Here is a 71,271-nt window from a genome sequence, read left to right as displayed (position 1 = left end):
TGTGATTTCTGTACCTCTGCAGTTTTTACCTCTAAGTAGATGGTGCCATCCTCCCCTTGGTTTCTTGTCTGAAGCTCAGGCTGGATGGGGATGTGAATGTGGAGGTTGCCTGTCACTGCAGTGACTGTGAGATGGTGGAGAGGTAGGAGGAATAACAGAGTCACCAACCTGGACTGCAGCAGAGAGGATTTCAACTTGTTTGGGATGTAGTTAGGCAAGCCAAAGCTCAGCTGGAGCTGGAGCTGGAGCTGGATCTAGGAAGGGATGGGGAGGGTAACCTGAAGGCCTTCTCTAAGCACATTGGCAGCACAAGGCAGCGACACAAGGAAAATGTGGTCTCCCTGCTCAGTGGGGCAGGGGACATAGTGACAAAGACAGGCAAAAGGCTGAGGAGCTCACTGACTCCTTTACCTTGTCTTTTCCTGGTCTTGTCTACTGCCAGGCCTCCCTGGCCCCCGAATCCTTTGGCAGCATCCGTGTTAGCAAAGCCTCACCCATGGTAGAGGATGATGCAGCTGGGGAGGACTTTTGCCCAGTGGGCACACACAAGTCCATAGGACCAGACAGGAAGCACCCGAGGGTGCAGGGAGAGGTGCCTGGAGTCACCGCAGTGCTGCTCCCAATTGTCTATGAAATGTCAGGGTAATCAGGGAGGTTCCTGAAGACTGGGAAAAGGCAGACATCTCAGCCATTTTGCAGAAGGGCAAGAGGGAGGATCTGGGCAATGACAGGCTGGTCCTCTTCATCTCAGTCCCTGGGAAGGTGATGGAGCAAATCCTCCTGGAAACCATCTCCAAGCATAGGAAGGAGAAGGCCTGGAAGAGGCAGCATGCGTTGACCAAGGGGAAATGGAAAGCATGCCTGACCAACCTGGTTGCCTTCTGCCATAAGATGAATGCCTGTGTGCACAAGGGGAAAGCAGGGGATGTTGTGAACCTTCAGTTTAGCAAGGCCTTGGACACAGTCCCCCAGAATCTCCTTGGAGCCGAATTGTTGAGATCTGCCCTGGATCAATGGACCATAAGGCAGGTGGAAGATTGGATGGGCCATCAGGCTGAAACGCTGTCATCAGTGGTACAAGTTCCAAGTGGCAGCCGGTTACTAGTGGCATCCCTCAGTGATCAACATGTGGGGCAGGACTGTTTAACATCTTGATGAATGGCCTGGACCATGGGATGGAGGGAACTCTCAGCACCCTTGTAGACAATGCATAAGTGAGGGGAGCCCCTGGGCAACCTCATCTAGTTCCTTCTGCATTGACCAGGGCAGCTGGGACTAGGTGACGTCCAGAGGTCTTGTCCACCCTAAGTGCTGTGATTCAGTGTATCTTTCCCTGGAGAACTCTGTAAAGAGAGAAGAGGCCGAGGAAGAAGGAAGAACAGAGAGGCAGAAGAAGAGAGCTGAAACATGACAGTTTAAATAAAGCAGTTCCTCCGAACAAAGTTTCTCCATTCAGAGTGTTGGTAGGAAATGTATTTTGATGAATAATGTGTGTATATACATACATATATATTTACTCGCATAGACAGGCTAATTCCTGTAGTGCATGAACGTGGTGCTGTCAATTAATAAAAAAGAAAGAAAAAATATTTGGCAATGGTAAACAATGTGTGAAGTTTTGGAAACAAGGATTTCTTTTCAATTGTTGCATTGAGTTATTTTTTGAGCATATCTCAACTTATGACTAGGATCTACTTTTTTGGGCTTGATTCATTTGACCACATAGAGAGGCTATTGCTTCCTGAGATGCCCTGGGGCAGCTGTGTCGCCATGTGGTGCTGGAAATTTTGGAGGCGGCTCCTGCAGGACCTGAGCTTGTCATTAGGAAAGGTATCTCAAAGCAACTCAGCTGAGACAACTTAGTTCCCTCTTTGGACAAGAAAGGGAAGTGCAGAGAACTGGATTTGACAGAGACATCTGCACTGATGGGGCCTGGCCTGGGGTGAGATCAGCCTCCTCCTTGTTCTCAATGAGCTCCCTTCTTGCCCTGTTCTGTGTATCCTGCCTAGTTATTAGATGGGAATCGGGGCTTCCGGAGTCGGACATTTCCACCTCTTGCACTTAACCATCCTCTGATGAGACAATCTGTAATGCTGGAATCAGTCTTCCTTCAGTGCTTAGAGAGGGCCCATTGGTGATTATTTTAGCCTACTTCAATGAACATGATGAAAGAGTGGAAATCTTCAGGAGGGATATTAATCATGGGAGAAGCAATATCGATCTGCCCTTGACCTTGTGTTTCCACTACTCTGTCTATTAGGCTGTGGATGTAATCTCAGTGATGCCTCACATATTTCCACATGTCCTGATTAAATTGGTCATTTCTGAAGTCATCTTTGCATCAGACTCTCTGGGCACATGCACTTTCCATAGTTTCCCAGTTTTTCTTTTCCCCTTGCTGTTTATCTGTTCAGGTACCTCTCAACTCTCCAGGTGCTGCTCTGAGCTGCTGGGAGTCTGAAGCTTGCCTCATCTTTCAGCAGTCTCCTTGTCTCTTTAGCCAGCTCCTTTGTTGTGTTTCTTGTCTGTCCTTTCCTATCTATCCGGAAAACATTTCAAGGAAGTTTATGCCTTGTGGGCAGTCGACCTCCCTGGAGGCAGCTTGGACTTGACATACACTTGAGGAGTGTTTTTTTGTATTTTTTATTAAACTGTTCCAAAATTTATTTTTGTTTGTTTGCAATTAAGACAAACCCTTCTGTGTCTGTCTGCAGCTAGTTCTCAAAGGAAAGCAGGTGGGAATTGGTGCCCATGAGCTATAACATTCAGCTACAGCCTTGAGTGGAAAAAGGTTCAATTTTTCACAAGAGTGATCTGAAGTCCCCAGTGGCTGATGAGGGAAATGGCAGGGCTGGGGAGCTGGGGAGGAAGGTTCTCCATACATGTCTCCTATCAAAATTACTGCTTTGCCTACATGACCAGACTTCATTAGGAGACACTGTGGGTCAGTATGAATTGGGGAATGTGGGTGTGACACATTCTGAAAACTGAAGACTCAAGAAAGCTTAAGAAACAGACATTTTTCTTTTCAGGTGCTCATTGAAATCTGCCTAATTTCAATACACTGCTGCAAACTTTCCAATTAGCCACACAAGAATTGAAAAACTGAGAAAGTTATGGAAAGAGGCAAGGTTCCTTAGGGATTTTTGTATTTTAATGACCCCTTGGGTGTATTTCGTGCTGAGCACATGAACTTCCAATGCTGAGAAGAGACTCAAGCAACTTCTCAAGAAGTTAAAGTCAGAAGAAAATCCCAAGTTTCTTGGAGCAGGATGGGTCCCACTGAGGGCCATTACCAACAAAGGCTCCCCAGGGGCTGATTAGAGCCAGAAGTTGGAGGCCCTGATTGCAGGCAGGCAAAGGCAATGTGAAGGTGGCTGTGATGCCAAGTCAACCTTGATGCGTCTTGTCAAGCAGAGTGACCAGGCCCTGACAGCCAGCCCCTGGGTAGGGTGATGCTTTCCATCACGCATTGCTCAGGGCTCTTCCTGGGGGCAGTTTGCAGGTGGGGGTGCACAACACTAGGTGCAGGACCATGATATGGCACCTGCTGGGCTCCCAAGGGACAAGCAGGCAGCAAGGCCACAGTGCTTTAAGGAATGGTGTCTTCTTGTGGGCCTTGGTGTCAGAGACACCAGCCATAGCCAAAAGGACAAGACCTAGCTGTGTTGGGAGCTTTCAGCCTTGGCAGTGCCCTCAGCCATCTCCACCACAGGCTGTGCTATGCTTTCCCACACCTGTGCCTGTTTCCCTGCAGACTGTACACACCCAAGCTGCTTCCCCACCTTGCTCTCACCCTGCGATCTCCCTGCCTCTCCTGATGTCTTCCTGTCCTCACTTGCTTTTCCTTGAAACACAAAGCCAGTGGCTGATCACAGACTCCCTCTGGGTGACCTGTTGCACCAGAGCACTGCCTTATGAGTGACATACTTTTGATCTGAAGTCAAGTCTGAACCTCTCAAGATGCAGTCTGTGGCTCTTTCTGCTTTGCATGCTGTTTCCCTCTGCCAAGAAAAGCTCCATCATCTCTGAAACCACCTTTCAAGCAGTCACAGGCTCCTACTCTCCTGCCCTTTGCCTCCTGGCTAAAGAAGCCCAGGTCCCTCAACCTCTCCTCATGGATGGAGTTATTCCTACCTAGGCGCAGGACTTAACACTTCTTTTGGAAATCTTCACAAGGTATATGTTGTCCAAATCACCTGAATTTCTCAAGTTCCTTCGGGCCTGAAGCTCCTCTGTGTCAAAATGAAACAAAACAAAAGAAAACAAATAAACAAACAAACCAGCGCCAATGAGTTAAGGGTGAGTAGGGGTGCGGTGTGCTGTCTGGGACAGGATCAGAATGATAAAAGAGACAGAAGGCATAGAAGAAAAAAAAAATCAAGGAAATTAAAAGCGAAGCCAAGGATTGTTCAGGGCTGTCTTGGGGATTCCTACCAAGAAGCCCTGCATCTGAATAATTCTGGCTAGAGGAGGACAAGAAAGCTGGCCTGCTTCCACTGTCACAGGGCACCTGCGTGCTTTCCCTGACATCAACAAACAAAGATGAAGAGTGAGAAGAACCACGGACTCCTTCAGGGTAGAAGGGACCTCAGGATGTATCGAGCCCAATCTCCTTGCTCACAGCAGGGTCATCTCTGGGGTCAGAGCAGGTTGCTCTGGGCTTCATCCAGTTTGGTCTTGGCAACCTTCAAGACACGAGACGACACAGCCTCTCTGGGCAACCACTTCCAATGCTTGATCATCCTTGTAGTGGAAAAGCTTTTCCTTATCTCCTGCACGAACGTCTCTTCTTCCAGCTTATGGCTATTGTCTCTTGTCCTCCCACCATGCACCCTGGTGAAGAGCCTGGCTCCACTCTTCTTGATGACCTCCTTGTAGCCATTGGAAGGGTGCTATGAGATCCCTCCAAAGCCATCTCTTCTGCAAGTGGAAACAGACCCATCTCCTCACAGAACAAGTGCTCGAGCTCCCTGACTACTGTTAGGGTCCTCAGCCAGACTTTCTCCCAGTTATCAAGCTCTTTCTTGTTCTGGGAACCCAAACCTGGATGCAGGGTTCTAGATGTGCTCTAATGAATACTGACTCGAAGACGATCACCATTTCCCTTGACTTCCTGCCTGTGCTCCTGCTCATAGAGCCTACGATGCTTCTGGCCTTCTTTGCTGCCAGGGAACACTGCTGCCTCATGTTCTGCCTCCTGTCCCCCAGCACCCTCATGTCCTTTTCCACAGAGCTGCTCCCCAGGCACTCAGGCCCCAGCCTGTAACACAGTGGGGTGTTGGTTTATCGCAGGTGCAAGCCCTGGCATTTGTCGTTGTTGAATTCCCTGAGGTTCCTGACAGCCCATTCCTCCTGCCTCTCTAGGTCCCTCTCAATGGCAGCCCTCATCTACAACCCATCCAGTTGTCTGCTCTTCTAGACTGTAACATTCTAACGTGCATGCAAGAATATTGTGGGAGACAGTGTCAAACACCTTGCTAAAGTCTAATTAAAGGACATTTACTCTTCTGCATCCACAAATAGAAGGTTTTTTTTTTTTTAATCATAGTGGTCAATCAGGTTGGTTGGGCAGAATTTACCCTGGGTAAATCCATGCTAACTCTTCCCAGGCACCTGCTTCTCCTTCATGTGCCCAGAAATTTGATCTGAGAGGATTCGCTGCATGACTCACTGCTAACCAAAGTGTGGCTGAACTGCCTGCAAGTCCCCAGGTTGCCCTTGTGGCCTTTTTGGAAGATGGATGTAACAATTGCTTTTCTGCAGTCATCGGGACTTCATCCCATCTCCACAACCTTTCAAAGATGATAGTTAGTGGCCTTGCAGGGACAGCACTCAGCTCTCACAGCATCCCCGTATGCAGCCCATCCAACCTCATTGACTTGTATAGTTTGAGTTCTCACAAGTAATCCCTCATGAACCTCGTCCACTGGTGGCTGTTTTTCTCCTCTGGAGTCCTGGCTCAAGGCACAACACTCCAGGAGACCTTGCTTGTGGAAACAAAGCTGAAAAGGGGTTGAGTTGCTCAGACCTATCTGCAGCTGCTGCTACAAGATTCCCTGTCCCATTTAGCAGTGAGGCCACATTTTCCTTTCTATTCTTTCATTCTTATGGAAGCAGTAGCAGCTCATCTTCATGCCCTTGACATCCCCTGCAAGTGTCCATCCTCGGGGAGCTTTTTCTTCCCTAACACCAAGCCTATGACCCTGGACAATATTTCTAAATGCTTCCTTTGCGTCTCTCTTCTTTCACCTTCTGTATGCTGCCCTATCACCCTGGAACTAAGGTGCGAGGTCCCTGTTTAGCCAAGTTGGTTCCCTGACATATCTGCTAGTTTTACTGAGTCCCGGGATGGACTATCCTCATGCTTGGCATGTGCTGTCCTTAAAGACCTGCTGGCTTTCCTGATCTCCTGGGCCCTTTGGAGCTGCCTCCCATGGGTTCCCCCATCAGTCCCTTGAACAGACCAAAGTCTGCTCCTCTGAAGTCCAGGCTCTGTATTCTGCTACTGTCCTTCCTCACTCTCCTCAGGATCTGGGAATCCACATTTTCATGGTCATGGCAGACAAGGCTGACACTTACTATCCCATCTCTGATCAATTCCTCCTTGTTTGAAATTTTCAGATACAAGAAAGCATCACGTTTCTCATCCCATCTGGCAGCAGTGCGAAGAAGTTGTCCCAAGAGCAAGAAGAGGAGCAGCATGGACAGGAGGGGAAACAAGGAGCAACACCATGATCCTGCTGCCGAAGGAGGAAAGGAGAGAGAGACAGGGGGACTTAGGAAAGCCTTCAGCTTACCCAGTTGGGCATGCTGCCTCACAGAGAATGACATTGCAGGAAAGTTGCTCTCAGCCCCTTTATCAGGCAGCATGAAATGGGCCTGTGGCAGGAGAGATGCCCCTCTACTCTGGCAGAGGTCTGGCTGCAGAGGAGGTGGCTCATACCCTGGACTCCAGGTATCGACAGCCCATTCCTCCTGCCTGTCTAGGTCTCTCTGAACGGCAGCCCTCAAGCATATGGCTGGGGTCCCCCCTGCAGTTTTTTTGTCCTCAACAAGCATAGTGAGTATTGCCTCTTCCATGTCACTAATAAAGTTGATGAACAGGATAGGTTCCTGGATAGACCCCGTGGTGCTACACTTCTCCCTGGCCTCCAGGAGGAGTACTGCACATTCACCATTGCCCTCCGAGCCTCATCATCCCACAAGTTCTTTAGCCATCTGGTTGTCCCTTGTGTCAGCTGTAAATGAGTGTGTGCAGATGGCTCATCCTGTCTTGTGGTGCCTCTGACAAGATAACAACAGGAGGACCTGCAGGACACTACACATAAGAAAAGGAGGTAGTTGTTTAAAGGGACTGCTGGCAAAGGTAGGCATCACCATGGCAAGCAGCTCGGAAAAGCCAAGTGAATGTACAAAGAAAGCAAATCCAGGGTCAACGGGGAAGGGTTAAACAGGGGTTGGCTGACTTCATGGGAAGGTATCAGGTTGGTAAAAGAAAACAACTTGGAATGTGGAAAAGAGGGAAAAATGCAATAAAAGGTGAAGAAGAAGAAGAAAAAAAAGAGGCTATTTGGGAGTACCTGCCAAGCAACCCTGAATTTGAACTACTCTGGAGCAGGAAAAGAAACATGCATTTGATCTGATCATATTTCTGTGAGATCTCCTTCCATGATCACAAGCAAGCGGAATGTTTTCCCAAGGTCAAGAGAAGACTCGAGGTGGAAGGAAATGCAGAATCGTTCCATCTGGAAGGAACCCCAGGATGTCTCTGGCCCAACCTCCTTCCCACAGCAGGGTCAGCTATCAGGTCTGATCAGGTTGCTCAGAGCTTTACTCATTTCGGACTTGAAAACCTCTGAGGACGGAGATGGCACAGCCTCTATGGGCAAACTGCCCCTGTGCTTGACTCTCTGGATGGGTCAAAAGTTTCTCCTTACACCCAGCACAAACCTCTCTTCTTTCACCTAATGCCCATCGGCCTTCACCCTCGCATCATGCACAACACTGAAGAGCCTGCCTCCATCTCCTTGGTGACATCCTGGTATGTATGGCGAGGCTGTTATTAGGTGTCCCCAAATCCTTCTCTTCTCCAGGCTGAACAAACCCAGCTCCCTCACCTCCCAGAGTGACAAAGTCAACATTACCTAGGTGTGACTAGGAGCTTTAAGGCTCTTCCAATCCTTCTGGATATTGTTGGATCAGCAAAGGACCTCATGGATGTTAGAGTGCAATCACCCTCATACCATGACTTTCTGCATTTGTCACACTCATCTGCATTGTGTTGTAATGTACAGATGTTGTAGGCTGTGAAGAGGACTCACTCTGGACAAGCAGTCACTCATAATGAAACCTTGAACTGAAAACCTTTCAGGCCCAAGAGGCAACCTCACACCACTAGGAGGGGCTGGTTCTGGGGAGGCCATGTCAGGTGCTAACCCATGTGCAGCAAAGGATTTGCTGCCTGCAAGAATTGCAGTGGCTATCACCAGAGAGGACAAAATCACCAAATCATTCCTACTGGAAGGGACCTTGGGAGGACTCTAGTCCAGCCTCCTGCTCACATAGGGATCAACACTGAATTCACACCAAGTTCCTCAGGGTTTTGTCCAGCTGCATCCTGAAAGCCTCCAAGAAGAGAGTCCATAACCCCTCTGGACGCCACTTCAAATGCTTCAGGATCCTCATTGATTTTTCTTCCTTCTATACAATTTTGACTGCACTTGTTTCAGCTTATACCCTTTGCCTCTCATTCTCCTGCCATGAATTCCTGTAAAACCTGGTTCATTTTCAGTGGAAACCTTGAGTTGGGAAATACTATGATTCCTCCCCCAAAACCTTCCCTTTTCTGCGCTGAACAAGCCCTGTTCCCTCAGCCTCTCCTCACAGGGCAAGTGCTCCAGCCCCCAACCACCTTCGGGCCTGCCACTGAACTCACACCAAGTGATAAACAGCGTTCTTCTACAGGGAGCCCCAACTGGACCCAGTATCTAGATGGGCTCTAACGAGGCTGAGTAGAGGGGCAAAATCACCTCCTTCGATCTCCTGGCTATGCAGCCCAGGACACTGCAGCCTGCTTTGCTGGTAGGGCACGCTGCTGGCTGATGTTCATCTTGCTGCCCACAAAGACTCCCAGGTCTTTTTTCTGCAGAGCTGTTGCCCAGCCAGGCACTCCCCAGCACCTATCACTGCAGGGTGTTGGTCTGTCCCAGGTGCAGGACCTGGCATTTGTCCTTGTTGACCTTCACAAAGTTCCTGACAGCCCATTCTTCCTGCCTGCTGAGGTCCCTCTGAATGGCAGCCCTTGAGCTTATGACTGTTCCACCCAATTAGGTGTCATCTACAACCGTGAGGGGATTTCCATTCTGCAGGTCACTGATGAACCTCTCAAACAGGACAGGATGTGGAGTGTAGAGCCCTGCATGCCCCACCTTTACCTGGCTTCCCATTAAAGCATGACCCATTCATGAAAACCCTCTGAGTTCATCATTCAAGCAGTTTTTTGCCCATCTGGATGTCTACTGGACATCCACTACTCTCCTCTCCTCCACAAGTACTGGTCTTTGATAAAAGAAGACAATCAGGTGGGTCAGGAATGATTCACCTTGCGCAACTCCAAGCTGACTGTTTGCAGACACCTTCTTCTTCCTCATGTGCCCAGAAACCTGATCTGAGAGGACTGGCTCAATGACACACCCCTCACCAATGTGAGGCTGAATGGCCTGGAACTCCCTGGTCTGTCCTTGTGGCCTTTTTAGAAGATGAGCACAACATATTTTTTCTTCTGGTCTTTGACAGCACCCCCCCCATTCCCCAGCTCCACAACCTTTCAAAGATGATAGAGAGCAGCCTTGCTGTCACAGCAGCCAGCTCTCTGCATGTCCATGGATGCCAGCCATCCAATCCCATAGACTTGTATCGGTTGAGTTCTCACAAGGCAAGAGATTTAGGCACTGTGAGTTGTTTTTTTTTTTTTTTTCCAGCAGTCTTGACTCTAGGCACAACAGCTCAGGAGACCTTGCTGGTGAAGACTGAAGCCAGGAAGGACTTGACTTCCCCAGACATATCTACATCTGCTTCTACTAGAATCTCTGCCCCAATTCAGCAGTGAGCCCACATATTCCTTGTTTATTCTTTTACTGTCACTGAAGCAGCAGCAGCTCTTCTTCCTGTCCTTCACATCCCCTGCAAGTGTCTCTATCCCAGGGGACCTATGGCTTCCTTAACACCATCCCTACTTTGCTGGACAATATTTCTAAATTCCTCCTTTGTAGCCTCTCCCTCCTTCCCCTTTCCATATGCTGCCTTATTGCCCTGGAGCTCACGTGGGATTTCCCTGTTTAGCCAAGCTGGAGCCCCGAGGTGCCTACTAATTTTACAGCTGCCTAAGCTGACTCTGTGGCACCTTGGGCCTGGGACAGACTTGAACCAATCTCCAGGAAGGACAAGGTGCCACTGAAGAAGGCCCTGGGCCTCTGATCCAGCCGCCCTGAGGATATCAGCAGCACAGTCTCTGTTTATAACATACTGGGGGGTGAGAAGGGGTTCAGGAGGAGGATAACTAGAAGGATTTGAAAGTGCAGAGACTAGAGTGGAGCCCTTGGTGTGATGTGCCTCCCATTTGTGCAGCATGCTTGGATGCAGACAGTGCAGACTGTGCCTAAAGGCAGTGGTGGGATTCATTTGTTTGGGCACAGGTAGGGAACCCAAGATGCTCTGGGTCACTTGCCCAGCAAGCGATCCAAAAAGGCATGGCTTCCTGTAGGTCCCATGCTGGAACTACTAGAGACATGTGGATGTGCTGGACACCCCAGGCATCGGACATGGCCCTGCAGGCCTATTTCTATGTCATTACATCAAGTGTCTGCACTGAATTGCATTAGCTGTGTGTAACACTGGGAACTTCCTATGTCTCAGCTTTATAGTGAGTGGAGCCCTAGTAGTAGGAGGCATCTAGAGTCATTTCAGATGGCCAAGGGAATTCTCCACCTGGCCCCCAACTCATGCTACAGAAGGATGGTGGTGTCATAGCTGCTCCATCAGAGCAAGAAGACACTGGCACATGCCTTGGTCCACCTCTGTCTCTTCCAATGTCACCAGGTGTTTGTGTCTTGAGCAACTGACTCCCAGCCTCCATCTCCAGTGATTACAATGGGAGCTTAGACAAGGAGCTCCCGTGCGGACACCTCTGTTGTGCACATTTCATTTTTTTGCAAGGGGAATCCCACCTGCTGTGTGTCTGTGAAGTTCACAGGAAGGATCTGCATCCCACTCCAACCCAGGGGCTTCTAACTGGGCATGCGATGCCCAGACTGACTCATCTGAATGAAAACCTGAACCATGGGTGAATGACCTCCCTTCTTGTCCACTTCTAGGTGTCCTGCCTAGTTAAGACATGGGAATATGGATTTCCAGGGTGGGATGTTTCCACCTCTCATAGATAACCATCCTCTGATGAAACCATCCTCTGATGAAACAAGGGACAATGCTGTAACTGGTCTCTCTGTATTGATTTGAGAGGGACCATCAGTGATTATTTCAGTTTATTGCAGGGAACATTTCCCAGGAGGAGGGAGCACAAGGGACAGAGAAATTCATGAGCTCAGCTGGGCCACACTGTTGCTGAGTGAGGCCAGGCTCCTGGGATGGAGAGAGTTCATGGAAAATGGACAGCACTGCCCAGAGACAGGTGTGTGCAGGAGCAGCTCCTCTGCAAACAGCAGCAGGGCTCCGGGCACTGCCTGCTGCTGCTGCCAGAAGATGAGAGAAGACAGTGAGAAGTGCAAGGCAGTGTGGAGTGGGAGGCCAGAGGAGAGCTCATTGTGGGAGGAAAGTAAGTCTCTGGCTGCAGGGCAATGCTACTGAGGTTCCTGGAAGGGTCTTCCAAACCTATTCCATCCCATGACTGATAGGTTTTTTAAGGATCACTCTCCTTTGCAGAGGAGGGGGAGGTGATTCAGAGCAGGCGTTCCCTGCCACACCGTCACAGGGACAGAGCATGCTGCTGCTTTCTCCCAAGGACAGCTGCAGGGCTGTGAAGCTGGGATATGCACACAGGTCTGCACAGGGCTGTCATTCAGAGCAGTGTCCCTGCACTGCAGAGGAAGGTGCAAAAAAGGCTACTTGAAAGGGAAGGAGCTTTCCCTCCAGGGCTTTCAGTTTCCTAATGTTGGCAGGGAGAAAAAAGGAAAGAGTTTTGTGGTTTGGCAAGGAACTGGGACTCACTGACCTTCCCTCTCAGATATCAGTAGGGCTGTGAGAAAGCTCAGCAAACCCTTCCAACCCCACCTCCACCTACAGCAGCACCAGCAGCACCTTTATGGATTTCTTATCAGGGCTAATGTGACCTGCTCCTTAGGACCTGTGAGCACAGAGATGCCCTGGACAGTGCCCTGATCCAGGAGGTTTCTGTAGGGCAGAACTGCGCAGAGAGAGGGTGGGACAGGGTCTGTGAGTACCGACAGGGAAAAGATGTTGGGAGACAGAAAGCTCCAGGCAGCAGGAACAGCCCCAGGCAGCAGAGATGGGCAGGGAATGAGAGGGAAGTGCCAAGAGAATCATCATGGGAGGATGGATTTGGGCAAGTCATTTTCAGCAGTCAGTTCCTCCGATGCAGACACCTTCCTCTGAGCAAGCTCCCTGTGTCTCTCTCCCACGCAGCAGAGCCTCTGCCCTGACAGCCATGGGGTCCAGGGCATGAGCTGCCTTCTCTGCAGCCAGCCCTCCGGCAGAGGAGAGGTGCCCGACAAAGGGACTGAGAGCGACTGCCCTGCGATGTCACTGCCTGTGAGGCAGCATGCATAGCTGGTAAGGTGAAGGCTTTCCTGAGTTCCCATCTGTCTCTCTCTCCTTGCCTCCCCTGGCACCTGGATCATGGTGCTGCTCCTTGTTTCCCCTCCTTTCCATGCTGCTCCTGTTCTTGCTCTCGGGCTCTCTGGAGTGGGAAGTATCAGCTGCAGTTCAGACAATGATGCTACCAGTTGTGCAGCAGAGGGTTCTGCATGGGAATGAGGTTGTCCCAGCCTCCTTCTTACCTGTGGAGCTCCAGGAAATGTAGTCTGTGGGGTTGGGAAATGAGCTGTCTCTCCCTTAGGGAGAGCCCATCTCCAGTCCTAACATTCCTTTGATCATTTCCTTATAGTGTCCTGCCAGACTGCGTGCTGCCCTCTAGAAAGGCACTGCTGTCTCATAGCACCTCTGTGATATCTGAGAGGCCCATGAGGACAGTGCAGAGATGCTGAGAGTATGGGGCTGGTGGTGGGAGGCTGTATGTGGGCATCTGCAAAGAGCCCTGTGTGTCCTTGGCTAGAAGGGGAGTGTGGAGATCTCCCTGAGGTGCCCAGAGAAAGGGTGAGAAGTTTGGAGCTGTGCACTTTGAAACTGGACTCGTGTGCTCTCATCAGGGCTGATTTGTCTCTAGGGCAACACATGAGTGTAATCATCCTCCAGCCCAAAGATTTACAAGCACAGGACAGCTGGGAATGAGAGTAATACACAGAGTAGCTGTCCTCACTCTGCAACAAGGAACAGTGCATCCGTTTTTCTCAGGACTCAGTAGAAATGCCAAGGATTTCTACCTTTGAGGAACACTCCCCAGGGGTGACAAGGACATCTGAAAGAAAATTAAAAAATCCCTGAAACTCTCTTCCTCAAACCTCATTCTTTAGAATTGGGACTGATAGTGCTGAAAAGCTCTTCTATGCAATATGTGGCTTTCACCTGACCGAAAGTGTGAATGTCAGAGCTGGTCACCCCCATTCCCCTGTGCCTACTGCTTTACAGCACAATTGACTCCTGTGGAGCCCATGGGCAGAGGTCCCTGCTCCTCACAGCACACTCAGCCAGTGCAAAGCGGAGCTGAAGCACGGGAGCTGCACAAAGATCCTCTCAGAAAAGAGAGAGGCAATGTGGGGGGTTGTATGAGAACTGCAACATTTGGGGTTTTTTTGCTTGAACTAACTTCTCAATGTATTTTCTCCTTTGGACAGTCCCCAAAGCCCAGACGGAGCAAAATGTCCAACAACAGTTCCCTCAAAGAGTTCCTCCTCTTGGCATTCACAGACACGCGGGAGCTGCAGCTCTTGCACTTCTCGCTCTTCCTGGGCATCTACCTGGCTGCCCTCCTGGGCAACGGAGTCCTCATCACAGCCGTAGCCTGCGACCACCGCCTCCACACCCCCATGTACTTCTTCCTCCTCAACCTCTCCCTCCTCGACCTTGGCTTCATCTCCATCACTGTTCCCAAATCTATGGCCAATTCTCTGAGGGACACCAGGGCCATTTCCTACTCAGGATGCGCTGCTCAAGTCTTTGTGTTTGTCTTCTTATTAGGAGGAGAATACTCTCTCCTCACTGTCATGGCCTATGACCGCTACGTTGCCATCTGCAAACCCCTGCACTATGGGACCCTCATGGGCACCAGAGCTTGTGTCAAAATGGCAGCAGCTGCCTGGGCCAGTGGTTTTCTCAATTCTCTCTTTCACACTGCTAACACATTTTCCATACCACTGTGCCAAGGCAACACAGTGGACCAATTCTTCTGTGAAATCCCCCAGATCCTCAAGCTCTCCTGCTCAGACACCTACCTCAGGGAAGTTGGGCTTATTGTGGTTACTGTCTGTCTCTGTTTGGGGTGTTTCATTTTCATTGTGCTGTCCTATGTGCAGATCTTCACTGCTGTGCTGAGGATCCCCTCTGAGCAGGGCCGGCGCAAAGCCTTTTCCACGTGCCTCCCACACCTGGCTGTGGTCTCCCTGTTTGTCAGCACTGGCGTCTTTGCCTACCTGAGGCCCCCCTCCATCTCCTCCCCAGCTCTGGATCTGGTGGTGGCTGTTCTGTACTCAGTGCTGCCTCCAGCAGTGAACCCTCTCATCTACAGCATGAGGAACAAGGAGCTCAAAGATGCCCTGAGGAAAGTGATTTCATGGACATTTTCCAGCAGTGGTGACATTGCCATTGCTCTCCACAAATGACTCCCCCTGCACCCTGTACCAGGACTGAGCTTTGTTCACTTTATTTTTTTTATGACTATTATTACTATTAGTAGTAATTTTTGTTATCATTTTGCTGCACAAATGCTTGGGTTCATTCCACCTTTACTGGGACTGCTCTGTCTCACCTGGTGCCCACATAAAGTTGTGTCCAACAGTGGGTCAGAGCTGACTCCCTCACAGTATCTCTGTAATAAAGTAGGTTCTTCCTGGTGCAGTTGCTGAAGACTGCGCTTCCTCCAAAGCTGTTGGCAAGAATAGCCCCAAGGAACTGCACTCCAGAACGGCCTGTTGCACAGGGTTCTCCATGGGTTCAGGAGCAAAAAACTCATAATCCCGGTATGATTTCTTAGAGAGCAAGGCCTGGATTTAGGACTGACTCATCAGTGTCCAGTGATAGTGAACAGGATGAATGGTCATGGATTTACATACAGACAGCTGTCCAACATGTTAAGGCCCAGTGTCAGCTGTCCATCCTTCTGGAGGGGAATCTGGAGGTGCAAGGAGAGTACAGGACATCTCTTGGGACAGCGTGTGCCTGGCGTGGGCAGTGAGTAGAGCCCCACAAAGTGAGAAATCGTCCAAGGTGGAGTCCCTTAAAGGTAAAGCACTAAACCCCGGTATCCACAGGCAAAAGACGACTCTGCAATGTCTGGAGAGGCAGTAGGGACCCAGCTGGCACAGGGAAGGGAGACCAGAGAGCCCTCTGTGTAACCCTCTGTGAAATACCAGGGGCAGGATCTAGAGGCACACATGGGCACAGCTAGTAGCTTTGGAAATGCTCCATAGTCCCTCCAAACACCTGCCACATCTGCAGTCCCCGGGAGGGATTGGATGCTCTGATCCCCATTTGGTTGGATCTGCCTCCCACCCTGACCAGCATGGCCAGTGCAGAGTCACCCTGTGGCCCTGTAACCCCACAGCCTGCTTGCTCTGAAGAGTAGCACTGTGAGCTCCGGGCACTGCAGGAGAACAGGGAAGGTGGTGCAGGAATGGCCAGCGAGATCAGAGGAGGGACTGGGAGAGATGAGAAGGAAGTGGAACTGGCCTTGAAATTGTCTCGGAGAGAGAAATGCCAACTTTTAATCCAAGACAATGATGTTCAGAGTGTGGGTACACTAAAGCGAGCTCATGGTGCAGAGCCAGAAGTCCTTGTTGTCCTAGCTCTCCACATGGCCTGGGAAGTGGCTGAAGAAGGATTAATGCTCCCCTCCCCCCCAGCTCCTTGTGCCATTGTCCCTCCAGAACGGAGGCACCAAAAGGAAGACTGGGACCCCTTGTGGGAGCTTGTGTTGAAGGAAGCAGGACCTGAGAGCCGTATCAGTGTGCTGCTGTCCCTCAGGCCTTGTCCGCAGCACATTTCCTTGAGACAATCTCCGTCACCCTGCATGCTGATCCTCACCCCAAAAGTCACCCCCAGACAAGGCTCCATGCCCAACTGGAGGACTGGATGTCCAGCTGTGAGCCCTGGGAGGACGAGCCCTCTGCGGGTCCTCTGCAGGGCTGGCAGGGAGCATGCAGAGGAGGTCCTGAGGCCGTCTACTGGGCCTGTAGACCATCGTCCTCCCATGGGGGCCTCAAGCAGGGTGCCTTAGTGCAAAGATGCAGCCCAGCTTGTTGCTGCATGAACAGAGAAGAGAAGCTGTCCCAGGAAACTCCTCCCACACCCAGCCTCTCATACCAGCTATTTCCAGCACTGGCCATTCCCCATGGTCCTGGAGAGGGGTGATCTCTGAATTCGACCAGCTCCATCTGCCTGCTGGGCTCAGCAGCTATATGGGGGGAACGACCAACTGTACCTGGCCTCTCCCTTTGGGCTCAGACCCCAGCAAACCCCAGAGCATGCATTCTAATAACTCCGGGGGGGCAGGATCAGGGCTGGGCAGGGGCTGGGGACTGGTGGGAGGCTGCCAGGCAGGAGGGCGGAGGGGGACGGGGCAGCAAGGGTTGTCATGGGGACCATGGTGGGGGGGGATGTTTCCCCACCCCAGAATGCAGCCTGTCCTATGCAGTGCCTGCACAGTGGGGCAGTGGGGCCACATGGAGGTTAGCAGGGCTGGGCCAGTGGAGGGCTGAGGCGCAGATGGGAGCCAAAACACTCCAGAAGCTCCCGACAGTCATGGAGGGGACTCACTGCTGGTAGCAGGGTTGGGGGTTTCCCAAGGGTTACAGCCACCAGCACCACCTGCCAGGACTCCCAGACCCAGCACAGATGGTCAGTGCCCAGCACTGCAGCTCACAGTGCCCCCCGTCCTGTGTCACTGTCTCAGGAGCACCGCTAGGTGCATCACTCCCAGCCTGGGTGTGGAGAGGAGCTGCTGGAGGTCTTCACTTCTCACGCCTGCTGATCCTGTCTCTGTCCTGGCATCAGCCCACAGGCTCTGCCCTGGGTCATGTCATGTATCCATACATTCTCGTCTAAGACCACATAGGGATCTGCAGCACATAGCTCTGCTTGCAGCTGGCCACCACAGCTCGCCTGCATGGTCCCAGCAGATCCCAGCAAGGCTGTGCTTGGAGGCGAGACTGTGATTGTCCTCAGTCAAAGCAGATGGGATGCTCTGGGTGGGGCCAAGGGGAGGAAAGGACAAGAGACAACAAGCAGAAGATGCAGTACAGGAAATTTCAAATGAACTGAAGGAAAAATAAAGAAATGACCATGGCAGTTGAGCAGCACTGGGGCAGGGGACAGGAAATCTTAAAAAAAAACTCTCCTGGAGAAAGCACCTACCAACCTGATCTGTCAAGTTAGTCCAGATCAGAGCAGATCATGCTCCTGGAGATCTCTTGTGGTCTCTCCCAAACCAAATTCTCTAGGAGGAAGGGGCTGGAAAGCGGAGTACTGGGCAGGGCACACTGTTGTGGGGTTGAGGCCTTGCTGGCATTTGGACTGCCTGGTCAAGCCTGTCCTCAGAGTCACACAGTGAGCAAGTTCATCCTCAAAAGGAGTCTCTGCTCCATAGACAACAGTAGTCAAAACAGCGCTGGGAGACTGCAGAGACGTTCTCAGGAACACACCAGGCATTCAGGCCCTTTGACTGCTGAGGTGTCCCCAGACCGGTGCTTTGAATCCAGGGTCTTCAGGGCTGAGAAATCTTCAGAGCCAGAGCAGATCCGAGTCCCATCTCCTGGACTCACAGGTTACAGGGCATCAGCAGGGCAGTACTGGCTGCAGGGAGGGAATCACTGCCCAGGGCATGAGCAGATCCCCCTCTGCCCTCCCCTCTCTCTTCACACCCCGGAACAGAGACTGTGTTTCCCATGTTGGCCCTCCCTGCCGGGCTGTATTCCCAGGTGGAGGGGACGCAGGCTTCCCACTGGGGAAATGCAGGAGAGCCCAGTCTCATCTAGAGGAGCAGGGTCCCACCACACCTGCTGGTGGCCAAGGCTGCAGCATGCAGACCCCACTTTGTTCCCCACAGACCTCCTGCCTGGGGCTGCAGGGTGCCCAGCAAGAAGGCAGGCATGCCTGGGGGTTGGGTGCCATTGGGGTGGTGGCCTTTGGACCAGCCTCTGTCTGTAAGGGACTCAGGAGCTTCTCTGCCTCCATGTTAGTGGCAAAATTCGTGTCGTAGCTTCTTCTGTCTGGAGAGCTGAGGATTTCATTCTCGGGAGAAGGAGAAAAAGGAAAGCCTTTTGTCCGTGGGACTTGTAGCACCCCGTCAACCCTCTACTGCCTTTCCCGGCTGTATCATTCCAGAAGTCCTTTGGCAGGACCATTTTTTGGTTTGGTACCCCCATGTACTTCCTCCTCCTCAACCTTTCTCTCCTTGACCTTGGCACCATCTCCACCACTGTCCCCAAATCCATGGCCTATTCCCTGAGGGACACCAGGGCCATTTCCTACTCGGAATGGGCTGCCCAGGTCTTTTTCTTGGTCTTCTTTATGTTGGCAGAGTATTTTCTTCTCACTGTCATGGCCTGTGACCACTATGTTGCCATCTGCAAACCCCTGCACTACATGGACAGCAGAGCTTGTGTCAAAATGGCAGCTGCTGCCTGGGCCAGTGGTTTTCTCAATGGTCTCCTGCACACTGCTAACACATTTTCCATACCACTGTGCCAAGGCAACACAGTGGACCAGTTCTTCTGCGAAGTTCCCCAGATCCTCAAGGTCTCCTGCTCAGATTTCCTACCTCAGGGAAGTTGGGGTTCTTGTGTTTAGTGCCTCTTTAACTTTGGGGTGTTTCATTTTCACTGTGCAGTCCTACGTGCAGATCTTTACTGTGGTTCTCAGGATGCCCTCTGAGCAGGGCTGGCACAAAGCCTTTTCCACGTGCCTCCCTCACCTGGCCGTGGTCTCCCTGTTCATCAGCACCACATTTTTTGCCTACCTGAAGCCCTCCTCCATCTCCTCCCCAGCTCTGAATCTGGTGGTGACTGTTCTGTACTCCTTGGTACCTCTAACAGTGAACCCTCTCATCTACAGCATGAGGAACAAGGAGGTCAAGGACTCATTGAAGAAACTGTTTCAGCTGTTACTATTTCAGCAGCAATGAGCTGCCCATCTCTCCTCACAAGTGATTTCCAGTTTATCTCAGGCAACTCTTGTGCTTTCAGAGTTCTGTCTGTGATAGCCATGTTTGTGCACAAATGCTTGAATTCATCCCACCTCTCCAGAGGCACAAACCCTGCTGTCTGACCCAGAGGACTTCTGTAAATCTGCTCATCACTGTGTCAGAGTTGGCCTCCCAAGTAGCACCACTGTAATAAAAGGGGATCTCCTTAGTACTGTGCCTGAAGGTTGGGCTCTTCTTCCCAAGCTGGAGCCAAGAATGCACTCAGGGAATTGCACCTGAAAAGGCCCTGTTGCTGTGCTTGGGTTTTCCATTTGCTAAGGGGCATCTGCTCTTTTGGGTAATGTATGAGGGAATGAGGGCTGGATTCATCCCTCTCTTGAGGGTGCCCAGTGCCCTTGAGGAGAGTGAGTGGTCAAGAGGTCTCTGCCAGGGACGGTTTCACATATTAGAGGGCTGGTGAAAGATGCCCATCCTTCTGGAAGGGACTATGAGCCACCAGAAGAGCACAGGGGATCTCCAGGGACAGCCCATTCCTGGGATGGGCAGTGAGTGGAGTCTCAGAAAACCAAGTGGAGTCACCCAAAGCAAAGGGCTAAGCCAAAGAATGCATGAAATCAGAGCTCTGCAATCTCAGGAGAGGCAGTGGGCTGGGTCTATGACACCCCTGAGCCATTGGAAATGCCCTGTGATTGCTCCAATCATTCTCCACAGACACAGACCCTGAGGAGGGGATTGTCAGGTGCAATGATGGTGGTGCAGCTGGGCCTGCCCTGACCAGCATGGCCAGTGTGGAGTCACCCCGGGGCCCCACAGTCCACTTGCCCTGCAGAGCAGTCCTGTCAGTGCAGGGCCCTGTGGGGAGCACAGGGGAGAGGTGCATGAATGGCTGGTGAGCCCAGCACAGACACACTGACCTGGGGAAAGGCTCTCTGGGGAGCAGGGACATCCCTGGAGAAAAGCAAAGGCACAATTGTTTGCTTCTGTGGGGGGGAATAAATGAAAACCTGTTTCTATGTGTGTCAGCTCAGGGCAGGCTGCTCTGTCACTGGAGCTGCCTGAGGAGCCCCAGGGCCAGGAGTCTTGTGCTGTGCTGGGGAGAGGGGCTGCCCAGAGGGGCTGCAGGCAGCCAGGGTTAAGGATTTCCTGGTCACGAGAGGAGTAGAGACACAGTGTGACTGGCTTCCATTTCCTTGGGCCATTGCTGCCCCCAGCCCTGGGTCTGATGGGGAGGCTGACACCCCTCTCTGCCCCCCACGACCTGCTGTGCCCTTCAGAGGGGCTGTGGCTGTGGAGTGAGTGCCCAGAGCTCTGCAGCCCCCTGTAACAGGCACTGCTGCTGGGCACCCCCAGCTTGGGCTGCTCTGCTGGGTGGTCTGGGGAGAGGGCAGGGGAGGTGGGGAGAGCTGGGGAGGGTCTTTGCTGGGCTGGAAAGGGCCCAGGAGGGGAAAAAAATGCCAACAGGCAGCTACTGTGTGTGAATGGCAGTGTGGGAGCACAGAGCCGTGTGCTTGGAGGGCAAATGCAGGTCTCCTGGGAAAGGCACCAGGACATGGCGGGTGCAGGAGAGAAGATCCCAGGTGGTTCCCTGTGTTGCATGGACACACTGGGGAAGCTGCCTCAAGTCCATCATCCCACACCAGCCCCTCACATCACCCCTTTTCCTGTGCTGGCTGCTCACCCCAGCTGTGGGGTTGTCCATGGCCACCTCCATCCTCCTGCAGGTTTCTGTATCCTGATGGAGGGGAAAAGGCAGCCTTGCATGACCTCTCTTCTGCACCAGAGCCTGGCAGATCCTGGAGCACGGCTGTTTGCTGACCCCCACGTGGGGCCCAGCCCAGACTGGGCAGGCCGCAGGTTCTCAGACCCCCCAAACTCCGGGGGATTATTTAAGAATCTCTTAATAATACCACAGCCCTCTCCATGTCTGAGGTCTCTGGTGCCAGCTCCAGCTGAGCTCTGCCTTTCCTCACTCCATCCCTGCATGCACAGACAACGTCTCCATTATCCCCCTGGGCAGCCCGTCCCCTTTCCACCCTCTGTGCATGTCCACCCCAGCACTCTGAGTGCTGGTGGTGCTGTCAGGGCAGAGGTGGAGGATCCCCCGGAGCGGCTGCTCAGGGAGCTCCCCAGGGAAATGCTATGCCCAGCCGCAGCCCCAGTGTGGCTGAGGCGAGCTGCCCTCTCCTGACCCACCCTGGCAGTGCCAGTCCCACCTCAGCCCACCCCAGAAAGGCTCCAGCGCAGCCCTGGAGGGAGCTGGAGCTGCCTCGGGCCCAGGGCAGTCTGGCGGCAGGAGGGTTTGACATGGGCACAGCAGCAGAAGTGCCAGGAGCAGGGGGAGGAGCAGGGAATTTGGGGTGAAGACCCCAGCCGAGAATGGGGCTCGTTCTGTCCTGCCCTGCGTGCTCTCATCCCACTGCCAGCCATGCTGAATTAGAGACTGAGGAGCAAGAATTCATGGAGTCACAGAGGAGTTTTGGTGGGAAGGGACCTCTGGAGTTCTCCAGTCCAAGCTCCAGTGCAAAGCAGGGCTGGTGGGAGCCCTCCAGTCTTGTCTGGCCATTGCTGAACTGTGCCTGACCCCAGTTACCATCCCCAAACTTGCTCTGCTCTTCTTGTCTGGGCACTGTGGGATGGCACACCTCATCAGTGGGTTCCTGCCCTGCCTGCCTTGCAGGCACCCTCAGCTCCCAGCTCTGCTTCCTGAACAGAGTGGCCCCACTCTTGCTGCTCCCGACAACATCCTCTTTCTAGCAGGAGCCCAGTCACAAATGGTTCATAAACAGTCGAGCTGTGACGCAGAAAGACCTGCTGTCATAACTGGGCATTATCAAATCAGACCCCCAGTGACTGCTTTTGCTTCTTCATGCAGCTAAGACTCTGCATGCAGTGTTCCCTGGGCAGAGGGTCCAAAGCTGAAGCTCTCCTGACACCTTTAAATTGCCTGTCAGGCAAGAGTTGCTGCTATGGATATAGGGTCACCTTCTGCATTTACAGCCTTCTTTGGGATCTGCTTGGATGCCAGCTTCCCTTGCCAAGGCTTTCTTGACTGTAGTTGGAGGCAAGTTTGAGGCAGAGATGGGGAGTCAGGCAGCAGGATGGGGACAGGGATGGGTCAGGACCCGAGAGGTGCAGGACCAGGCACAGCCATGTCCACAGTGTGTCTCAGGCATGGTCCAAGGCCCCCAGCAGGGGCAAGAGGCCCCTCAATGAGGCCGGTCACTCTCTGTCTCCCCTGCTCTTGTGCCCAGCACATCCCCCTCCCTGTCTGCCTGCAGCCCCTCCATGCCCACCTTGCTGCCCAGCACAGCATGAGAGCCGTGGCCCTGCAGCCCCTCTGGCAGCTCCTGCTGCCTTGGGGACAGAGCTGCCTGCCGCCAGCTGGTGCACAGGGAAACCTGCTTCTCGTTCTCATTTCCTATCTCTGAATGCTGCCCTGCTTCTCTCCTGGGACATCCCTGCTCCCCAGAGAGCCTTTCCCCAGGTCAGTGTGTCCATGCTGGCCTGGCTGTTCATGCACCCCTGCCCTGTGCTCCCTGCAGGGCCCTGGGCTGGTGGTGCTGCTCTGCAGAGCGATTAGGTTGTGGGGTCATGAGGCCGTGGGGTGACTACTGACTCAGCTCTGGCCATGCTGGTCGCGGCAGGAAGCAGACCCATCCGGACAGGGATCAACACCACTGATACTGCTGACATGTGTCTGTGCTCATGGATGGTTCTCAGAGGGACCTCAGGGCATTTGCAATGGCAGGAGATGTGTTTGGTTGTGCACTAGCTGCAGCCTGTGGTGTTTCACTGAGGGTGCAGGAATCACTCTCCCGTGCCCCTTCCCTGGGCCTCCTGGGTCCCCAATGCCTCTCTGGGGATTGCAGAGCCCTCATTTCCCCATGCTTACCTAAATTTAGTGCTTCACCTTCTGGTCACTCCACCGTGGACCATCCCTCATTTTGCGAGGCTCTACTCACTGCCCACCCCCACCACACGCTGTCCCTGGAGATCCCCTGAACTTTCCTGGGGCTCAGATTCCCCTCCAGAAGGATGGGCATCTCTCATCAGCACTGTCACCTGTAGGACAGTCCCAGGCAGAAAATTCAGAGACCGTTCCCCATCTCCACTGGCACTGGTCACCAAGAGATGAATCCTGGATCCAGCCCTCAGTCCCTATCAGACCACATGTAGAGTCGGAGCTTGTTCCCCGCATCCCATGGAGTTCACAAGCAGAGCAGCAGGCCCTTTTGTGGTGCAATTTCTTTGGGTGTATTTTTGACTCCATCTTCTGAAGAAAGGGCAGACTTGGAAAGGCCCTGAAAAGAGAAAGTCCTGCTGCTGTTGGTGGACACGTCTCCAAGAAAGCTGCAGCCCCCACACAAAGGCTGCACAGGAAATGCCTGCTGTGGCAGTGGGGGAATGGTCCTGAGAAGCAGAAGGTCTGTTCCCACAGGCTTTGTCCAGTATCTCCTCCCCTCCACTCCCACTTCGCTTTGGGTGGTGGAGCTCTGCAGAAGCAAGTGACCAGCCCATGGTGACAGCCGGCTGCCACCCTCACAGAAGAGGGGTGTGGGATCACACCCTGACTGTGGCCAGGGGAGCTGAGCTCTCCTAATGGACACGGGACCCATGGCCTCCCCCTGCCTGTGCTCATGTGAGCCTGACTCTGTGCCCCTGAGCTCCCTTGGTGTTGAAAGAGACAATGCCGAAAGGGACCCTGCAAAGGGAAACTCTTTGCATTGCACTCAGGACATCCATGGGAGCTCAGACTAGTGGGGCTCTGAGGTTCCCCATCTCTGCTGATGAAAGGGGGAAACCTGGCTTCCTGCTTCAACATGGACTTTGGGTCAGATTCAAATGAGAGATTCCTGACGAGAGGTGACACAAACTGGATTTTTTTGTTGTTGTTGTTTGTTTTTTGACATGGATGCAAAAAAGAAAAGTAAGAAAGAAATAAACGCACAGCACACAGCCTTGATTCCAGATACCCTGAGGAATGGATGCACAATGGACAGTTATTGGTGCTGACATTGTACCCATTGGATCACTTTCCTCAGGGCATCCTTGAGCTCCTTGTTCCTCATGCTGTAGATGAGGGGGTTCAGAGTTGGAGGCAACACTGAGTACAGAACAGCCACCACCAGATCCAGAGCTGGGGAGGAGATGGAGGGGGGTTTCAGGTAGGCAAACAAGCCGGTACTGATAAACAGGGAGACCACTGCCAGGTGCGGGAGGCACATGGAAAAGGCTTTGTGTCGTCCCTGCTCAGAGGGGATCCTCAGCACAGCAGTGAAGATCTGCACGTAGGACAGCACAATGAAAATGAAACACCCAAAGGCTAAACAAAGACTAACCACGAGAAGCCCAACTTCCCTGAGGTAGGAGTCCAAGCAGGAGAGCTTGAGGATCTGTGGAACTTCACAGAAAAACTGGTCCACTGTGTTGCCTTGGCAGAGTGGTATGGAAAATGTGTGAGCAGTGTGCAGGAGAGCATTGAGAAAACCACTGGCCCAGGCAGCTGCTGCCATTCTGACACAAGCTCCGGTGCTCATGAGGGTCCCATAGTGCAGGGGTTTGCAGATGGCAACAAAACGGTCATAGGCCATGACTGTGAGAACACAACACTCTCCTCCTAAAAAGAAGAGAACCAGGAAGACCTGGGCAGCACATCCTGAGTAGGAAATGGCCCTGGTGTCCCACAGGGAATTGGCCATGAATTTGGGGACAGTTGTGGAGATGATGCCAAGGTCGAGGAGGGAGAGGCTGAGGAGGAAGAAGTACATGGGGGTGTGGAGGCGGTGGTCACAGGCTACAGCTGTGATGATGAGGCCGTTGCCCAGGAGGGCAGCCAGGTAGATGCCCAGGAAGAGCGAGAAGTGCAAGAGCTGCAGCTCCCGTGTGTCCGCAAATGCCAGGAGGAGGAACTCGTTGAGGGAGCTGCTGTTGGACATTTGCTCCTTTGGGGCACAGGGGGACTGTCTGAGGAAGAAGAGACATTGACAAGTTAGAACAGGCTTCTCTGAGCAAAGCTTTCTCATAACACCCTCCCCCCCGCCCCCCACACACACACCAAACACACACACATTACCTATCCCCATCTCAGTAGCACCATCATTGATCTCTGTGGCTTGAGCTCTGATTTGTGCTGGCTGATTTTGCCATGCGGAGCAGGGGCCTCTGCCCATGGGCTCCAGAGGAGTCAGCCCTGACCTACAGCACTACGTAGATGGGAACAGGGGGGACTAAAATTTTAAATTACTGACAGTTCCAGTCAGATTTAACCCACTCATAATGTTGAAGGGATTTTCAGGCAAGGAAACGACTCTTGCCCTGGACCCCCCAGCCTTGAGAGCAGAGGGCTGTGCTGGCTTGGAGAGGAGAGGAGGCCTTGGAGTTGATAGTTTCCTCTCACACTTTGAGCATGACTCTGCTGCCTGGAGCCGTCCCTGTGGGGAACTGTTTCTCCGTCCCCATGTCTCTCCCCTCTCAGTGCTCACACACCCCATCCCACCTGCTGTGAGCTCAGCTCTGCCCTGCAGAAACCTCCTGGGGGCAGGACGCTGCCCAGGGCACCTCCGTGTTTGGAGGTGCTATGGAGCAGGTGAGAGAAACCTTGCTGAGGCTGGAAAGGTGATGCTGGTTCTGTCCTTAGGCTGAAGGGTGCATGAAGGCATTTGCTGAGTCCCTCCCAGAGCTGCTCCTCTCTCAGTGTCACTGTCTCAGTCCCCTGTCTAAACCTGACAGATCCAATCCCATTTCGCCCTAGCCAGAGAGAATCAAAGTGAAAGCACAGACTCATGACAGCTCCTTCCCTTTCATGTATCTGCTGCCTTGACCTTCCTTTTGGAAAGTCTCCTCCAGAAATGTTCTGGGAGTGAGCTGGAGCTGTGGGCAGCCATGACCCGTTCAGCACCCTCACAGCAGGAGAGAATGAACCTGCCCTGCCAGGGCGTCTCTCCTCCCACCCAGAGCTTCTCCCCACAGTGCTGCAGGGAACTCCCCAGGCAGGCTGAGTGCTGACCCTCGCAGGCGGCACAGTCACTGCCCCAGGCACACAGCACCCTGGAGCACAAGGACACTGCTGTGAATTACAGCCCTGGACAGACCTGTGTGCACACACTGGCTGCACACCCCTGCAGCTGTCCCCAAGAAAAAGGAGCAGGATGCACTGTCCCTTTAATGATGTGGAGGCAAATCCCTGTTCTGAAGCGTCTCTGCCTCCTCTGCAAAAGAAAAACCAGGAGAGACATCCTTAAAAAACAGATATGGGATTTGATGGGATGGGAGGGGTTTAGAAGAGCCCTCCAGGAACCTCTATAGCATTGCTCCACAGCCAGAGACTTACCGTGTCAAGGGCTGTGAAGATTTCTCCCACAAGGAGCTCTCCTCTCTCCTCCCACTCCACACGGCCTTTCACTTGTCCCTGTCTTCTCTCATCTTCTGTCAGCAATTGCAGACAGAGCCTGGAGCCCTGTTGCTCTTTGCAGAGGAGCTGCTCCTGCACACAGCTGTCTTTGGGCAGTGCTGCCCGGTTGCCAGGAGCTCCCTCCATCCCAGGAGCCTGGCCTCACTCAGGTACAGAGGCCCAGCTGAGCTCATCAATTTCTCTGTCCCTTGTGCTCCCTTCTCCTGAGAAATGTTCACTGAGGTAAAACAAAATAATCACTGATGGTCCCTCTAGAAACAATGCAGAGAGACCAGTCACAGCATTGTTGCTTGTTTCATCAGAGGATGGTTATCTACAAGAGCTGGAAATGTCCCACTTTGGAAATCCATATTCCCATGTTTCAACTAGGCAGGACACCTAGAAGGGGTCAGGAAGGCAGTTCATTTTCCCATTCTTCAGGTCTTGATGCAGATGAGTCAATCTGGGCATCTCATGCCTGTTTAGAAACCCCTGGGATGCAATGGGATTCAGCTAACTCCCGTGAACTCCACAGACACACAGGAGGTGGGATTCCCCTTGCCAAAACTGAAGTGGGCACAACATAGATGTCTGCATGGGAGCTCCTTGCCTAAGCTCCGGTTATAATCACTTTAGATGGAGGGTGGGAGCCAGTTGCTCACATGCAAACACCTGGTGACACTGGAAGAGACAGAGGTGGTCCAAGGCATGTGCCAGTGTCTTCTTGCTCTGATGGAGCAACTGGGAAACCCACGTCCTTATGGAGCATCAGCTAGGGGCCAGGTGGAGAATTTCCCTTGGCCATCTGAAATGACCCTAGATGCCTTCTACAACTAGTGTTCCTCTCACTATGAAGCTGAGACATATGAAGATCCCAATGTTACAAACAGCTAATGTAATTCAGTGCAGACACGTGATTTAATGACATAGAAATAGGCTGGCAGGGCCATGTCAAGTGCCTGGGGTGTCCAGCAAAACCACATGTTTCTAGTAGTTCCAGCAGGGGACCTCCAGGAAAGCCATGCCTTTTTGGAGTGCTTGCTGGGCAAGTGCCCTAGGGCATCTTGGATTATCTACCTGTACCCAAACAACTGAATCCCACCACTGCCTTTAGGCAAAGTCCATCCCATCTACATCCAAGCATGCTGCATAAATGGGAGGCACATCACACCAAGGTCTCCACTCCAGCATCTGCACTCTCAGACCCTTCTTGCTCCCTGCCCTCTGAACCTCTTCTCAACCCTCCCCCTCCCCCTCCGCCCCCCAGATGATGTGAACAGGGACTGGGCTGATGATGTCCTCAGGGTGGCTGGATCACAGAACCAGGGACCTCTTCAGTGGCACCTTGTCCTGCCTGGAGATTGGTTCAAGCCTGTCACAGGCACCAAGGTGCTGCAGAGTCAGTTCAGGCAGGAAACCCCTCTCCTGCCACTCCTTTGTGGCCCAGCTCTGTTTCTCACTGGCCTTGGACACTGCAGGCTTTGCTCTCTTAGTGGAAATCTCCTTTCACCATTACATTGCCACCTGCTGTCTAGGCCAGCATGTCACCACTTCCAATCAAAGCCTTTGTATTCCTGAGGTCCTTGCTAAAAGTTTTCCCTGTGACAAACCTTCATTCAGCACCACAGCTGAGGTGCTGAAGCCAAAATATATGCAAACATATGGAGCCTGTCCCAGGACTGCCCCATGGTTGGAATAACTGAGATGTGGTGGGATCAGTCGCATGATGGAGTCCTTCAATGGCAGGGTGCAAGTTCTTCAGGAGAGACAGCCAGGGAAGATGAGGAGGGGGATGTCCTATGTGTGAAGGGGTAACTTGGATGTATGGAGCTCTTCCATGGGATGGGCAAAGGGAGGCAGCTCTGAAGGGCAGAGGAGCTCAGGAAAGCCAGCAGGTCATTAAGCACCTATCAAGCACAAGAATGCTCCTTATGAACAGTTTGTAGAATTAGCAGACACCTCTGGACCCCAGCTTGGCTAAATAGGGAGCTCCCACGTGAGCTCCAGGGCAATAAGGCAGCATACGGAAAGGGGAAGAAGGGAGAGGCTGCAAAAGAGGAATTCAGAAATATTGTCCAGCAAAGTAGGGATGGTGTTAAGGAAGCCAAAGCTCCCCTGGGACAGAGACACTTGCAGGGGATGTGAAGGACAGGAAGAAGAGCTACTGCTGCTTCAGTAACAGTAGAAGAATAAAAAAGGAAATGTGGTGTCACTGCTGACTGGGGCAGGGATTCTAGCAAAAGTGAATGCAGATAAGTTTGGGGAAGTCAAGTCCTCCCTGGCTTCAGTCTTCACCAAGAAGGTCTCCTGAGCTGTTGTGCCTAGAGTCAGGACTGCTAAGGAGAAAACCAGCCTGCAGTGCCTAAGTCTCTAGAACTCAACCCAGACAAGCCTATGGGATTGGATGGCTGGCATCAGAGCTGGCTGCTGTGACATCAAGGCTGCTTGCTGTCATCTTTGAAAGGTTGTGGAGATCAGCGAAGGTCCCAATGAGCAGCAGAAGGAATATGTTGTGTCCACCTTCAAAGACAGCCACATGGACAACCTGGGGAGCTGCAGGCCATTCAGCCTCACGTTGGTGAGGACTGTGTCATGAGCCAGTCCTCTCAGATCACATTTCTGGGCACATCATGAAGGTGACTGGGAACAGTCAGCATGGATTTACCCAAAATAAATCATTCCTGAACCATCTGATTTCCTTCTGTGATAAAAGATGAGTACTTGTGGAGGAGAGGATAGTGGTGGATGTCCAGTAGACATCCAGATGGGCAAAAAGCAGTTTGGATGATCAAGGTCAGAGGGTTTTCATGAATGGGTCATGCTTTACCAGGAAGCCAGGTAAAGGTGGGGTATGCAGGGTTATACCCCACATCCTGTCCTGTTTGAAAAGCTCATCAGTGGGGAAACAACCCGTGCATCAGGACAGGCAGAGACCTGACCAGCAGAGGAGGGACCCGAAGGTGAAGGTCCTGGACATTACAGGGGATGCCATATGAGCGTGTGGTGCATGCTCACCACAAATGAGGCCAGCTGCATATAGGACTGCATTAGGAAGAGCCTGGCCACCCACGCAAGGGCAGTTCTTAACTCCCTCCACTCAGCACTGGTGTGGCCACGTCTGGAACAATGTGTCCCAGTGTGGGCTGCCCAGTGCTGGAGGAATGGGGAGCAACTGGAGAGGGTCCAGGGGAGGTCTGCCCAGATGGGGTTGGGGGCCTGAAGCACGTGGCCTGTATGGAGAGGTTGAGGGACCTGGACTTCTTTAGCCTGCTGAAGTGAAGGCTAAGGCCAATACGGTAGTCACCTCTGACTGCTTGAAGAGTGGTTTCAGAGATGAGGGAGCTTTTCTTGGAAGTGGGAAACAGCATGCAAAGGAGAAAGAGCCACAAACTGCATTTTGAATCATTCAGACTGAACTTCATGTTAAAAGGATGTCACTCGTAGGGTAGTGCTGTGATGAAGCTGGACACCCAGAGGGAGTCTGTGATCAGCCCCTGGCTTTGTGTTTCAAGGAGTCACCAACAAGGACTGAGGGATTTCAATAAAGGTGGGGAGATCCTGCAGTGAGAGCACGGTGGGGAAGGAGGTTGGGTGTGTACAGGCTGCAATGATACAGGTGCAGGTTTGTGACAGCTAAGGACAGCCTGTGTTGGAGACAACGGAGGGCACTGTCAAGGCTGAAAGCCTCCAAAAGAACTGAGGATTTTTTTTCCTTTTGCTATGGCTGGTGCGTCTGCCACCAGGGCCTGCAAGAAGATGATGCTTCCTTACACCACTGGGCCTTGTTGCCTCCTCACCCCCGGGGATCCCAGGAGGTGTTGTAATGTTGTCCTGCACTCGGCATTTTGCATCGTCACCTCACACTGCCCCCAGGAAGAGCCCTGAGCAATGTGTGATGGAAAGCATCACCCTACCCAGGAGCTGGCTGTCAGTGCCTGGTCACTCTGCTTGATAACACACATGAAGGTTGACTTAGCCTCAGAGCCACCCTCACATTGCCTTTGCCTACCTGTAATCAGGGCCTCCAACTTTCAGCTCTAATCAGCCCCTGGGGAGTCTTTCTTGATTGTGGCCCTCAGTGGGACCTGTTAACGCTCCAAGAAACTTGGGAATTTTCTTCTGACTTTCTTGAGAGGTTTGTTCAGCCTCAGCACCTGAGGTGCATGGGCTCAGCACCAAATACATTCGAGGGATCATTAAAATGCAAAAAACCCTAAGGAGCCAGGCCTCTTTCCATAATTTTCTTCAATTCTTGTGTGGCTAGTTGGGGAAGTTTCAGGAGTGTATTTAAAAGAGGAAGATTTCAATGAGCACAAAAAAGAAAAAAAAAGGATTTCTGCTTTTAAAGTTTTCCTTCTTTTTCAGCTTACAAACTAGATATCCACATTCTCCAACTGATATGGATCCAGAGTGTCTCCTAATGAAGTCGGGACATGTAGGAAAAGCAGCATCCTTGAGATCAGAGATCCATGAACAACCTTCCTCCCCACCTCCCCAGCCCTGCCATTGCCCTCATCAGCCACTGGGGACTTCAGATCACTCTTGTGAAAATCGAACCTTTTGCCACTCAAGGCTGTAGCTGAATGTTACAGCTCGTGTGCACCAATTCCCACCTGCTTTCCTTCGAGAACTAGCTGCAAACAGGCGCAGAAGGATTTGTCTTAATTGCAGACAAACAAAAATAATCTTGATCCAGTGTCATAAGAAATAAAATACAATCGTCAACTGTGCACATGCCCAGAGAGTCTGATGCAAAGATGACTTTAGAAATGATCAATTAAGCAGGATATATGGAAATATGTAAAAGGTTACTGAGATTAAACCCACAGCATAAGAGACAGAGCAGTGGTAATGCAAGTTAATGGGCAGATCGATATTTCTTCTCCCGAGACTAACACCCTTCCTGAAGATTTCCACTCTTTCATCACAGGAAAACATTGACATTAAAAATTAGCCAATCTTTTGAGCTGATGAAAGTGTGTTCCTATCTTTGGAATGTTGAAAACAGTTCTTCACCTTTCCAGGCAGAGCTCAGAGGTCCAACCACAAGCACCCAGTGGCCCTTGGAGAGGCCCTGGTGTCTCTGAGGGACCTGCCTGGGCCTGGCAGCTCTCCCAGGGGACCTGCAGGAGACCGGATCCCCTTGGAGCTGCAGAGGGAGGCTGTGCAGAGGGGACCAGGGCACCTGCAAAGGCACCAGCTGTCCATGACCCTGTGACTGCATCCCACCCCTGCTCTGAAAATCTCTTTCCTTTTTTAAAAAAAAGAAAAAACACAACATTCCCCTGAAAGACCACTATATTAAGAAAATATAAATAAACGACTCAAGAAAGATAATAGGAACACAAAAAAATTAAAGCTGGAAAGTATATAAAAAAATTTCTTTGCTTTCAATCTATTTCTTAATTTCTTTCGTGTTTCATTTTTAATTCATTTTCTAAACATTTCTGTTATAATCAGCCCTACACCATTAAACAAGATATTGTTGTGTCTCACACAGAGCCCAGGGCTCAGAAAACCACACCCTGCCCACAGCTGTCCATGCCACTCCTCACTCTTTGCGCAGAGCACGTCGCACTCTGAGGTGTCAGGCTCTCTCAACCGGTGAGGAAAGCAGGGTAACCAGCTTCAAGGAAATGCTCTGCTTCTGGATGGCCAAATTTACACAAATATCAACATACCTGTGTTACCGTGGTGTTTTAAAAGAGTCCCTAAAACATCTCGCCACACTCCCTTTTCATTGTGCACACAGGCATTCATCTGATGGTAGAAGGCAATTGGGTTGGTCAGGCATGCTTTCCATTTCCCCTTGGTCAACGCATGCTGCCTCTTCCAGGCCTTGTCCTTCCTATGCTTGGAGATGGTTTCCAGGAGGATTTGCTCCATCACCTTCCCAGGGACTGAGATGAAGAGGACCAGCCTGTTATTCCCCAGATCCTCCCTCTTGCCCTTCTGCAAAATGGGTACAATTTCTGCCTTTTCCCAGTCATCAGGAACTGCCCTGATTACCCTGACATTTCACAGACAATTGGGAGCAGCACTGCAGTGACTCCAGCCACCTCTCCCTGCACCCTGGGGTGCTTCCCGTCTGGTCCCATGCACTTCTGTGTGCCCACTGGGCAAAAGTCCTCCCCAGATGCATTGTCCTCTGCCATGGGTGAGGCTTTGCTAACACAAATGCTGCCAAAGGACTCGGGGGCCAGGGAGGCCTGGCAGTAGACAAGACCAGGAAAAGACAAGGTAAAAGAGGCAGTGAGCTCCTCAGCCTTTGCCCTGTCTTTGTCACTATGTCCCCTGCCCCACTGAGCAGGGAGACCACATTTTCCTTGAATGGCTGCTTTGTGCTGCCAACGTCCTTACAGAAGCCCTTCAGGTTACCCTCCCCATCCCTTCCTAGCTCCAGCTCCAGCTCCAGCTCCAGCTCCAGCTGAGCTTTGGCTTGCCTAACTCCATCCCAAACAGGAGGAAATCCTCTCTGCTGCAGTCCAGGGTGGTGACTCTCTTATTCCTCTTACCTCTCCACCATCTCACAGTCAGTGCAGTGACAGACAACCTCCACATTCACATCCCCATCCAGCCTGAGCTTCAGGCAAGAAACCAAGGGGAGGATGGCACCATCTACTTAGAGGCACAAACTACAGAGGTACAGAAATCACAGCGCAGAAAAACCTGCATTTCTCCCCTCATCACTGAGGGGATCCAGGCAATGGCCTTTCAGGTGGTTAAAGGTGGATGCAAAGAATTTCCGCTGTGATGTAGATATGTCTGAGGTAGTGCCTGCCAGGCTGCCCTTAGAGTCAAGGGGGAGGAGTCACCTGCCTTCTTTTAGATGGTCACAAAAAGCATAAAGTTCTCCTGTCCCAGAGACATTTGCTCTGTGCTTGAAATGGGGCCTGAGATCATAGGTGTTCAGGATAATTCAGGTTGAAGGGACCACAGGAGGCCTGTAGTGCAAGGTGCTGCTCAAAGCGGAGTCAGATAGAGAGTCAGAAACCAAAGAATGCTCCTGTGAAAGGATTTGGGGGGGTGATGCAGCAGGAGAAGGCAGTAGAGGTCTGACCGGGCGATCTCACGGACAAAGGCTTTCCTTTTTCCCCTTCTCCACTACTTTGCCACTAACATGGAGGTGGAGAACCTCCTGAGTAACTTACAGACAGAGGCTGGTGCAAAGGCCACCACCCCAGTGGCACCAGACCCCCAAGCATGCCTGTCTTGTTGCTGGGCACCCTGCAGCCCCAGGCAGGAGATCTGCAGTGAACAGAGTGGGGTCTGCAGCCTGCAGGCCTGGCCACCCAGCAGCTGTGGTGGGACCCCACTCCTCTAGATGAGACTGGCCTCTCCTGCATTTCCCCAGTGGGAGGGCCTGTGTCCCCTCCGGTTGGAATACAGCCCGGCAGGGAGGGACGACACAGGAAAGACGATCTCTGTTCTGGGGTTTGAAGAGAGAGGGGAGGTCAGAGGGGGATCTGCTCATGCCCTGGGCACTGATTCCCTCCCTGCAGCTGGTACAGCCCTGCTGATGCCCTGTAACCCATGAGCCCAGGAGGTGGGACTACAATCTGCTCTGGCTCTAAAGATTTCTCAGCCCTTCAGATCCAGGATGCAAAGCACCGGTCTGGGGACACCTCAGCAGTCAAAGGGCCTGAATGCCTGGTGTGTTCCTGAGAATGTTTCTGCAGTCTCCTGGCACTGGTTTGACTCCTGTTGCCCATGGAGCAGAGACTCCTTCTGAGGATGAACTCACTCACTGTGTGACTCTGAGGACAGGCTTGACCAGGCAGTACAAGTGCCAGCAAGGCCTCAACCCCACAATAGTGTCCCCTGACTGTCACTCTGCCTTCCAACCCCTTCCTCCTAGAGGATTTGGGTTGGGAGGGACTGCCAGAGATCTCCAGGAGCATGATCTGCTCTGAGCTGGGCTAACCTGACACTTAGATCAGGCTGGTAGGTGCTTTCTCCAGGAGAGTTTTTTTAAGATTTCCTGCCCCCTGCCCCGGTGCTGCTCAACTGCCATGGATGTTTCTTTATTTTTTCCTTCAACTCATTTGAAATTTCCCTTTCTGCATCTTCTCCTTGTTGTCTCTTGTCCTTTCCTCCCCTTGGCCCCCAGCCAGACCGTCCCACCAACTTTGACTGAGGACAATCCCAACCTCACCTCAAGCACAGCCTTGCTGGGATCTCCTGGGAACACACAGGCAGGTCGTTGTGGCCAGCTCTAAGCAGAGCTATGTGCTTCAGGTCCCTACATTGTCTCAGATGAGAATGTATGGAGACCTAACATGACCCAGCGCAGAGTCTGTGGACCAGTGCAACAGCAGAGGTGGGGGCAGCTGGCATGAGAAGAGCAGACCTCCAGCAGCTCCGCTCCACACCTGGGCAGGGAGTGATGCACCCGGCAGTGCTCCTGAGAGAGGATGGCGACACAGGACGGGGGGCACTGTGAGCTGCATTGCTGGGCACCGACCATCTGTGCTGGGTCTGAGAGTCTTGGCAAGTCGTGCTGGTGGCAATAGCCCTCAAGGAACCCCCAACCCTGCTAGCAGCAGCGAGTCCCCGCCATGACCGTCAGGAGCTTCTGGAGTGTCGTGGCTCCCATCAGCACCTCATCCCTCCACTGGCCCAGCCCTGCTGCCCTGCACGTGGCCCCATGACCCCACTGTGTGGGGACCCCACAGGACAGGATGCATTCTGGGGTGGGGAAACATCCTGCAGGCATGGTCCCCATGACAGCCCTTGGTGCCCCGTCCCCCTCAGGCCTTCTGCGGGGCAGCCTCCCACCAGTCCCCAGACCCTGCCCAGCCCTGTCCCTGTCCCCCCAGGGTAAGCAGAAGGCCATGCTCCAGTGTCTGATGAGGTCTGGGCCCAGAGAGAACCCAGGCAGGGCTGGCCATTCCCCCCATACAGGTGCTGAGCCCAGCAGGCAGACGGAGCGGGTCACATTCAAAGATGACCCCTCACCAGGACCACAGGGAATGGCCGGTGCTGGAAATAGGTGGTATGTGAGGCTGGGTGTGTGAGGAGTTTCATGGGGCAGTTTCTCCTCTCCGTTCATGCAACAACGAGCTTGGCTGAATCTGTGTTCTGACAGACACTGTTTGAGTCCTGCCATGGGAGGAGGACGGTCTACAGGCCCAGTAGAACACCCCAGGACTTCTTCTGCATGCTCCCTGCCAGCCCTGCAGAGGACCCAGCAGAGGGCTCATCCTCCCAGGGATCACAGCTGGACATGCAGTCCTCCAGCTGGGCATGGAGCCTTGTCTGGCAGGATGACTTCTGGGGTAACGATCAGCATGCGGGGTGGGCAAGATTGTCTCAAGGAAATGTGCTGGGGACATGACATAAGGGACAGCAGCTTTGGAGGAAGAGCCCAGCCTTCAGGCACTGCACCTGCAAGAACCTACTTTAGTAAACAGATATTGCGATGGACTCAGCTCTGACCCAGTGTTGGACACAACTTTATATGGGCACCAGGTGAGACAGAGCAGCCTCAGCAAAGGTGGAATGAATCCAAGCATTTCTGTAGCAACATGGTAACAAATAATAATAACATCAGTAATAAAAGTCACATAAAAATAAAGTGAGCAAACAAAGCTCAGTCCTGGTACAGGACACAGGGGGAGTCATTTGTGGAGAGCAAAGGCAATGTTACCACTGCTGAAAAATGTCCAGGAAATCACTTTCCTCAGGGCATCTTTGAACTCCTTGTTCCTCATGCTGTAGATGAGGGGGTTCACTGCTGGAGGCACCACCTTGTACAGAACAGTTACCACTAGATCCAGAGCTGGGGAGGAGATGGAGCGGGGCTTCAGGTAGGCAGAAGCGTCAGTGCTGAGAAACAGGGAGAACACGGCGAGGTGAGGGAGGCATGTGGAAAAGGCTTTGTTTTGGCCCTGCTCAGAGGGGATCCTCAGCACAGCAGTGAAGATCTGCACGTAGGACAGCACAATGAAAATGAAACACCCAAATATTATAGAAGCACTAAATGCAATAAGCCCAACTTCCCTGAGGTAGGAGTATGAGCAGGAGAGCTTGAGGATCTGCGGAATCTCACAGAAGAACTGCTCCACGATATTGCCTTGGCAGAGTGGTATTGAAAAGGTGTTAGCAGTGTGCAGGAGAGCATGGAGAAAAGCACTGCCCCAGGCAGCTGCTGCCATTTTGACACAAGCTGTGCTGCCCATGAGTGTGCCGTAGTGCAGGGGTCTGCAGATGGCAACGTAGCGGTCATAGGCCATAACAGTGAGGAGAAAATACTCTCCTCCTAAGAAGAAGACAACCAGGAAGACTTGAGCAGCACATCCTGAGTAGGAAATGGCCCTGTTCTCCCACAGGGAACTGGCCATGGATTTGGGGACTGTGGTGGACAAGGTGCCAAGGTCCAGAACAGAGAGGTTGAGGAGGAAGAAGCACACGGGGGTGTGGAGGTGGTGGTCGCAGACTATAGCTGTGATGATGAGGCCATTGCCCAGGAGGGCAGACAGGTAGGTGCCCAGGAAGAGTGAGAAGTGCAAGAGCTGCAGCTCCCACGTGTCCACAAATGCCAGGAGGAGGAACTCATTGAAGGAGCTGCTGTTGGACGTTTTGTGACCTCCAGGCATGGGGGACTGTGCAAAGAAGAAAAGACATTGAGAAGTTAGCAGAGACCTTTCAAGCAAAGAAATCCCAAATGTTGCAGTTCTCTCTTGGAGCTGGAGGATGATCACACTCATATGTTGCCCTAGAAGGAAACCAGCCCCTGCTGACAGCACACAAGTCCAGTTTCAAAGTGCACAGCTCCAAACTTCTCACCCTTCCTCCGGGCACCTGACGGAGCTCTCCACACTCCCCTTCTAGCCAAGGACACACAGGGCTCTTTGCAGGTGCCCACATACAGCCTCCCACCACCATCTCCATACTCTCACCATCTCTGCACCTTCCTCATGGGGCGCTCAGATATCACAGAGGTGCTATGAGACAACGGTGCCTTTCTAGAGGGCAGGTTGCAGCCTGGCAGGACACCACAGGGAAACAGTGAAAGGACCGTTAGGACTGGAGATGGGCTCTCCTTAAGGGAGAGTCAGCTCATTTCCCAGCCCCACAGACTACCTTTCCTGGAGCTCCACATGTTATAAGGGAGCTGGGGCCACCTCATTCCCATGCAGACCCCTCTGTTCCACAACGTGCAGCATCAATGTCTGAATTGCAGCTGAAAACACCCAACCCCAGAAAGCCCCAAAACAAGAACAGGAGCAGCATGGACAGGAGGGGAAACAAGGAGCAACGCCATGATCCTGCTGCCAAGGGAGGCAAGGAGAGAGACAGAGAGGCATTCTGGAAAGCCTTCCCCTTAACCAGCTGGGCATGCCACCTTGCAGATGGTGACATCGCAGGGCAGTCACTCTCAGCCCCTTTGTCAGGCAGCATGAAATGGGCCCAGAGCAGGAGAGATGTCCCTCTCCTCTGTCGCAGGTCTGGCTGCAGGGGAGGCAGCTCATGCCCTGCAGTTCCCTCTCATTCCCTGCCCATCCCTGCTGCCTGGAGCTGTCCCTGCTGCCAGCTCTTTCTCTGTCACAACATCTTCTCCTGCTCAGTGCTCACAGACCCCATCCTACCCGCTGTGTGCTCAGTTCTGCCCTAAGGAAACCTCTCGGATCAGGGCACTCTCTAGGGGCATCTCTGTGCATGCACGTCCTAAGCAGCAGGTCACGTAAACTCCTATGAGGCCACAAAGGTGATGTGGATGCTGTCTGTAGGCTAAGGTTGGGATGAAGCGGCTTCCTGAGGTTTCTCACAGACCAATTAATCTCGGAGAGTGAAGGTTTAGTACTCCCACTTTCTTCCCAAAAAAGAAAACTTGTTCCTTCATTCTCCGTGTCAAAATTAGGAAACTGAAAATGCAGACATCTGAAGGAAAGCTCCTTCCCTTTCAAGCAGCCCTTCTCTTGATCTCCTCTTGAAAAGACCCCCTCGGACATCTCCTGTGCATGAGCTAGAGCTGTGAGCAACCGTGACCCACGCAGCACCCTCTCAGCAGGAGAATGAACCTGCCCTGCCGGGGGTCGCTCCTCTCACTAAGAGTTTCTCCCCATAGTGCTGTGGGGAGCTCCCTGGGCAGGTGGAGGGCTCATCCTCGCAGGCAGCAGAGTTACTGCCCCGGGCACACAGCACCCTGGGGTGCAGGGACACTGCTCTGAATCACAGCCCTGCGCAGACCTGTGTGTGCTCCCTGGCTTCACACCCCGAAAGCCACCCCTGGCAGAATGGAGCTGCACGCCCTGTCCCTGTGATGATGTGGCAGGGAATCCCTGCTCTGAAGCATCTCCTCCTCTGACTATGGACTGGATGTGCCGGGAGAGCGATCCTTAAAAAGCCTATGACTTATGGGATGGGATGGATTTAGAAGACCCCTCCAGGAACCTCAGTAGCATTGTCCTGCAGCCAGAGACTTACAGTGTCAAGGGCTGCGAAGATTTCTCCCACAAGGAGCTCTCCTCTCTCCTCCCACTCCACACTGCCTTGCACTTCTCTCTGCCTTCTCTCCTCTCATGTCAGCAGCAGCAGGCAGTGCCCAGAGCCCTGCTGCTCTTTGCAGAGGAGCTGCTCCTGCACACAGCTGTCTCTGGGCAGTGCTGCCCAGTTACCATGAGCTCCCTCCATCCCAGGAGCCTGGCCCCACTCAGGAGCAGAGGCCCAGCTGAGCTTATGAATTTCTCTGTCCCTTGTGCTCCCTCCTCCTGGGAAATGTTCGCTGTAATAAACTAAAAGAATCACTGATGGTCCCTCACTAAGCACTGAAGGAAGACTGATTCCAGCATTACAGATTGTTTCATCAGAGCATGGTTATCTGCAAGAGGTGGAAATGTCCCACTCTGGAAGCCCCTATTCCCATCTCTTAAATAGGCAGGACATGTAGAAAGAAGCAAGAAGGGAGCTGATTGACCCATGGTTCAGGTGCTGACTCAGATGAGTCAATGCGGGCACCTCATTCTGGTTTGGACAGTCCTGGGCTGGAGGGGGATTCAGATCCCTCCTGTGAACTTCACAAACACACAGAAGGTGGGATTCCCCTTCCCAAGCTGAAGGGAGCATAACATAGATGTCTGCACACAAGCTCCTTGTCTAAGGTCTGGCTGTAATCACTGGAGATGGAGGGTGGGAGTCAGTTGCTCACACACAAACACCTGGTGACATTGGAAGAGACAGGGGTGGTCCCAGGCATGTGCCAGTGTCTGCTTGCTCTCATGGAGCAACTGGGAGACCCCCATCCTTCCAGAGCATGAGGTGGGGGCCAGGTGGAGAATTTCCTTGGCCACCTCATATGACACTAGATGCCCACTACTGTTAGAGCACCCCTCACTATGATGCTGAGACACATGGAGATGCCTACAGTGCAAACTGCTAATGTAATTCAGTGCAGACACTTGATATAATGACATAGAAACAGGCTGGCAGGGCCATGTCACATGCCTGCAGCTTCTAGCACAACTGCATGGATGGGACCTATGGGTAAACCATGCCTCTTTGGAGTGGTTGCTGGGCAGACAACCCAGGTTATCTCAGGCTTTCCTACCTGTGCCCAAACAACTGCATCCCACCACTGCCTTTAGGGAAAGTCCATCCCGTCTGCATTCAAGCGTGCTGCATAAATGGGAGGCACATCACACCAAGGTCTCTGCTCTAGTCTCTGCACTCTCAAACCCTTCTTGCTCTTCTCTGCCTGAACCTCTTCTCACCCCCCAAGATGATGTGAACGGGGACTAGGGTAATGGTGACCTCAGGGTGCCTGAATCACAGGCTGTCCAGGCCCAGGGACCTCTTCAGTGGCACCGTCTCCTGCCTGCAGATCGGTTCACCTCTGTCAAAGGCCCCAAGGTGCTACAAAGTCAGCTCAGGCAGCCAACCCCTCTCCTGCCATTCCTGCACAGCCCAGCTCTGTTTCTCGCTGGCCTTGCGCACTTCAGGCTTTGCTCTCTCAGTGGGAACCTCCTTGCACCATTACATGGCCACCTGCTATCTAGGCCAGCATGGCTCTGCTCTGAAGTGGGGCCATTGCACACACAGTTTCTTTGGCTCTTGGTGACAGGTTTCACCACAACCAGTCTGCTCTCTGTGCCACAGATGATGCTCTGCAACACTAATATATGCAAATGTATGCAGCCTGGGGGAGAGACAGGAGCAGATGGAGATGTACAAGCTGTCACAGGTGTGAAACATCACTGGAATAATTGAGATGTGGTGTGATCACTTACATGACTGGAGGGCGATGCTTGTAGGGTACACTCTCTTCAGGAGAGACTGTCACAGAAGATGAGGAGGGAGGATGTCTTTTGTGTGAAGGGGCAGCTCGAATGTGTGGTAAATGTCCTTTACCTAGACTTTAGCAAGGTGTTTGACACTGTCTCCCACAATATTCTTGCATGCATGTTAGAACGTTACAGTCTAAAAGAGCAGACAAGCGGATGGGTAAAAAGCTGCTTGGATGACCAGAGGCTCAGAGGGCAGTGGTGAATGGGTAGTACTCTTCCTGGAGGCCAGGGAGAAGTGGAGCACCCGAGGGTCTCTCCAGGAAGATGTTCAGTTTATCATCTGTATTACAGGCAGGAGGCAACACTCATGCTTGTAGATGACCCCTAACTGGAAGTGGAGGTTTGGGGGTCACTCATATGCTTGAGGGCTGCCATTCAGAGGGACCTAGGCAGGCAGGAGGAATGGGCTGTCAGCAACCTCATGGAATTCAACAAGGACAAATGGCAGGGCTTGCACCTGCAATAAACCAACACCCCACAGTGTCACAGGCTGGGGCCTGAGGGCCTGGGGAGCACTCTGTGGAAAAGGACGTGAGGGTGCTGGGGGACAGGAGGCAAAACATGAGCCAGCAGCATTCCCTGGCAGCAAAGAAGGCCAGAAGCATTGTGGGCTGTAAGAGCAGGAGCACAGCCAGGAGGTCCAGGGAAATGGCGATCGCCTTCTAGTCAGTATTCATTAGACACCATCTAGAACCCTGCATCCAGGTTTGGGTTCCCAGAAGAAGAAAGAGGTTGATAACTGGGAGCAAGTCTGGCTGAATGTCCTCACAGTAGTTGGGGAGCTTGAGCACTTGCTGTGTGAGGAAATGGGTCTGGTTCCACTTGGAGAAGAGATGGCTTTGGAGGGATCTCATAGCACCCTTCCAGTGGATACAAGAAAGTCATCCATAAGATGGAGGCAGGCTCTTCACAAGGGTGCGTGGTGGGAGGACAAGAGACAATGGGCATAAGTTGGAAGAAAAGACGTTCCTGCAGGAGATAAGGAGAAGCTTTTCCACTACGAGGATGGTGAAACATTGGAAGTGGTTGCCCAGAGAGGCTGTGCAGTCTCCTCCCTTGGAGGTTTCCAAGACCAGACTGGATGAAGCCCAGAGGAAATTGGTCTGACACCAGAGCTGACCCCACTGTGAGCAAGGAATTTGGCCTACAGACCCCCTGAGGTCCCTTCTGCCCTGAAGGAGTCCATGATTCTTCCCACTCTCAATCTTTGCTTGTTGATGTCAGGGAAAGCACGCAGGTGCCCTGTGACAGTGGAAGCAGGCCAGCATTCTTGTCCTCCTCCAGTCAGAATTATTCAGATGCAGGGCTTCTTGGCAGGAATCCCCAAGACAGCCCTGATCAATCCTTGGCTTCACTTTTAATATCCTTGGGTTTTTTTTTCCATGTCTTCTAACTCTGTCCCTTTTACCACCCTGATCCTGTCCCATACAGCCCACCCCACCCCTGCTCATCCTGAACTCATTGGCACTAGTGTGGCTTGTTTCATTCGTTAGTTGGTTGGGTTTTTTGTTTGTTTTGTTTTTTTTTTGATTTGGACAACAAATACCTCATGAAGATTTACAAGAGAAGTGTCAAGTCCTGTGCCTAGGTGGAAATAAACCCATCCATGAGGAGAGGTTGGGGGACCTGGGCTTCTTTAGCCTGCTGAAGTGGAGGCAAAGGACAGTAGAGTAGGAGCCTGTGACTGCTCGAAGGGTGGTTTCAGAGATAATAAAGCTTTTCTTAGTATTGGAAAACAGCATGGGAAGGGGAAAGAGCCACAAAGTGCATCTTGAGAGGTTCAGAATGGACTTCAGGTCAAAAGAATGTCACTCGTAGGGTAGTGCTGAGGTGCAACAGGTCACCCAGAGGGAGTCTGTGATCAGCCCCTGGCTTGGTGTTTCAAGGAAAGGCAAGTGAGGACAGGAAGACATCAGGAGAGGTGGGGAGATCCCAGGGTGAGAGGAAGGTGGGGAAGCAGCTTGGGTGTGTACAGTCTGCAGGGAAAGAGGCACAGGCGTGGGAAAGCATAGGGCAGCCTGTGGTGGAGACAACGGAGGGCACTGCCAATGCTGAAAGCTCCCAACACAGCTAGGTTTTGTCCTCTTGGCTATGGCTGGTGTCTCTGACACTGAGGTCCCCGAGAAGACGCTGTTTCCTTAAAGCACTGTGGCCTTGCTTCCTCCTTGTCCCTTGGGAGCCCAGGAGGTGCCCTATCATGGTCCTGCACTTGACATTCTGCACCCCCACGCACACACTGTCCCCAGGAAGAGCCCTGAGCAATGCAGGATGGAAAGCATCACCCTACCCAGGGGCTGGCTGTCAGTGCCTGGTCACTCTGCTTGACAACACACATGAAGGTTGACTTGGCATCACAGCCACCCTCACATTGCCTTTGCCTACCTGCAATCAGGGCCTCCAACTTTCTCCTCTAATCAGCCCCTGGGGAAAGTTTCTTGGTAATGGCCCTCAGTGGGACTCATTATCTTTCCAAGAAACCTGGGATTTGCTTCTTGAGAGGTTTCTTCAGCCTCTTCTCAGAATCTGAGGTTCATGGGCTCAGTACCAAATACAGCCGAGGGGTCATTAAAATGCAAAAAAAACCCTAAGGAGTCATGCCTCTTTCCATAATTTTCTTCAGCTCTTCAATTCTTGTTTCGCTAATTGGAAAGTTTGCAGGACTGTATTGAAATTAGGCAGATTTCAATGAGCACCTGAAAAGAAAGATGTCTGCTTCTTAAGCTTTCTTGATTCTTCACTTTTCAGAATAAGTCATACCCTCATTCTCCAATTCATACTGACCCACAGTGTCTCCTAATGAAGTCAGGGCATGTAGGCAAAATAGTATTTTTGATAGGAGACCTGTATGGAGAACCTTCCTCGCCAGCTCCCCAGCCCTGCCATTTCCCTCATCAGCCACTGGGGACTTCACATCACTCTGGTGAAAAGCGAACCTTTTGCCACTCAAGGCTGTAGCTGAATGTTACAGCTCATGTGCACCAGTTCCCACCTGCTTTCCTTCAAGAACTAGCTGCAAGCAGGCACAGAAGGTTTTTTTCTTAATAGCAAACAAACAAAACTAAAATTTGGAACAGTTTAATAAAAGATACAAAAAGAACACTCGTCAGCTGTATGTCAAGTCCAAGCTACCTCCAGCGAGGTCCACTGCCCACAAGGCATAACCTTCCTTGAAATGTTTTCCACAGATAGATAGGAAAGGATAGACAAGAAACACAACAAAGGAGCTGGCTAAAGAGACAAGGAGACTGCTGAAAGACGAGGCAAGTTTCAGACTCCCAGCAGCTCAGAGCAGCAACTGGAGAGTTGAGAGGTACCTGAATGATAAAGAGCAAGGGGAGGAGGAAAACTGGGAAACTATGGAAGGTGCATATTTCCAGATCATCTGATGCAAAGATGCCTTTAGAAATGAAAAATTTTATCAGGACATGTGGAAATATGTGAGAGATTATTAAGATTATATCCACAGCATGACAGAGCAGTGGAAACACAAGGTCAAGGGCAGAATGATATTTCTTCTCCTCAGATTCATACCCTTCCTGAAGATTTCCACTCTTTCATCATAGGAAAACATTGACATTAAAATTAGCCAATCATTTGAGCTGAGGAAAGTGTGCTCCTGTTTTTGAAAACAGTTCTTCAGCTTTCCAGGCAGAGCTCAGGTGTCCAACCACAAGCACCCAGGGGCACTTGGAGAGGCCCTGGTGTCTCTGAGAGACCTGCCTGGGCCTAGCAGCTCTCACAGGGGACCTGTGGGAGACCGGAGCCCCTTGCAGCTGCAGAGGGAGGCTGGGCAAAGGGGACCAGGGCACCTGCAATGGCAACAGCCATCCATGACCCTGTGACTGCATCCCACCCCAGCTCTGAAAATCACTTTCCCTTTCAAAAAAGAAAGAAAAGAATCTCCCCAAAAGACCAGTGTATCAAAAAAGAACCAAACAAAAAAGATAATTAGAAAAAGAAGAACATAAGAACACAATGATAATAAGAAAAATAAGAACACAAAGAAGCTTGTAATGCTGAAAAGTATAACGAATTTTTTTTTGCTTTAGATTATTTAGTTAATTTCTTTCCTGTTTCTTTTTTATTGTCATTTTCTAAAGATTTCTTCTATAATAAGGCCTACACTATTAAAAATGACAGGTTTTTGTCTCGCACAAATCCACTGCCCTCAAAACATTCCCTGCCAGCATCTTCCTTGCCGCTCCTCAGTCTTTGCACACAGCAAGTCACACCATGCAGTGTCAAGCTCTCACAACTGATAGAGGAAAGCAGCCTGATCAGCTTCAGTGAAAAACGCTCTATTTATTGATGGCCGAAATTGCACCAGTCTCCACGTACCTGTATTACAGTGATGCCTTAAAGGACTCCCTACACATCTAGCCACTAACCCTTTTCGTTCCCTGCATGGTCATGAAGTGCGACTCCATTTGAGGCAACAACAGGGATGGGAATTAGCTCACCTGATGCCAGACCCCTTCAGTGCAGATGACTCTGGCTAACCCAGCTGTCTGGACTTCTCTTTCTAGTCAATGGAAAGAAAAAAGTTGTCCCACTGAGAGGTCTTGAGATGCTTCTCCTGGGAACCAGCTAATGCTCCAAAAAGGCTCCCATAGTTCCTGGGTCACATTTCCCAGCGCCACATGGCAACACAGCTACACAGGGCATCTCAGGCAGCAGTGGCCTCTAGATGTGTCTATAAAGGCCTGAATGTAAAATTTTCGTCATTGGGTGAAATCTATACAAAAAATAGCTCTATGCAAGAACTGAAAAAAGTCTTCATTTTCAGAACTTCAAATGTTCTTTATCAATTCGAATGAATATTTTCTTTTTTTTTCTATTGGCAGCACCATATGCATGCACTACAGAAATTACTCTATGGGAGTTTACATGTTTATATAGATGTATATGTTATTCTTCATGATACATTTCCTGGCAACACTCTGAATGGAGAAACTTGGTTCTGAGAAACTCCTGTATTCCAATGGACACATCTCCTCTCCCTTCTTCTGCCTCTCTGCCCTCTCTTCCTTTGCCTAGTCTGTCTTTACAGAGGCCTCATGGCCCCTCTGCCCTCTGGGGAAGTCTCCTGTGGGATCTTGCAAAACAGATCCTGAATGAGCTGAAACACTACCAGAATGTCACCCACACTGGTGTGTCCCCTTATCCTTACTACAAGGTCTCAGCTGGCTCATCACCTGCTCCAACACAAAGCCCTGTGCACTCCAGCCACCCCCTTGCACAGAGCACTCCTGCACCTCCTCACCACCCCAGCCTGCCTTCCCCAGGAGCCCAGTTTCACCCTCCACGTGAGCTGTCCCACCACGTGTGTGTAATTCCACGGGGATAGGTGAGAAGGAGGTGCCAGCAAAGGGGACATGGCTGGGATGTTGAATGTGGGGCCCAGAAGAGAGGACGACTCAGAAGAGGGGCAGGGGAGAACAAGAGAGAAGTGACACATGTGCAGTGTTGATGGTGAGGTCACCTCTTGTACAGAAACCTCGTGGGCTGGGTTCTGGTAGGAGCCATTGTGAGGACAAGAAGAGAATCACACCACCACGCATCCCACAAGAGATGATATACAGGCAGGAGGATGGGGAGAGGCAGGCAAAGGGGACATGGCTGCAGTGCTGATTGTGAGGTCACTTCCACTGCAGCTGCCTGATTGGCCCTCAGCAGATGTGCTGGCCAGCAGGCTTTGGGATGTCACCCAGCACCTCAGAGAGTCCACCCAGCAGAAATGACTGCCCTCGGGAGGGGAGAGGGTGATGCAGGTGACAGGGACCCATCTGGGTGCTGATTGCGAGGGCATCTCTGCTGTAGCCACCTCACCAGCCCATGGCTGGCAGGCAGGCAGGCATGGCTCATGGCCACTCCGCTCAGGACTAGCCCTCTGCAGCAGACCTGCCACCAAGCTGTGCACAGCTCCTCACCTAGGTCTCCTCCCACCGCAGCGTGCTGTCCCTGTGGCCCAGGGACACCATGGACATTACCTGGAGGCTTCCTTTGGCAGATCAACCTTCCCAAAATAGCACATGATGTATTGATACAAACCAGAGGGTTTTTTTGTTTGTTTGTTTTGTTTTTTTAGTGTGTGATATCAAGAAGGAGTCATTCTGCAGGCTCCAATGTACGCTTTGATGATGGGTGGGGGAGCTGAACTGTGCAAGGCCTGCTGGGACAGCCCTGCACCACCCTACAAGGAACTGACCCTTACTTCGTTTTATCCACACCTCACTGCCAATAGGGGACCTTTGTCCAAATTAGACTCAGATCCACACTTGTGATTTCATCTCAGAGGCGCTTCACTTGCAAAGAAGAGTCCACGAGTGAGCTGATGCCCAGGCTGTGCCTGAGCTGATCAGGCAAGAGCTGCAGAACCTGCAGGCCTCAACCAGATCAGGGACACAGTGCAAAAGGTGCTCAGCTGAGTTGGACACCTCAACTGTCAGGTCAGAAATGACTGCCTTAGAGAAGAGAGGAGCATGTGGAAAGGTGAGGGACATCATTCTGAGGGGGCTTGCAAGTTGTTTGCACAAAAAAACTTCAGCTTTGCAAGCTGATTCTCAGCTATGACCCATGGAGTATTTCCTGCTGACTTGCAGGCAAGTGCTTGAGCATCACTACTCACTGTAGTCACTGCACGTCTGGGAGAAGTGTTTTCAAAGGTCGATTATTTTCTGAAGAAATCCTTTGTCTTTGGAAGTTTCCCTTATCTTGCCCATTTCAAAAGCTAATGACTGTGGCACTGCTGCTTGAAAGGGCACCTCTGAGTGCTCCACCTTGGCAAGACTGTTTCCTTGTTAACTACGTGGGTGGAAAAAGTCGCACATGATCTAAACTGCTCTCTGAGGCCTCCTGCTGGATGTCAGTCCTGGATGTCTTGTGTCAGAGCCCAGGGCAGTGTGCAGGGTGCAGGGTGCAGCAGAGAGCCCCGAAGCAACGAGGCCTTCAGCAGGAAGAGCTCAAGACCCTCTCTAGTATTCACTGGATTGGAGGGGGGTTAATCAGATCGTTAAGTAAGTGCTATTTGGGGGATACTACTGCATTATAAGCAAAGAGTTTCTAGGGTCCTGTCACATGAGAAGAAAAGAGTGTCTGCACCAAATATGTATATGGGTAGTATCCCCATTAGCCTTTGCTCATAGGAAAGAGAGGCAACTGCTATGCCTCTAGCCTAAAAAACTTGCCTGCTATGCCTAAAAAAAAATCTTGTGTTTGGACAGATCCCAGAAGGGTTAACGTCAAGAATCTCCAAGAAGGAACCCTTTCTGAAAGATGACCTCCTATACTCCAAATACTCTTAGTTGCATATTTCTATGTATTTCACAGTCTATGTGGTATATCTGGCTGCACATCCTGAAAAGAGCTTTGGAAACGCAAGGCCTGAACCTCAGCGCACACAAGGCAGCAGGCTGCCAGCATCCCTGGCTCACGCCACCAGGGCAGCCTGGGCCCTGAGAGCCAAGGCACCTCCTCACCTCGCAGCGCTCCCCAGCTCCACATCCTGGCAGGGCTCCCCATGCACAGCACTGCTCTCTCCAGACACCTCCTCCTGCCTGCAGCACCAAGACCCTGGGGCCACCGCCTGTCCCCACCACAGGTCACCCCGCCACTGGCACATGGTGGTGATGGGTGACTCCTATTTTATGCCCTGACAAACTGAGACATGGAGAAGGACTGCTTTCCAGGACATGAGGGGAAATCTCTCTGCTTTCTTCCTGGGTGCCGCATCTCCATCGTGGTGACCTGCTGAGCCCCCAGACGACACAAGCTGAGGTCACAGTGGGATGTGCTGCATCACAGGGAGGTCTCTCTGGTGATTCCCTGCAATGCCTGGGTACTGCTGGGCACTGCTCATGTGCTCCCCACCTCTGCCCTTCAGAACTGCTCCACAGCATGGAGTAGGGACAGGAGGCAGCGGGACCACGTTGCGGCCGTTCACCAACAGGCAGAGGAGCAGGGACATGTTGGAGAGGAGTTTTAGTGTAATGAGATGGGAAGAGTGTCCTGTTTCCACGGATGGACAGGTGAGCTGAGGGCAAGAGGGCAAGTGAGATGGAGGACTGCTGGACCAAGACCATAAGCCCACACTGCAGTTCCTTGTTCCCAATGCTCCTGTGGCTCTCCACCAAGGGTAAGGGATTCGGGAGCTCCTTCCTGAGGTGTTGCACACAGAGTGCTAATTCCAAAAACAGCTGTGGTTCCTGGGCAGTGGGGGTGGCTGGACAGTGCCGGGGGCTGCCACAAGAGCTCTGCCTGAGGGTCCCGCCTGGCTCAGGGGACAATGTGGCAGCCAGGACTCCTGGGTCCTGCGGCTACAGCTGCCCTGAGCCCCAAGGCTCCTGTGGGGCCAGCTCCATCCCCTCATGGCAGGGGGAACTCCAGGTCCAGGTTTCCCTGGGAGTGGGTCCCCCTTTGGGATCTGGATCTGGCACGAAAGGGGTCCTGTGTCCTGGAGGCTGGGGTGTCCTGTAGCTCCCGTGGGGCCCTCAAGAGCCTGCTGGAAATGCCCATGTTGGAAATGGATCCTTCACCTTGTAATAACCCCAAGGTGTCTACTTGTTTGGGAGAACCTCTCTTCCTTCCCCCTGGATTCTTTTATGCTTTCAAGTTGGCAGAGCATGGTTTGGGCTCAGAGATGTTGTCCTCAGATGGCCTCAGCCCCTGTTCCTCTGCAAATGGGAGTCAGACCTCTGCACCCAAAAGACAGTCTGTTTGGGGGAGCAGCCTGGAACCAGGTGGGGGTGCCATCGCCACCCCACAAGTCCCTGCTGACCCCAAGCATTTTTCTCTGAGCCATGGGGGGCAGTGCTGGGGGCAGTCCAGCAGGGCCATCTCCCCCAGCCCCCTCCCGGCCACACACCTCTGCTGCCCAGCACCGGCAGGCCCACAGCTGCTCTGCCCCTGGCTGCCCTGTGCCCCCGGGACTCCTCAGCCCTGCAGAGCGAGGCGCCGGGGCCCAGCCTGGTCCCACAGAGAGCGGCCCCTGCCCGGCTGTGGCCCAGCCCTGCCGGCACAGCGCGAGGGCTGCTGAGCCCCGGGGCTGCCGAATCCTGGGGCTGCCAGGGCCCCAGGGGCGACAGGGCCCTGCCCTGCCCTGCCCTGCCCTGCCCTGCCCTGCCCTGCCCTGCCCTGCCCTGGGGGTAGCAGGATGCTACCTGCAGCCTCCAGCGCCCTGGCCATGCCCGCAGGGTCAAACAGGGCTGAAGCGTTGCCATGGCATCACCCCCAGTGCTGCCCTCCTATTGGCCGGAAAGGGGAGGAGGGTGGGTCACAGTTTGACTGACAGCTCTGTCAGCCAGTTGGAGTACAGCATGCAGAAAAAACAGCCGTGAAAGGGGAGCGGGAGCCAAGCCGGAGGGAGTGAGTGGGCGAGATTGGGTGTGAGTGGGGCTGGCGGGGCTGCGGGTGCTTTCAGCTGCCAGTGGGTGCCCTCCCACCGGGGCAGGGGCAGCAGTGCTGGCAACGGGGCTGCTTTCCTGCAAGAGCTGCAGCAGGGGCTGGTGGGGCCGTGAGCACGGCACAGAGCAACCGGGAACAGAGCAGGGAGCTGCCCTGCAGCCAGACGTGCCAGCCTGCCCCGAGCAGCTGGGCCGGGGCGGCTCAGTGGGGTTTGGGGGCAGGAAGCTTTGCCCCTGCCGGGGGTCGGAGAGCCATTTGGAAGCGTTTCCCTGAACTGCTGCTGCCACTGCAGTCCCCAAGTGCTGCTCGGAGCTGCGTTTGGGAGCTGCTGGGCAAAGTGTGAGCAGGCTGCTGGTGTCCTCACGAGGGGCCCTTCCCAGTGGTCTGTTTTCTTCTGAAAACAGCATTTCTGAGTGGCTCTGAGAGAGGCTGTCCCCACATGTCACGCCATGCCTTAGCCGTTGTTTTTGCTCCCTGCCTCTTGCTTTGCCCTGAGACCTGTGACCCTGGCAGCAGCTTGGAGGGTGTTTGCAGAGCAGCTCTGTAAGTGGGAGCTGTTTTGCTTGTCAGGGGCCTTGAAAGTGGATGAATGGCCAGTGCTCCCACTTGCTGCTGTTCTTTCCATGCTCCTAGGTCAGGGTGAAGAGTTGCTGACTTGTGGCTCTTCTGGTTTCACCAGCCGAGATGCTCTGGCCTGAGTCCTTCCGCGTGTCTCCAATTGTTAGGGCATAAAACAGGAGAATGCTGGTTGTCCTGGATGCGTAGAGGATTTGCTGTGTTTGTTCAGCCTTGGGGAAGGAACCAGACTTGTGAGTTGCGGGAAGGCTTCTCCCTCTGCCTGGGCATGAGGCCCTGCTGTCTTAAGCGTGAGGTCACTTCTGAGTGATGAACTGATTGGATAGCAGCAGAGCTGTGGCTGGAAAGGTGCTTGTGAGGTTGTTTCTACCTGAGCAGTTGACAGGTCAGAAGAAGACCCATGGCTTGGATGCTGGTGGTGAGGTCACTTCTGGGTTTGTTGCGTGTGCTCAGAGGAGGGATTGAGCCCTGCAGAGCTCTACAGCAATACAGAAATGCAACTCATTAATCAAGCAGAAGTAGATGTTCCCCATCATCTGGCACAAATGTTATTCCACTCCGTCATCATGAGTTAGTACTGCTCCGTTTAATATGCAGATGATGTTCTCTGGTGAACATGGACATGGAGCTGGACTTTCCACTTGTTGCTAAGTAGAAGCCTGCAGCCTCCTGCCGGTCAGCTAGGGAGTCGAGCTAGACTTTTGAGGCTGCTAAATTCATCTAGTGCTGGTGTGAGCAGTGGTATTAGTAATCTCTTCTTCCCAGGGTGTGTGTGCTTTAGAAATTGCCCCTGCCAAAACAGCAGGGAGCTTGTGAGATTTTCCTGCCAGGTCTGAATGCTGTCTCTGTCTTTGAGGTGTCCACCTGCCTTTATGACACATTTGGGACTGTAACACGTTCGAGGTCTGGGATTTTCTGTCCACGTATGCAGTCATTGGGGAATGGGTGCAAAGGCTGTTGGAGGAGACAGAAGGAATGTCATTCCCCAAAAAGGTATGGGCCACATTTTCAAAGAGATTTCTTGTTCAGAGAAGTTGAGGCACAAGAGAGAGGCAAGAGCTGGCCTGACCAGCCCCTCTGAGAGCACTTGCTTTCTGCGTCCTGGAGGTGGGAAGTGAACAGGCCCCGGGCTGTGAGTGGATGTGCAGAGGCAGTGCCTGTTGCAAGGCCTTGGAGGCCTAGAAGGGAATGGAAGGTCTGGAGAGTTGGGCTTTGTGTGTTGTGGGGCACTTGGGGGTGCCCTGTGTGCTGCCATGTGTGGAGCTGTGCCCTGCGTGTGGCTGATGCAGAGCAAGTGTTGGCTGCCAACCCTCTGTGAGGTGCAGGGATAGCAGCGTGTCAGAGTGCGGGGTGCCCTGTGGTGGAGCCAGGTGGTGGCCCCAGTGTTTTGCTGCTCGGCATGGTTGGAGGTGGCTGGAGAGAGCAGTGCTCTGCTCCCAAGGCCCAGCCTGCCATCACGATGTCCTTCTGGGAGAGCTGGGTGAGGACTGTTGGTGACCGTGTTGCCTCCTTGGAGCATCCTGGTGCGAGGCAGGGCTGCTCGCAGTTTGGTGGTTTCTCTCAGCTGAGGTTCAGGCTTGCAGTTTTGGAAGGTCTTGATGCTTCCCGGAGTCTTTGGGATTTTACTGATTCCCCTGGAAAAACTTATCTTCTCCCTCCTTAAAGGCTTTCTGTTGCATCTGGACCCTCATTGCATCTTCCCATCCCAGACCCTAATCCATTCCAATCCCTCAGAGAGATGGGTAGTTAATCAAATCAGTCAGAGCCATTTCTCCACTTTGTGCCTACGCAGACCCTTGCAGACAGGGGAGATGCCACCTCACGAGAAGTCAGGCCCCTGAGGGTGATGGGTGGCTCTGAGACACCTGTCCTTGTTGAGCGGTGGCGGCGGAATCTCCAAAGCTGCTGATCCCTTGGAAGGAGTCTCAGAAGAGCAGATTCCTTGAGGCTGCAATGGGGGAGACATGTGGAGGTAAGGATCCAATGCCCTGCTCAAGGCAGGTGCCAGTAGATGAGGTGTCTTGGGTCCTTTTCCAGGGAAGTTTTGATCAGGCTCTCAGCAATACAGCTCAGCATGGAGAGGAGACATTTGCCCCTGCCTGTTGAGACTCTGTAAGGCCAGCAGAACTGACAGTAACACTCCGATTCTTTCTTTATTTATTTCTAGGTTGCTCCACTCCTGGAGGTTCCCAGTGAAGTCCTGGAACCCCTGAGGGTGGAGGCAGGATGCCAGGGCGTATCCCTGTGCCTGTCAACATCTTTGCCAACATTGTGAGCCCTCTGTGAAAGCAGCTGCAAGTGAATGAGAAGAGGCTATGTATGGATGCAAAGGCTTCCATAAATGCGCCTGGCTTCCCTGTGTGACTTGGGGTGTGGGTTCACCTCCTGGTACCTCTGCTGTGCTGCAAATTCCTCCTCCCACAACTGCTGTTACTGCCAGCCTGCTCGGCAAATGCTACTGTACCCCCTCCTTATTCTAGGAGGTTGTGGTGCCATGTAGGATGAGTCCAAGACCCTTATAATAAATGCCCTCATGTCTTGAGTGCCTTTGTGTGAGGGCCGCAAAGCCTCCATAGCTTGACCTGAGGAAGTCTGACAGCTCTTGGGCTCCTGGCTCTGCGAGGGGTGAAGAAGTGCCCAGGGCCGGGTTGCCCGTGGCACCCAGCCCTCAGTGCTCTGTGGACCCAGCTGTGGAGCCTGGACTGCTGCTGCAGAGCCTGCACAGCCAGGAGAGCTGGCATTTCAGCAGACGTCCAGGCTGGGGCTGTCTCATTGCTTGGGCCTCATGTCAAAGCCTCTGCACCCTGTTCCCCTTCCCTGGGGCTCCTTGTCCAAGTAAGTAAAGGAAAGGAAGGGAGGTTCCTTTGGGCTCAGGAGCCCTTCTGGACTCTCTACTGTTTCTACACTGTATCTGTATCTTTTGTATTACTAAAGAAAATCCCCATCCCTGCCATCCCTAGGTGGAGATTCCTGAGGGGATGGAGGTGGAAAGCAGCAGCCTGCTGTGCCCAAAGAAAGCAGGATCCTTCCCTCTGAAAAGAGCAGCATCTCCCAAGGAGCCAGCTCTGTCCCCGATCTTGTGCTGCTCATTTGCACAGGCCTTGTGAGCCCAGAGTGCCTTGGCCACCTTGTGGTGTCACCACAAGAGCTTCGCTGTGTGTCTGGGTTGAGGAGCCAAGGGAAGGCAGTGAGCAGAGCAGTGCCTGGCGAGTGTGCAAGTGGTGAGTGTCCTGCATGCATCTCTTCTTGGTGGCACCTGGTTGTATTGAGCAGAAGAGGCAGCTCTGTGGGGCAGAGACAGTGTGTTTGTAGACCAGGGGGCAGAGCAGAGGTCTGGCGTCAGGTTGATGCCTGGTGCAGTGCTGAGTTGATGTGACAGTGTCAGCAACCCTTTGCAGTGCAGCTGCTCCCTCAGCTGGTCTCTGTCCCTAGAAATGCACCAGAAATGGAAGTGGCGTCCTGCTGTCATTGTGTAGGTGCTGCAGTGCAAAGGCTCCCAGCTGGGACTTGATGGCACTAAAGGAAAAGCAAGACCAATTGTTGCCTTTTGTGATTTGTCACCAGGGTGACAGTGTTGCGCTGTGCCATGATCAGGAGAGAGTCTTGCCAGGAGATGAAAGGTGTTTGCAGAAGACTGTTCTGTACGGAGTGATAACAGCTTAATCAAGGGACATGCAAGCGGCCCAGGTGAGCTTCTCCTCTCCTCTCACTTCAGCCTCAGCACCTGACAGACCAGCTCGATGCATATTGCTGATGTTTGTGTTTGTGAAGTCATTGGGGCTCAGTATCTCCTAGGCCACCAGCAGAAACATTCCTTCTTCTTGTACAGGTGCAGGAGCACTTGGTAGAGCAGCAGCGTGGAGATGAGTGTTGTTTGTGCTTCTGGGGATGGTGTGCCTCAGTCCATGCTAGGCCAGCAGCATGCACGTGTCTTCAAGGCAGACTGTGAGGTCACTTTTGTTTCAGTATTGAGAGGTCAGTGGTGGGCACATGGCTGCTGTTTTCGCTTGTGAGGTCATTCTTGCCTTCCTATATAATAGGCCAGGAGATGGCACACGGCTTTGCTGAAGCCTGTGAAGTCATTACTTCCTCAGAATGGGATAGGCAAGCAGCAAGCAACTTCCTTTGACACACACTGTTAGGCCAGTTGTGCATCTATAAACGACAGCCAACAAGGAAACACTATATCACTGTTTGCAATTCTGAGGTCATTTGTGACTCAGTGCCTGATAGGCCAGTGTTAGGCCAACGACTGCTGTATATGGTTGTGAGGTCAGTGGTGGCTCAGTGCCTGCTAGGCCAGTGCTAGGTGCGTGGCTGCTGTTTTGAACTGTGAGGTCAGTGGTGGCTCAGTGCCTGCTACGCCAGTGCTAGGTGCGTGGCTGCTGTTTGTGGTTGTGAGGTCACTTCCATCCAACTTGGTTGGTGCCAAGCACTGCAGGTCACAATGCCCCCCATCCTGTGTGACTCTCCTCTCTCATGAGCACTGTCGAGTGTGTCACTGCCTGCCCAGGTGTGGAGAGGAGCTGCTGGAGGTCTTCTCTTCTCATGCCTGCTGCCCCTGGCTCAGCCCTTGCATCAGCCCACAGGCTCTGACCTGGGTCATGTTCTGTCTCCATATGTTCTCGTCTAAGACCACATAGGGATCTGCAGCACATAGCTCAGCTTGGAGATGGCCACCACGACCTGCCGGCATGGTCCCAGGAGATCCCAGGAAGGCTATGCTTGGAGGTGAGGCTGTGATTGTCCTCAGTCAAAGCTGGTGGGATGGGCTGTCTGGGGGCCAAGGGGAGGAAAGGACAAGAGACAACAAGGAGAAGATGCAGAAAGGGAAATTTCAAATGAGCTGAAGGAAAAATAAAGAAACATCCATGGTAGCTGAGCAGCACTGGGGCAAGGGACAGGAGAATTTAAGAAATTCTTTTGGAGAAAGCACTTAGCAACCTGATCTAACTGTCAGGTTAGTCCAGCTCGGAGGAAATCGTGGTCCTGGAGATCTCTGGTGGTCCCTCCCAACCCAAATCCTCTAGGAGGAAGCGTCTGGAAGGCACAGTTCTGGGCAGGGGACAGTGTTGTGGGGTTGAGGCCTTGCTGGCATTTGGACTGCCTGGTCAAGCCTGTCCTCAGAGTGACACAGTGAGCAAGTTCATCCTCAAAAGGAGTCTCTTCTCCATGGGCAACAGGAGTCAAACCAGTGCCAGGAGACTACAGAAAAGTTCTAGACAACACGCCAGGCATTCAGCCCCTTCGACTGCTGAGGTGTCCCCAGACCAGTGCTTTGCATCCTGGGTCTTAAGGGCTGAGAAATCTTTAGATCCAGAGCAGATCAGAGTCCCATCTCATGGACTCACAGGTTACAGGGCATCAGCAGGGCTGTACTGGCTGCAGGTACCCCCACTGCCTGGGGCTGCAGGGTGCCCAGTAGCAAAGCAGGCATGCCTGGCAGTCTGGTGCCATTGGGGTGGTGGCCTTTGGAGCAGCCTCTCTCTGTAAGGGACTCAGGAGCTTCTCTGCCTCCATGTTAGTGGCAAAGTTTGTTTTCCAGCTTCTTCTCTCTGGAGAGGTGAGGATTTCATTCTCAGGAGAAGGGGAAAAATGAAACCCTTTTGTCCATGGGACTTGTACCACCCCGTCAACCCTCTACTGTCTTCTCCTTCTCTATCACCCCCAGAAATCCTTTGGCAGGGGCATTTTTTTGGTTTCTGGCACTCTATCTGACCCTGCTTTGAGCAGTACGTTGCACTACAGGCCTCCTGTGGTCCCTTCAAGTTGAACTATCCTGAAAGCCTATGATCTCAGGCCCCATTTCAAGCACAGAGCAAATGTCTCTGGGACAGGAGTCCTTTGTGCTTTATGTGACCATCTAAAAGAAGGCAGGTGAACACCTTCTCCTCCCTGTTGCCTGTAAGGGCAGCCTGGGAGGCACTGCCTCAGGCACATCTAGATTACAGTGGAAATTCTTTGCATCCACCTTTAACCACCTGAAAGGCCATTGCCTGGAACCCCTCAGGGGTGAAGGGAGAAGAGCAAGCTTTCCTGCAATGTGATTTCTGTACTTCTGTAGTTTGTGCCTCCAAGTAGATGGTGCCATCCTCCCCTTGGTTTCTTGCCTGAAGCTCAGGCTGGATGGGATGTGAATGTGGAGGTTGTCTGTCACTGCAGTGACCGTGAGATGGTGAAGTAGTAAAAGGAATAACAGAGTCACTGCACCGGACTGCAGCAGAGAGGATTTCATGTTGTTTGAGATGGAGTTAGGCAAGCCAAAGCTCAGCTGGAGCTGGAGCTGGATCTAGGAAGGGATGGGGAGGGTAACCTGAAGGGCTTCTACAAGGATGTTGGCAGCACAAGGCAGGCAGCCAAAGAAAATGTGGTCTCCCTACTCAGTGGGGCAGGGGACATAATGACAAAGAGAGGGGAAAGGCTGAGGAGCTCATTGCCTCTTTTACCTTGTCTTTTCCTGGTCTTGTCTACTGCCAGGCCTCCCTGGTCCCCGAGTCCTTTGGCAGCATCCGTGTTAGCAAAGCCTCACCCCTGGTAGAGGACAATGCAGCTGGGGAAGATTTTTGCCCAGTGTGCACACACAAGTCCACGGGACCAGATGGGAAGCAACCCAGGGTGCAGGGAGAGGTGGCTGGAGTCACTGCAATGCTGCTCCCAATTGTCTAGGAAATGTCATGGTAATCAGGGAGGTTCCTGATGCCTGGGAAAAGGCAGACATCGCAGCCATTTTGCAGAAGGGCAGGAGGGAGGATCTGGGGAACGTCATCTTCATCTCAGTCCCTGGGAAGGTGATGCAGCAAATCCTCCTGGAAACCATCTCCAAGCATAGGAAGGAGAAGGCCTGGAAGAGGCAGCATGCATTGACGAAGGGGAAACGGAAACCATGCCTGACCAACCTGATTGCCTTCTACCATAAGATGAATGCCTGCATGCACAAGGGGAAAGCAGGGGATTTTATGAACCTTCACTTTAGCAAGGCCTTTAGCACGGTCCTGCAGAGTCTCCTTATAGGCAAATTGTTGAGCTCTGCCCTGGATCAATGGACCATAAGGCAGGTGGAAGACTGGAGGGATCATCAGGCTGAAACTCTGTCATCAGCAGTAAAAGTCCCAAGTGGCAGCCGGTTATTAGCTGCATCCCTCAGTGATCAACCTGTGGGGCAGGACCATTTAACACCTTTATGAATGGCCTGCACAGTGGATGGAGCGCACTCTCAGCACCCTTGTGGACAATGCATAAATGAGGGGAGCCCCTGGGGCAACCTCATCTAGTTCCCTCTGCATTTACCAGGGCGGCTGAGACTACGTGATGTCCAGAGGTCTCCCCCACCCTAAGTGCTGTGATTCAGTGAATCTTTCCCTGGAGGGCTCTGTGAAGAAAGAACAGAGAGGCAGAAGAAGAGAGCTGAAACATGACAGTTTAAATAATGCAGTTCCTGGGAACAAAGTTTCTCCATTCCGAGTGTTGGTAGCAATTACATTTTGATGAATTATGTGTGTGTGTATATATATATACATATATATATAGTGGTGACATTGCCATTGCTCTCCACAATTGACTTCCCCTGTGTCCTGTACACAAGGACTGAGCTTTGTTTGTTCACTTTATTTTTCTTATGACTATTATGAGTATTATTAGTAGTACTTGTTATCATGTTGCTGCACAAATGGTTGGATTGATTCCACCTTTACTGACACTGCTCTGTCTCACCTGGTGCCCATATAAAGTTGTGACTAACACTGAGTCAGAGGTGACTCCCTCACAGTATCTCTGTAATAAAGTAGGTTCTTGCAGGTGCAGTGCCTGAAGGCTGGGCTCTTCCTCCAAAGCTGCTGTCCCTTATGCTATGTCCCCAGCACATTTCCTTCAGAAAAATCTCAACCATGCTGCATGCTCCTTACCCCAAAAGTCACCCCCAGACTAGGCTCCATGCTCTGCTGGAGGACTGGATGTCCAGCTGTGAGCCCTGGGAGGATGAGCCCTCTGCTGGGTCCTCTGCAGGGCTGTCAGGGAGCATGCAGAGGAGGTCCTGGGGCCATCTCCTGGGCCTGTAGACCATCCTTCTCTCATGGGGGCCTCAGGCAGGGTGCCTCAGTGCAAAGATGCAGCCCAGCTTGTTGCTGCATGACCAGAGAGGAGAATCTGTCCCAGTAAACTCCTCCCACACCCAGCCCCTTGTTTCAGTCATTTCCAGCACCAGCCATTCCCCATGGTCCTGGAGAGGGGTGATCTCTGAATTTGACCAGCTCTGTTTGCCTGCTTGCTGCAGCACCTGTGTTAGGGGAATGGCCAGCCCTGCCTGGGCTCTCTGCGGCCTCAGACCTCAGCAGACCCCAGAGCATCGCCTTCTGCTAACCCCGGGAGGACAGAGACAGGACTGGGCAGGGGCTGTGGGCTGGTGGGAGGCTGCCAGGCAGGAGGGCTGTGGTGGCCAGGGCACCAAGGGCTGTCATGGGGATCATGCTTGCAGGATGCTTCCCGGCACAGAACGCACTCTGTCCTATGCAGTGTCTGAACAGTGGAGCCATGGGGCCACATGAAAGACAGCAGGGCTGGGTCAGTGGAGGGATGAGGTGCAGACAGGAGCCACGGCACTCCAGAAGCTCCTGACAGTCGTGCAAGTGACTCATGCTGCTAGCAGGACTGGGGGGTTTCTCTAGGGCTACAGGCACCAGCACCACCTGCCAGGACTTCCAGACCCAGCACAGATGGTCGGTGCCAAGCACTGCACTGTGCCTCCTGTCCTGTGTCACTGTCCTCTCTCAGGAGCCCTGCTGGGTGCATCACTCCCTGTGCAGGTGCGGAGAGGAGCTGCTGGAGGTCTTCTCTTCTCATGCCTGCTGCGCCAGCTCTACCCTGGCATTGGCCCACAGGCTCTGCCCTGGGTCATGTTATGTCTCCATACGTTCTCATCTGAGACCACGTAGGGACCTGCAGTGCATAGCTCCGCTTGGAGCTGGCCACCATGGCCTGCCTGCGTGGTCCCAGGACATCCCAGAAAGGCTGTGCTTGGAGGTGATGTGGGAACAAGAGAGAATTCAGGGAGAAAGATAAGGGGGCACAAGGGAAAAACAGTACGTGGCAGCCAAAGCACACCACCCTTTTGCAACATGAGTAATGAGCTAGCTGGTGAAGGCCAGACAGTTTGTTCCAGCTGCACGGCGGAGGAGGGAGCGATATGGAGGTATCATGGTCTGCCCCTGACCACAAAGACTTGCATCCTGTAAAAATAATTGCTGCTCACAGACTATCTCTTGACCTATAGTACCCCCAGCCTCATTATCCCTGCTTACCATATTAAAAGTCACGCCCTTTGCTGCATAATGATATGTAAATAAGGGGGGCATACCCCCAACAACCGCGCAAATGGCAATCTGGCCAATGAAGTATGTCTGCCGCGCTTCCACATCCCACCTTCAGCAACTATAAAACAGAGGAGAGCTCACCAAATTTTTTGGAAGGGAAGAAAATTGAACCGCTGACCTGTTCACCAGAGATTGCTGACGAGCGAGCCTCCTTCTCCCTCCCCCAAACAGGGACGCCTCTTTGGTAAGACTTGCACCTCCAACAAACGTCGGACGTTACCTGGGAAAATATATTATTATTGAAAGCACTTAATTGTTAGTTTGGTCTCATAGAAAGAAAATTTGTAGCAGCAAGTGCATTTATCAACGGCAATTCCGAACTTGTTGTATCTGTCGCTTTAATAAAATCTTATTCTTTTTACTTTGTGAAACTGTCTCAGGGAAAGTCCTCAAACAGGGGGCTCTGGCAGGCAAACGTAAATTATAAAGATAAGGAAGGGCCTTCCATCCCTCCCTTTCCGGCGACACCATCTCAAATGACTCTAGATGCCCACTACTGTTAGAGCACCTCTCACTATGATGCTGAGACACGTGGAGATGCCTACAGTGCAAAGTGCTAATGTAATTCAGTGCAGACACTTGATGTAATGACATAGAAATGGGCTGGCAGGACCATGTCAGATGCCTGGGGGTTCTAGCATAACCACATGGATGGGACCTATGGGAAAACCATGCCCCTTTGGAGTGGTTGCTGGGCAGACAACCCAGGTTATTTCAGGCTTTCCTACCTTTGCTCAAACAACTGAATCCCGCCACTGCCTTTAGGCCAAGTCCATCTTGTCTGCATTCAAGTGTGCTGCATAAATGGGAGGCACATCACACCAAGGTCTCTGCTCTAGTCTCTGCACTCTCAAACCCTTCTTGCTCCTCTCTGACTGAACCTCTTCTCACCCCCAGATGATATGAAGAGGAACTGGGCTAATGATGGCCTCAGGGTGCCTGAATCACAGGCTGCCCAGGCTCAGGGACTTCTTCAGTGGCACCTTGTCCTGCCTGCAGATCGCTTCACCTCTGTCACAGGCCCCAGGCTGCTGCAAATCAGCTCAGGCAGCCAACCCCTCTCCTGCCATTTCTGCACAGTCCAGCTCTGTTTCTCCCTGGCCTTGGGCACTGCAGGCTTTGCTCTCTCAGTGGGAACCTCCTTGCACCATTACATTGCCACCTGCTATCTAGGCCAGCATGGCTCTGCTCTGAAGTGGGGCCATTGCACACACGGTGTCCTTGGCTCTTGGTAACAGGTTTCACCACAACCAGTCTGCTTTCTGTGCCACAGCTGATGCTCTGCAACACTAATATATGCAAATGCATGCAGCCTGGGGTAGAGGCAGGAGCAGATGGAGATGTACAAGCTGTCACAGGTGTGAAATATCATTGGAATGACTGAGATGTGGTGGGATCACTCACATGACTGGAGGGCGATGCTTGTGGGGTACAATGTCTTCAGGAGAGACTGTCAGAGAAGATGAGGAGGGAGGATGCCTTTTGTGGGAAGGGGCAGCTCAGATGTGTGGTAAATGTCCTTTACCTAGACTTCAGCAAGGTGTTTGACACTGTCTCCCACAATATTCTTGCATGCATGTTAAAATGTTACAGTCTAGAAGAGCAGACAAGAGGATGGGTAAAAAGCTGCTTGGATGACCAGAGGCTGAGAGGGCAGTGGTGAATGGGTAGTGCTCTTCCCGGAGGGTGGGGGGAAGTGGAGCACCACAGGGTCTCTCCAGGAACTTGTCCTGTTTATCATCTGCATTAGTTACACTGAGGAAGCAACATTCATCATGCCTGTAGATGACCCCTAACTGGAGGTGGGGGTGTGTGGGGGACAGTCATATGCTTGATGACTGCCGTTGCGAGGGACCTAGAGAGGCAGGAGGAATGGGCTGTCAGCAACCTCATGGAATTCAACAAGGACAAATGCCACGTCTTGCACCTGCAATAAACCAACACCCCACAGTGTCACAGGCTGGGGCCTGAGGGCCTGGGGAGCACTCTGTGGAAAAGGACGTGAGGGTGCTGGGGGACAGGAGGCAAAACACGAGCCAGCAGTGTTCCCTGGCAGCAAAGAAGGCCAGAAGCATCATGGGCTGTATGAGCAGGAGCACAGCCAGGAGGTGGAGGGAAATGGTGATCGCCTTCTAGTCAGTATTCATTAGACACCATCTAGAACACTGCATCCAGGTTTGGGTTCCCAGAACAAGACAGAGGTGGATAACTGGGAGTGAGTCTGGCTGAGGGCCCTAACAATAGTCGGGGAGCTGGAGCACTTGCTTCATGAGGAAGCATTGGAACTTGTTGCCCAGACAGCGCTGCACAGTCTCCTCCTTTGGATGCTGCCAACACCAGACTGGATGAAGCCCAGAGCAACTGGGTCTGACCCCAGGGCTGACCCTGCTGGGAGCAAGGAATTTGGACTGGAGACCTTTGTGAGGTCCCTTCCACCCTGAAGGAGTCCATCATTCTTCCCACTCTCGATCTTCTCTTGTGGATGTCAGGGAAAGCACGCAGGTTGTCTGTGCCAGTGGAAGCAGGCCAGCCTTCTTGTCCTCCTCCACTCAGAATTATTCAGATGCAGGGCTTCTTGGCAGGAATACCCAAGACAGCCCTGATCAATCCTTGGCTTCACTTTTAATTTCCTTGTTTTTTTTTTTCCCATGTCTTCTAACTCTGTCCCTTTTACCACCCTGATCCTGTCCCATACAGCCCACCCCACCCCTGCTCATCCTGAACTCATTGGCGCTGGTGTGGTTTGTTTCGTTTGTTAGGGGGTTTTTTGTTTTTTTTGTTTTTTTTTTTTTTTGATTTGGACAACAGATACCTCATGAAGATTTACAAGAGAAGTGTCAAGTCCTGTGCCTAAGTGGAAAAAAACACATTCATGAGGAGAGATTGAGCGACCTGGGCTTCTTTAGCCTGCTGAAGTGGAGGCAAAGGGCAGTATAGGAGGAGCCTGTGACTGCTTGAAGGGTGGTTTCAGAGATGATAGAGCTTTTCTTAGTATAGGGAAACAGCATGCGAAGGGGAAAGAGCCACAGACTGCATCTTGAGAGGTTCAGACTGGACTTCAGGTCAAAAGAATGTCACTCCTAGGGCAGTGCTGAGGTGCAACAGGTCACCCAGAGGGAGTCTGGGATCAGCCCCTGCCTTTGTGTTTCAAGGAAAAGCAAGGGAGGACAGGAAGACATTAGGAGAGTGAGAGCAAGGTGGGGAAGCAGCTTGGGTGTGTACAGTCTGCAGGGAAACAGGCACAGGCGTGGGAAAGCATAGGACAGCCTGTGGTGGAGATGGCTGAGGGCACTGCCAAGGCTGAAAGCTCCCAACACAGTTAGGTCTTTGTCCTTTTGGCTATGGCTGGTGTCTCTGCCACCGAGGCCCACAAGAAGACACCATTCCTTAAAGCACTGTGGCCTTGCTGCCTCCTTGTCCCTTGGGAGTCCAGGAGGTGCCGTATCATGTTCCTGCACTTAGCCTTGTGCACCCTACCCACACACTGCCCACAAGAAGAGCCCTGAGCAATGCATGATGGAAAGCATCACCCTACCCAGGGACTGGCTGTCACTGCCTGGTCACTCTGCTTGATAACACACATCGAGGTTGACTTGGCATCAGAGCCACGCTCACATTGCCTTTGCCTACCTGCAACGAGTGCCTCCAACTTTCGGCTCTAATCAGCCCCTGGGGAGACTTTCTTGATTATGGCCCTCAGTGGGACTCATTATCTTTCCAAGAAAATTGGGATTTCCTTCTTGAGAGGTTTCTTCAACCTCTTCTAAGCATCTGAGGTTCATGGGCTCAGTACCAAATACAGCCAAGGGGTCATTAAAATGCAAAAAAAACCCTAAGGAGCCATGCCTCTTTCCATAATTTTCTTCAGCACTTCAATTATTGTTTTGCTAATTGGAAAGTTTGCAGGAGTGTATTTACAAAAGGAAGATTTCAATGAGCACCTGAAAAAGAAAGATGTCTGTTTCTTAAGCTTTCTTGATTCTTCACTTTTCAGAATAAGTCATACCCACATTCCCCAATTCATACTGACCCACAGTGTCTCCTAATGAAGTCAGGGCATGGAGGCAAAGCAGTATTTTTCGTAGGAGACATGTATGGAGAACCTTCCTCCCCAGCTCCCCAGCCCTGCCATTGCCCTCATCAGCCACTGGGGACTTCACATCACTCTTGTGAAAATCGAACCTTTTGCCACTCAAGGCTGTAGCTGAATGGTACAGCTCATGTGCACCAATTCCCACCTGCTTTCCTTAGAGAACTAGCTGCAGACAGACACAGAAGGGTTTTTCTTAATTTCCAACAAACAAATCATAATTTGGAACAGTTTAATAAAAGATACAAAAAAGCACTCCTCAACTTTATGGTAAGTCCACGCTGCCTCCAGTGAGGTCCACTGTGCACAAGGCATAACCTTCCTTGAAATGCTTTCCACAGATAGATAGGAAGGGATAAACAGGAAACACAACAAAGGAGCTGGCTAAAGAGACAAGGAGACTGCAGAAAGATGAGGCAAGCTTCAGATTCCCAGAAGACCTCCCAGAGAGGTATATGAAAGGATAAAGAGCAAGGGGAAAAGGAAAACTGGGAAACTATGGAAAGTGCATATGCCCAGAGAGTCTGATGCAAAGATGCCTTTAGAAATGACCAATTTAATCAGGACATGTGGAAATACGTGAGAGATCAGTGAGATTACATTCACAGACTAATAGACAGAGCAGTGGAAACACTAGGTCAAGGGCACATTAATATTTCTTCTCCCAAGATTCATACCCTTCCTGAAGATTTTCACTATTTCAACATAGGAAAACATTGACATTAAAATTAGCCAATCATTTGAGCTGAGGAAAGTGTGCTCCTGTTTTTGAAACGTTGAGACAGTTCTTCACCTTTCCAGGCAGAGCTCAGTTGTCCAACCATGAGCACCCAGGGGCACTTGGAGAGGCCCCAGTGTTTCTGAGGGACCTGCCTGGGCCTGGCAGCTCTCACAGGGGACTGGTGGGAGACTGGAGCCCCTCGGAGCTGCAGAGGGAGGCTGTGCAGAGGGGACCAGGGCACCTGCAATGGCAACAGCCATCCATGACCCTGTGACTGCATCCCACCCCAGCTCTGAAAATCACTTTCCCTTTCAAAAAAAGAAAGAAGAGAATCTCCCCAAAAGACCAATGTTTCAAAAAAGAACCAGACAAAAAAGATAAGTAGAAAAAGAAGAAAATAAGAACACAATGATAATAAGAAAATTAAGAACACAAAGAAGTTTGTAATGCTGAAAAGTGTAACAAATCTCTTTTTTTAATTTTAGATAATTATCTAATTTCTTTCTTGTTTCTTTTTTATTGACAGTTTCTGAAGATTTCTTCTATAATAAGGCCTACAGTATTAAAAATGAGAGTTCTGTGTCTTGCACAAGTCCACTGCCCTCAATCCACTCCCTGTCCACGATCTTCCTTTACATTCCTTGCTCTTTGCACACAGCAAGTCGCACCATGAGGTGTTTAGCTCTCACAACCGATAGAGGAAAGCAGCCTGATCAGCTTCAGTGAAAATGCTCTATTTTTCGATGGCCGAAATTGCACAAATCTCAACGTACCTCTGTTACACTGACATCTTAAAAGAGTCCCTACACATCTAGCCACAAACCCTTTTCATTCCCTGCATGGTCATGAAGTGCAACTCCATTTTAGGCAACAACAGGGATGGGAATTATTTCACCCGATGCCAGACCCCTTCTGTGCAGATGTCTCTGGCTAACCCAGTCGTCTGGACTTCCCTTTCTAGTCAATGGAAAGAAAAACGTTGTCCCACTGAGAGGTCTTGAGACGCTTCTCCTGGTGACCAGCTAATGCTCCAAAAAGTCTCCTATAGTTCCTGGGTCACATTTCCTGGCGCCACATGGCAACACAGCTGCACAGGGCATCTCAGGCAGGAATGGCTTCTATATGTGTCTGTAAGGGCCTGAATGTAAAGTTCTCGTCACTGGGTGAAATCTATGCAAAAAATAGCTCCTTGCAAGAACTGAAAAAAAAAATCTTCATTTTCAGAATTTCAAATATTCTTTATCAATTCTAATGAATATTTGCTTTCTTTTTGATTGGTAGCACCATATGCATGCACTACAGAAATTACTCTATGTGAGTTCACATGTTTATATATATATGTATACGTTATATGCTTGTGACTGACAGCATCCAGCCGTTGGTGGCTCATTGATTGTCTGGGCCAATAATTGTTTTCAACACTCTCCAGGAATCTCCTGGACTGCTTGTGCCTGGGCCGACTGCCCTGCCAGCAGATTTCAAGGTGGTTAAACTACCCTGTGAGAACCATGATCTGTGACGAGGAGGCTTCCCCCAGCTGCCTACACAAGGTTTCAGCTACTTCCCTTCACTCCTCAGGCAGCTGTTAGCAAACACTACCAGAATGTCACCGAGACTGGTGTGTCCTCAGGTCCTTAGTACAAGGTCTCAACTGGCTCATCACCTGCTCCAAGGCAAAGCCCTGTGCACTCCAGCCACCCCATTGCACAGAGCACACCTGCACTTCCTCACCATCCCAGCCTGCCTTCCCCAGGAGTCCATTTTCAGCCTGCCATGTGAGTTGTACCATCATGTGTGTGTAATTCCGTGGGGAAAGGGGAGAGGGAGGTGCCAGCAAAGGGGACATGACTGGGAAGTGGAATGTGAGGCTCAGAAGAGAGGACAACTCAGAAGAGGGGCAGGACAGAAAATCACAGAAGTGTGAGAAAATCAGTAGAAATGTGCAGTGTTGATGGTGAGGTCACCTCTTGTACAGGAACCTCATGGGCTGGGTTCTGGTAGAGGCATTCTGAGGACAGAGAATCACACCACCTCTCATCCCACTACCAGAGATGATATATGGGCAGGGAGGATGGGGAGAGGCGGGTAGAGGAGACATGGCTGCAAAGTTGATTATCAGGTCACCTCCACTGCAGCTGCCTGATTGGCCCTCAGCAGATGTGCTGGCCAGCAGGCTTTGGGATGTCACCCAGTGCCTCAGAGAGTCCACCCAGCAGAAATGATTGCCCTGGAGAGGGGAAGGGGTGACACAGGTGACAGGGACCCATCTGGGTGCTGACTGTGAGGGCACCTCTGCTGCAGCCACCACACCAGTCCACAGCCGGCAGGCAGGCAGGCATGGCTCATGACCACCCTGCTCAGGACTAGCCCTCTGGGGCAAACCTGCCACCAAGCAGCACACAGCTCCTCACCTAGGTCTCCTGTGAGCCCAGCGTGCTGCCCCTGTGGACCAGAGACACCATGGACATTATCTGGAGGCTTCCTTTGCCAGATCAACATTTCTAAAATGGCACATGATGTATTAGTACCAGCCAGAAATGTTTTATTTTTATAGTGTAATGCCAAGAAGGAGTCATTCTGCAGGCTCCAGTGTACAGTTGGAGGATGGGTGGGTGATTTGGACTGTGCAAGGCCTGCTGGGACAGCCCTGCACCACCCTACAAGGAACTGACCCTCACTTGCTTTTATCCACACCTCACTGCCAACAGGGGACCTTTGTCCAAATCAGCCTCAGATCCACACTTGCGATTTCATCTCAGAGGGGTTCACTTGCAAAGAAGAGTCCACGAGTGAGCTAATGCCCAGGCTGTGCCTGAGCTGATCAGGCAGGAGCTCCTGAACCTGCAGGCCTCAACCAGATCAGGGACACAGTGCAAAACGTGCTCAACTGAGTTGGACACCTGAACTGTCAGGTAGAAATGACTGCCTTAGAGAAGAGAGGAGCATGTGGAAAGGTGAGAGACATCATTCTGAGGGGGCTTGCAAGTTATTTGCATAAAACAACTCTAGCGTTGCAAGCTGCTTCTCAGCTATGATCCATGAAGTATTTCCTGCTGATTTGCGGGCAAGTGCTTGAGCATCACTACTCACTGTAGTAGGCATATCTGGGAGAAGTGGTTTCAAAGGCCAATGCAACGGAAGGCATCAGACCCTTTCAATTCATCTCCCAAGAACATACCTGCCCATCTCCAAAGACCTCTCCACAAGGCCTTCAGTCCTCCAAAGAGCTGCCGGCAAGCTAACGCCTAGCTGGCAATGAGCAACGCCCACAGCCTCCTCCTCCCTCAGCAAACACTGCTGCAGATGAAAGCTCTCATTAGGAAAAGCAAATGAGATGAAAGCAGGGAAAAAGCAGGCTAGGTTTTCATCTCAGAGCAAGCAGAAACACTCCCTGGCCTTTAGTCTGGATCCTGCCTGCACATCCTGGCAAGAGCTGAGGAAACGCAAGGCCTGAACCTCAGCGCACAGGTGGAAGCAGGCTGCCATCATCCCTGGCTCACGCCACCAGGGCAGCCTGGGCCCTGCGAGCCAAGGCACCTCCTCACCTCGCAGCGCTCCCAATCTCTCCATCCTGGCGGCACTCTCCATGCACAGCACTGCTCTCTCCAGACATCTCCTCCCACGTGCAGCACACAGACACTGGGGCCACACCCGTCCCCAACACAGGCCACCCCCCCACCACTGTGACACGCTGCACCCACTGCCCCATGCCTCACAGGGGGTTGCCAACCAACATGTGCCTGTGTCTCAGGGACACACAGGGCACAGTACCAGACATGGCAGCAGCCAGGGCACCCCCAAGGGCACCAAATCACACAAACACCAACTCTCCAGACTATCCTGTTGCTTCTAGTCCTCCAAGGCCTTGCAGGAGGAGCTTCCTCTGAACAGCCACTCACAGCCCAGGTCCTCTTCAGTTCCCACGTCGAGGAATCAAAGCGTAGAGATGCTGTTCAGACCGTGAAGGAAAATCTCACAACCCCTGGGGTTTTGACGGGGCATAATTTCTACAGCACACAGACACTGGAAATCTGAGATTACTAACCTCACTACTCACACCAGTGCTAGATTCATTTAGCAACATAAAAATTCAGGCTGGACTCCCTGGCCACCCATAGCAGGTTGTAAGAACTGCAAAGTCAAACTCCATGTCTATGTTTACCAGAGAACACCATCCTCATTTGAAACCTAGCACTATGAACTCATGATGACGGAGTGCAATAACATTTGTATCAGATAATGTGGAATATTATCATCTACTTCTGCTTGATTTATTTGTTGCATTTCTATATTGCTGTAGAACTTTGCAGGCATCAATCCCTCCTCTGGGCACACTCAGTAAAACCAGAAGTGACCTCACCACCAACATCCAAGCCATGTGCCTTCTCCTGCCCTAGCAGCTGCTCAGATAAAGCGACCTCACAAGCATGTACCCCCAGCACGTGCCTGCTGCTGGACTATGGGCTTCAGAGTCACAAGTTTCCTCAAGATAATTTCCCCAGCCATTTGCTACTGCTGGCCTATCAGGTACTATGGCAAAAGAGACCTCCCAATCCACATCCACACCTATCTGCCTATGGCTGACCTATCAGGGACTCAGAAGGAGAAGACCTCAGAGTCACCTTCACAGCCACGTGCCTGTCACTGGCCCACAACCCCCTGATACAGAAGTTACCTCACTATAACTTCCCCAGCCATGAGCCAAATGCTGACCTATCAGCTGCTCAGGCAGAATTGAGCTCCAAAGCACATGTCCCAGCTGTGGACCTGCTGCTGCCCCATCAACTGTTCAGGTGGAAGTGACCTCACAAGCACCTTTCCAGCCACCGCTCTGCTGCTATCCAATCAGGTAATCACTCAGAAGTGACCTCATCATCACTGCCCCCCACGGCTCAGAGAAAAATTTCTGGGGTCAGCAGGGACTTTTGGGGTGGCAATGGCACCCCCACCTGTTTCTAAGCTGCTCCCCCAAACACGCTGTCTTTTGGGTGCAGAGGTCTGACCTCAATTTGCAGGAGGGATTCTCCTGGGCACTCAGAGACACCCATGCCAGACTCGGGACATGTTGAGGGAAACCCATCCCACCCACACCAAACCCTTCCTGGGACCTTCCTGGGTGCTCAGGCCCAGAGGAGGAGGGGGTGGTGGGCACAGCCATGTCCCAGACTAGCCTCCGTCAGGCCTTCAGCTCCACAGTGTGTCACAGCTTCAAGTGAGCTCTCTGAAGCAACACCTCTCTCATTTGAAGCCATGCCCTTGGTGCATAGAGAAGACTTTGGGCGGACACACAGGAGACGGGAGAGAGAAAGGGCAGACCCCAGGGTACAGAGCTGGGGCTCACAGCACCATAGAGGGGGTGCCACAGGCCGAATGAGCAACCCAAAGAGGTAGACAAGTCCTTCCTTTCGCAGTGATTGGAAAGCCCCGTCTCTGAAAGTATTCAAGGAGGATGGAGCCTCCCTTCTGCAAGAGTTGTCCCAGGACTGTGCAGAGATGAGGAAGAGCAGGAAGGCTGGTTGTAGGGACATTCTCAAGCTTCAGCAGCTGCAGTGCTGGGAGCTGGTCACCTCACAAATTTCTGAATGAGCCCAAATGCAGGTCCGGAGGCATTGCACTGCCTTCCAGGCTCTGCACCGGAGCCTGGACAGTAGCCCTGCAGTGTGTGGGCATGTCCTGAGAAGCCCAGGGTCAAAACGATGGGACATGCAGGGAGCCAGGGCTGTACAACCCCCTCAGGAAAGCCGGGGTGCCTGTGGTGGGGGGATCCGGGTGCCAGAGCTGTACAGCCCCAAGAGAGCTAGGGTCCCAGGGAAGGTCCAGAGTGTCAGGGACTGTACCCAGGGGAGAAGCGCTGCCTCGAGGTCATGCTGAGAAGCCCAAGGATCCACTGAACCCCAGAGAGGAAAAACAGCTTTCCCCAGGCTCAACCCAA

This window comes from Apteryx mantelli, chromosome 11, assembly GCF_036417845.1.
Source record: "Apteryx mantelli isolate bAptMan1 chromosome 11, bAptMan1.hap1, whole genome shotgun sequence".
Classification (NCBI taxonomy): domain Eukaryota; kingdom Metazoa; phylum Chordata; class Aves; order Apterygiformes; family Apterygidae; genus Apteryx; species Apteryx mantelli.
This window is presented reverse-complemented; position numbering follows the sequence as displayed.